The sequence below is a fragment of the Amblyomma mixtum genome, chromosome 9 (assembly GCF_055824585.1).
Source record: "Amblyomma mixtum isolate Tamu chromosome 9, ASM5582458v1, whole genome shotgun sequence".
NCBI lineage: Eukaryota > Metazoa > Arthropoda > Arachnida > Ixodida > Ixodidae > Amblyomma > Amblyomma mixtum.
Window position 1 is genome coordinate 107449192 of NC_143020.1, and position 70385 is coordinate 107519576.

At 46.5% G+C, this 70385-nt stretch overlaps 5 protein-coding genes across 6 annotated transcripts; 3 read left to right on the top strand and 2 right to left on the bottom strand.

Moving 5' to 3' along the window:
- The first annotated feature begins 5181 nt into the window (after positions 1-5181).
- On the top strand, positions 5182-19330 carry LOC149330596 (retinol dehydrogenase 7-like). The gene is made up of 5 exons (XM_089561220.1): positions 5182-5601; positions 7572-7778; positions 11292-11474; positions 11942-12074; positions 18429-19330. Exons 1-5 carry the CDS (start codon positions 5397-5399, stop codon positions 18784-18786), a joined length of 1086 nt encoding a protein of 361 aa, XP_089417346.1. The 5' UTR covers positions 5182-5396; the 3' UTR covers positions 18787-19330.
- Positions 14068-15262, bottom strand: LOC149330597 (molybdopterin synthase catalytic subunit-like). The gene has a single exon (XM_089561226.1). It carries the CDS (start codon positions 15260-15262, stop codon positions 14822-14824), a length of 441 nt encoding a protein of 146 aa, XP_089417352.1. The 3' UTR covers positions 14068-14821.
- On the bottom strand, positions 15306-15634 carry LOC149330598 (uncharacterized). Its single transcript, XM_089561227.1, has one exon. It carries the CDS (start codon positions 15570-15572, stop codon positions 15306-15308), a length of 267 nt encoding a protein of 88 aa, XP_089417353.1. The 5' UTR covers positions 15573-15634.
- A 4131-nt stretch (positions 19331-23461) lies between the features above and the next one.
- LOC149330599 (D-beta-hydroxybutyrate dehydrogenase, mitochondrial-like) lies at positions 23462-32404 on the top strand. The gene is made up of 5 exons (XM_089561221.1): positions 23462-24271; positions 25421-25627; positions 27970-28152; positions 30279-30411; positions 31266-32404. Exons 1-5 carry the CDS (start codon positions 24067-24069, stop codon positions 31597-31599), a joined length of 1062 nt encoding a protein of 353 aa, XP_089417347.1. The 5' UTR covers positions 23462-24066; the 3' UTR covers positions 31600-32404.
- Positions 32405-32968: 564 nt separating this feature from the next.
- Positions 32969-56146, top strand: LOC149330600 (D-beta-hydroxybutyrate dehydrogenase, mitochondrial-like). 2 transcript variants are annotated; one of them, XM_089561223.1, is made up of 6 exons: positions 32969-33383; positions 44746-44819; positions 45758-45964; positions 48494-48676; positions 51552-51684; positions 52733-56146. In XM_089561223.1, exons 1-6 carry the CDS (start codon positions 33328-33330, stop codon positions 53064-53066), a joined length of 987 nt encoding a protein of 328 aa, XP_089417349.1. In that variant the 5' UTR covers positions 32969-33327; the 3' UTR covers positions 53067-56146. The 2 variants fall into 2 exon arrangements, with proteins under 2 accessions (XP_089417349.1, XP_089417348.1); XM_089561222.1 differs by lacking the exon at positions 32969-33383 and having other exon boundaries at positions 44460-44819.
- Positions 56147-70385: the final 14239 nt, after the last annotated feature.

Consider the following 70385-nt stretch of genomic DNA (forward strand, 5'->3'; position numbering starts at 1 on the left):
AGAAAAAGAGCACTCAGTGACACAATGCAGCCCTGTACATTCGATGAAGTGAAATGAAGCGAGAGGTGTAAACAGGTAATAAATTCGTTAATTGGTAGTTCGTGTGTTAAAACCATTGGTTTTAGGCACTCCAAGAAAACTAAATAGACATGAAGGAACTGCAGCTCGACTTCGGGGGTTGTAACACTTTACAAACACCAAGTAATCGTTGAGAAACCTAAAAATGTAACAAATGCCGGACCCTCGGGAACGCTCTTTCAAACTTTTGGCGCGCAAGAATAGAAACATCGCTAAAAATAGTTTCTAGGAATGAACCAGTGCAGAATGGATCTTGTGGTGCTTTTCCGATGCTTGTGGTATTTTTTTGGTTTGTGAGCAGCGCTGTGCTGTCTCCCTGAGCGTTCGGTTTTCTTCAATGTTCCGTTCGTCGCGCTGTAGTATTGAATACAGTGTTATGGAATACCGTCACCAACTTGTCCACCAATTATGGCGTGTGGAAACCAGTGCCCGGAATTAGCAGATTGTATTCCCCTGCGAAGAAGTTTTGGGACAAACTATGGACTCGATATCGCATGTCTATATTTCGCGAACCACTTTTGTGAGCCCGGCATGCGTAAGAATATGGTGCAGTGACAACACGTACTTCGACGATGTTACCCTTGAGTTGAAGTTGTTACAGCCGGAATAATTGAATAGATGATTTCATTAACTCAAGCTGACGAATTTTTAAGTAGCCACGTACGCAAGTTAAGGATACCACATTGTTGTAGTTCAGTAGTTATTCAGGCAACGCGGTCCTAGTTGAGGCACAGTTAGGTGAAAATTTGAGCAGCCAGAAGTCACTGGAATCTAGGTTAGAACATGAAGCATTTCGAGAGCCAGTGATGACTAATTCATAGCAGCAAGAACGTTCTCCGCACACAAAATGACTCTCATGCGCGTCTCGTGCAGATGCACAACGAAAGCAGCGGCCATATTGTTGAACACCTTTTACTAAAATAAAGGTATTCGTTTCATTGTTCATAAAGGCCTTGAGAGAAACATAATAAAATACAACACAAAAGATGCCTCTGTCATGTAGCTCAATGGCAGTTCTTAAAAATACACACTTACCTGTGCACCTTAGTGAGGAATATACGTGTTCAGTTTGAAAAACTTCAGTCAAGCACACAAGCGGGTTGTTTTTCTTTTTCGATAGATTATTTTCACGCGATGACGGAGGGGGGCAAAACCTTCCCTCCTACAGCGTAAAGCATACAGCGGTAAGGCGTACAGCGTTAGGGAAGCTTACTCGCGGGTTTCCCTTTCTTGAAGGAAAAGGGGCTGTTTGCATTAATTTCTACTTTAGGGGAAAGGAGAAGTCTAATAATAGCACTTAGTCGCCTTCTGAAGGAAAAAAAAAAGTTCTGTTTCTTGCTCATAAATAGGTTAGAGCGACGTTTGTAAATGTCTCATTGGGACCTCGGGAATTCCCGACGTTTTAGGCCACGCTCAAGAAAGCACACGTAAACAGCCAACTGTCATTGAAGCCAAAGCCTGTTATATCTATTGGCATGGGCGGAGGCTGTTATTTTTATTTTTTGTTAGTCCCAAGATAGTCAAGACAAGGAGGGCGTAGGGGAATTTTTTTTTTTTTAGGAAACTAATTGAACGGTTCTGATATGCTTGTATAAATATAAAAACTTTTCTCCCGTTCCTAGGACTGTTCTCTGCTATGCATCACTACAACATGTTCAGCAAAATTACATATGTGCAAGAACAAAAACGCACGCACGCGAGAGAGACATGCGTGGGGGTACGTGCGAGTGTGCGTGTGGGTGTATATGTACGTGTGTGCGCGCGAGTGTGTGTGTGTTGTGTGCGTGCGTGTGCGTGCGTGCGCCTGTGTGCGCAGTGTTCGTGCGCATGCTTGTGTGGGCGTATGTGTGTGTATGATTTTACACACACATACGTTTTGTTTTGAGTCAAAAAATACCAGACGACATTGTTTTGAGCGTTACTCCTGTGCACAGCAAGCGTCGAGGAACTTCCGGACCTTTCAGCGATTCAAGAGAAAAAACGCTTGACCATGCACTCTCTGTAAAACTCTATTCACCGCCCACTTCACTTTTAATTATTCCATACAGTGCCAGGCAATCAACTCAGATATGCTTTGACTTGCGCTGCAGATCCTCCCTCCGTTGGTCCTATAAATATGGAGCTCAAGCGCATGAAAATCCCCTCAAGGATCGAAGCAAGCCCAGTAGATTGCGGCAGCCGATGTAGCTTCCCTGGTCTCCTTTGCTACCAGGCCAGGAGCTGATATCTGCCCCCTCCTCATTGACCGCCATATGCGCTGAATCAGGGACAACACCGGAATCACAGCTATAGTTTTGCAGGCATGACTCCCAGAGTACACGAGCAAAAAAAATATAGAGCAAAGGGAACGCGAACTACAGACAGGACGACGCAGACTAAGGCATACATTCTGGGATTGACCGAACGGCTTTCACACATTCTATAGCGGGATATAGCCAAAAAAACGAGCAGTTGGTAATAACTGCCCATGGCCCGCGGCATTCTGTATTACTCTGTGGGGGCACTAGAAGCGGCCCCACATTTGTTGCAGATAGCTTGAGACCCGATGAGCAGCGACGGAAAGCGAACACGTCCGCTCTGCCGCTGTACCTTCAACTTTCCAATCGGCGTGCGCCTGGCGCCTCCTTTTTAGAAGCGCCAGTCAATGTGGTGGCGCTATAGAGACTCCACACCCAGACAACTTTTCGAAAAAAAAGAAAAGAAATGAAGGAAAGAAAGAAACCGCAAAACGTATTGAGCCAGAACTCGAGAAACAAGAATCTATAAAAATATGTACAGGTCGAATCAGTGCTCCGGTCGTAGTCCGATGGGAAGCAGGGTCGCGTGAGAGAAACGGTTCCGGAGGTCGCGGCTGGGTAAAACGCATCGGCCGAGGAGGCGGGACGACAGCAGAGCAAGCTGAGAAGCCGTGAGTCGTCGATATGCAGCAGTCCAAGTAGGGAGAGCAACTATCAAGACGCTGAACGGATACCAAAGATGTAAGCTACTTGTGCCAGCTGTGTCGACGCTGGGTATTGGGTTTGACGAGACTATGTTGCATGGTGCGGTGGTCATCAACCGAAGGCTGACACGAACTGTGCAGGTTAGCTGTTGTAGAGATACGTGGGTGTCGCCGGCCCATGTGATGTCGATGAAAGATAGAAAGAGTTGAAAGGCGTTGAACGAGTGAGAGGAATGCGGTAAAAGCCAACGACAGCCGCCTTCAGGTCATCGTATAGTGTTGGGCCGGGTTGCAGCAAGATGAACCTCTCGATGAGATCATCTGGGAGGCGCATCTTAGCCGGAAAGTAGCGTATAGTATTGTAACCATTGTAATGGATTCCTCTCTAGAAGTGCGCTACGCCGGGCAGATCAGGGAAGCCACGCCATGTGGATTGCGGCTAAGTGCACTCGCCTTGATCGGAAGAAGCCCGCATAGGCGAGTCCATGACGCGGAGAGTTGAAGACAGCCCCGGCAGCAGGAGGGTGCACCGTGTCAGTGCCGCGCCGGCAACCAGCAGGTAGCGGGGAAGCCAGGCGTGAAGAGCGCTGCGGGTGAAACGGCAGGGCGGCAGGCTGCGTGCATCGGAGAAGTCCGACATGTGGGGGCGCTAGAAGCGGTCCCACATTTATTGCAGATGGCTTCAGATCCGATGAGTGGTGACGCCCAGCAAACAACATGTCCACAGGAGTCCATATGGTGGCGCTACAACTCCGCTAGCGAATCACAGCAGTAAACAAAATCAGCTTTTTAGTGTTCGGCTTTATTGCACAAGCGAGATATCAAAAACCTTGAGCTTATGATTTTTTCTTGTGGTTTGCTTCTTGCTTAGGCAACAAGAAAAGATTTAAAAACGGAGTACTTTTTTGTCATGGAGGAACTTTGTGCGACGGTCCCGAATGTGGGCGGAAGTTCACTGCAGACTTAAGATGTGTCAGACTATAGTACTACCCACGCATTCACGTTGGCATCCACTCATAGTCCAAGATTCAAGGTCAAAACATCCCCCATCTTGTTGGGCGAATTGGTTAACTGCACCACTGACGCGTCTGCGCTGATACCGCGAACACCTGATCGTACAGGTTAGAGAAGTCCCAGATTATTGACACTCAAAAACATGGTATTTGATTAACCACAGTCTTCTATTGCCTCGATTTCACTGAAGTCTTTGATGTCTTGTGATGAAGTCTTTGACAGTCTTTGAAGACTGTCCTTTAGAGGTGTTGATAAATCTAGCTTGTATTTTTCTTCCGGAGCTAATATGTTGCCGCTTTTGAGTAGGAACTTGAAATCTCGTATTCGCGTTTCATTCGTTGCTGATAGTACGTAAGGGTAGGGTGCATTTCAAGCCGTCATTTCAGAAAGAAGGCTACAAACAGGGTGTATTAGCACCGAGAGTCTTCAAGGCGACTTCGCTTGAACGTACTAACGAGGAATTGGGTTTCCATCACACAGCAGCGCTGTACGCTGCACTGTGCCAAACGTTAAAGCCGCGACGCCGGAACGCGTTGGTGCGAGAAAAGGAAGCGCATTTATGGAAGTAGTACAACCTTGGAACTCACGCCAAATGTAGTGACACGCACGGTAGGGGGAAAGTGTTCGCTCCAGTCTACAACGCAGAAAAATGATTATAGCAGGCGTTCGTCTCAAGGCTGCGAAAAGATATTCTGGTCTAAGCGGTAACACCAGTTCCGACGCTGCTTCCGTAAGGTCGGAGTGGATTTCACAGAACTATGGCGGAGTTGGGTGGAAAACTCGTGTATAAACGGCTCTTGGCCTCTGTATGGGAAGCAAGCAAAACAGATATAGAGGTGGCCTGGCTGCTTCCTCAAGCTATTTTGAAAGGCAGACACATTCAGTTCCGTACGGCTTCAAAGACATGGCAGACCGCCTAGGGGCTTTAAGGTCGCGCCCTCTCTACCTAGAGTGTGAACATTCAATTCAGTGACCTTGGCACAGATTCTCTTCGGTCCTAAACATGCGAGAATAAACATCGGGCAGTTGTCGGGCGTTGCAAACGGGATACACGTCACCTAGCTCACGCCGACCTCCAGACGTAAATGTTCCTGCTTAAGATATATGTATACTTAAGACGAGCACCACTTCAGACGGTCCGTTGGCACTTCTAAGTCGTTCGGTCTGTGCGGCGTTTGCACGACACTTCTTTGGTCCAGGGATTTTATGAGTGCCCGTCCTCGCTGAGCACCCTGGGATTAAACTTATTTGTTTCCCTGTTCTATAAACGCCGGAGGAAGTTAACCATTGGAGCCAATCAGCAAAACACCCAGCTTGGAGCTGCAGGAGAGCATCGTCGTTTACGGCCATACCTAACCGGACGATGCGGACCTCGTGGACTTTGTTCTTCACGCTGGTGGTGGCATTTTGGAAGTACTGGAATCACCTGCCGTTCGCAAAGTGCGTGGCGCAATGGACTGGATCTGTCGCGATTGTGTCGGCCCTGTCGTACTGGTTGGCCCGGTGTCTCTGGAGCGTAGCCTTCGTGAAACTGGTAGACGGCGATGGCAAGGCGGTCTTGGTGACCGGTGAGCTGACTTGTCTTGTTCTGATATGACCAGATAATGTTTAATAATTTATTTACTCATTTATTCATTCATTTATTTTTCATTAATTCATTCATTCGTTTATTCACATTTTTATCGATGCCGAAGCACTCCTTGAGGAAGAAGGCTAAAAACAAAATTAAGCATGGCATTGGATCATCAGAACCGGTGTACAATTCAAGCGAGCTCGGTATGATCAGCTTCGATGGAGTGAAAATTAGCAGCGGTAACGACCTCAGCTGGGGATAAGAGAAAATGGTTCCAGTCATGTGATTTGGGCCTGAAAGTGAGACTGCTCATTATCTATCTTTTTCATATTCTCTGAGATTCTGGTCTTGATCCTTTTTATACACTAAGCACAATGTTTATTCTCTGTTAAATGCAATGTTCTTCATAGCCCGGTTATGTGAAGTTGCGCTGCTGAATATCCCGATCAGTACTAAGTCAATGAATAGCTGTAAAACCCGTAAACTACGGCTCTCTGAATCCGAAGGGTTTTATTGTGTTCACTCTGATATTTGCCGTTGTGTACGTGCATGAACCAGGCGCCAGAAAATAAATAAAGCAAAGTTCACACCAAATTCCCTACGTAATAGAAACCGCGTTTGAGTACACTAAGGCACTAGGCTCTCTAAAGATTATTTCATGAACGGAACATATCGGTGTTTACGGAGTAAATTTAACGATAGTGTTTTTCGCAACCATAACATACGTGCGTTTAAATTACAATGCCTTTGGTGCGTTCCGGCAGATGTGTTGAGGATGTGACAAATAGAAGGTGGTGCTTCATATCTGGCTTGTGTTGAAAGTACAACAGCAAAGGCATTTTATGAGCAATTTTTTCTTTTTTTCCCCAAGCAGCGTTTCACACAAGTGTGTAGATTTTGAGAGTGGATCGGTGACTATGACATAAGCGCTTGGCGTTTCTTACTAGAGTAAGTTTATACCGGATCATTTCCGTTCCAGTATTTAGCTTAACAAAGAAAGTGAACCAGCATACTGCGTGCCACGAGACTTGCGATTTAGACAGATGCGTGGTTCCCCTTTCACAGTTTCACAGTCCTTTAGTGAAACGAAATGCAGTGCTCCTCCACGCAGTGCTCAGGGTTGCGGCTGAGCCAAAGTAATAATGACGTTCGACCCCGTAAAGTAGCGGTTTGGAAAGCTTTCTAAGTTGCCGTGGTTGTTGACCTCCAAATAAAGTCAGTCGGTAACCGAACAGTGAGCCAGAAACGTTCTCGTTAATGTGACGGCGATAGTGGTGGTATAACAAATGGCGGGATAGTTGAAGCTTGGAGAGAGTTTGGCACAATTAAGCCTTTGATATAGCTCGTTCAAAAAGAAACCGCAAACCGCAAACCGTAAACTGCAAACCGTAGGGTTCTGCCCCTACGGTTTGCACAGTTCGCCGAAGACAACTGGGCTTCGGCTGAATTCGACCTGGTCTTCATAAATTAATAATTAATTTGTATTACAACGCCAATAGCAAATTATTTGTTTACTTGCGGCTACAGACCTATCATAAATTATCAGAGGTACATCAAAATGGCCATATATATATTCTTTTCAAACAAACTGTCGGGTATCTTTGGAAACATATTCTAAACTGCACGGTGATAAAGTATGTCCAGTACACGCTCTGACTACAATCGCAGCCTCTTTTTGTACTCATATAAAGGCCTTCAAACAGAAGTCAGACGCTTGTTAGTTCTGCTTGATTTAGTTGCAAAACTTTACCAAATTAGTGGCTATAACCCGCAGCTGTATCGGTTATAGTCGCGCACATTCTTGCGTTACTGGGATCGGCATGCATTATACGGCCCTATCTTAGAGTGCTCTGCAGAGAATCCACCTAGGGTAACTTGCTTCGAGTCGAACTTACCACCTTGCTTTCGATAAAATTTTTCTCTGTAATTTCTTTTTAACTTTTCTCATTTTTGAACACATCGCAGGGTGCGACACCGGCTTCGGACACCTGCTGGTGAGGACTCTGTCCCGTACAGGTTTCTTCGTCTTCGCCGGCTGCTTGGATGAAAACAGCGAAGGTTCCAAAAAACTAAAAAACCTCTCCAACGTGAAGGTTCTGCAGCTGGACATTAGCAGCGAGCAGCAAGTGGATGACGCAGAGACGATCATTAGAGCTGACCTCGGCTCCAAAGGTTAGTAAGCGGCCGATTGCTTTGAAAAACTCAAAATTTGAAAATTGGTTTCTGAGGACAGGAAACGGCGCAGCAATGTCCGACATCTCGGTGGACGGGACAAACCTTTCAGTTCTGTTTTATGCGAAGCATATTACTACAGCTACACTACAGCCTGTCGAGCGCGGCGGTGGAGCTACCATTGACCTTGAGCGTGACCACGTGACACCACGTGACAACATGACGTCACAGCAGAGGAGAGTTGGGCTGCCGGCTCACGCGGTCGGCCGCGGCGGTGGAGGCTCCACATCAGAGACGCGGCGGCTGACTACGTGACAACATGACGTCACAGCAGAGGAGAGATGGGCTGCCGGCTCGCGCGGTCGGCCGCGGCGGTGGAGGCTCCACATCAGAGGCGCTGCAGCTGACCACGAGACGCTACAGCAGCGGTATAAAGCTGAGCTTGCCTCGCTCTCCGGGCACTTACGAGGCGGCCAGGTGTTGGGATGCCGCCTAGAAGCAGGGCTGATTTGAACGAGAAGCGAAAGCTTCAGCGTGCCACAGAGACCGATGAAGAGCGGGATGAACGTCTGGCTAAGCGGCGTGCTCAATATGCGGCTCGGCGACAACGCATTGAATTCACCGATGATCCCGTATATAGCTGCCACGGCAATCCTTGCTACACTTCTAGTGGTTGTATTAAAATGACCAAGTATTCAACAAAGGAAAGCCATGTATAACCAAGCCTAGCCATCAATATGCTTCGCATCTGACTAGGTTTAACCTTAGCTAAGCCTCAGCCATTTTTTAAATACAGAAATGCGTTTTGCTCACTCCTCACCTTTTCTTTCCACACTGCGGGGTTAACTTTTGATCCTGCGTTACCAAGTTATATTGACAACCGTCTAGGTCTAACTTCACCTGGATAAAGATACAAAGCGCTGATGGTTTTACAAACATAATCTGCATATATCGGCGCAACTTATTCATACTACCTTGCTTGTTCATACTATTCATGCTGACCTTGGAAGAAGAATAAGTCATCATCATCATCAGCCTGACTACGCCTACTGCAGGGCAAACGCTTCACCCATGTCTCTCCAAATAACCGTGTCCTTCGCCAGTTGCGGCCACCGTATCCCCGCAAACTTCTTAATCTCATCCGCCCACCTAACTTTCTCCCGTCCCCTGCTACGCTTGCCTTCTCTTGGAATCCACTCCGTTACCCTTAGGGACCAGCGGTTATCTTGCCTTCGCATTACATGCTCTGGCCAAGCCCTGCCCAAAAGCAGTAGTATACGAAGACGAAGATAACCTCGAGCGGTGCATGGTGTTCTCTGGGCAATCACTGCAAATGCATATCTGCAGGAGTAGGAACTGTTAGTGTATTCATTTTTCACGCCACCATCGAATCTTGCTCCGGAGTGTTTCTAAAATATGCGCAACAGTTAACAGATTTTTACCTGCCAAAGCAACACTACATGCTGTGAATCGAGGACACTGCGGAGGGGTAAGAATTAGTTTTTACAACCTATGCTTCTTTGCCGCGCATGCAAACCCCAGCATCCCGTTCATGGAAATCACAAAACACCTGATGCCTGCACTACCACAAAAGAAATTGAAAAGCATTTGAAGGCCTGCTGATTACAGAAGAAAATGAAAGCCAGTATAATTGTGAAAAACGAATACTGACAAAAGGCGTTTGCTGGCTTGGTTTGGCATTGAAAAACGATTTACCTTCATTCCTGGGTGATGCTTGAAAAGCTATGAAAGATATTCTGCACAACATAAAAATGCAGCCGCAAGAAAATCATTGTTATTCTTTGCTCTCCGCGTGAATATGGAGAGTTTCTTTTAATGTTATCCGATGCTATTCTCCGTATTGTTGCATGAGGCACTGACAGGGAGGGAATGGGAATAACATGGTATGACGCAAAATGAAAAATATCTCAGTTGCATCAAGATTGCTGATTTCATTTCTCTTTTAACCTGGGCTATGAAGGCAAGCCTACGTCAACACTTTAGTTAATGGTTACTTTACGCACTCTTTTTGCGATAGATGGCGACACATCTCTTTCTTCGATCATAGAAGACATAAAACACAACTTTATATAGTTCTGCGTGTAGTGAACTTCCCTGGTTGAATAAATAAGCAGAACAAAATGCGCTGTTTTGTTCGTACTGCTATCCTCGTCGGTGTAGATTCCGGCAGTCACGTCAAAAATAAACTTGGAGCACGAAAGACACCTTCGCTTCACGAAGTCCAAGGACCCTGCGAGCAGAGATGCCAGAAGCGATTGCTCATATACGGGGGGGGGGGGGGGGGGGGGGGGGGGTCGCATTTCGAGGCCAGAGCGCGAAAGTGTATGTGTAATATATGAGCGGCTTATCCCAGCCGGAATCTGGCAGTGGCCACTGGTTCGTGACGTCACAGGGAGCGCAGTCAACATCACGGTCGCTGTAGGCATAAACTACTTGGAGGTCTCGATTTCAGTTGCTGGCCTCTATGCCCCTTTTGCACGAAACTGGGAGTTTTATCAACTACATTTGATGCCCAAGCTTTACGGTTTAGGTTCTCCCAGTCAGAGCATCTGAATCAACGCGCTTTCGATAGACCCCGAGTACGCAATTTAAGCGCTCTTCAAGGAACCATTGGCCACCAAAATTAATCCGGGTTCCTGTATAACGATGCGCCCAACTCTGCTGCAATAACGTTTATAGAATATATGCGTGAATTAACGTCAGAACAGTGTTGTAAGAAGGCAATCGTTGCAGGTGCTTGAAAAAATTATGCGGACGTGTAGGTGACGAACTTTGCGGGAATAAGTGAGCATAGCTGGCAAAGGACCGGCTCAAAGAGGTACATACACTTACCTTTTAAGGGCGTGTTTTCTACGAACGCCAAAGAATTTGTAATCGATTTTCTTCTTGCGCTGTTTAGATTTCAGTTCCAATAGCCGATCGATGACTGTGACGTCAAAGCGTGGTTATAGCTCACGTGAGGCATGAAAAAAACTGCAGTACAATCGATGCTTCTGCACCCATTTTTATCCCGTCTCTTTAAAAAGGCTGGCTTCAGCACTGTAGTGAAATAAAACGATGAAGCAGCGATTATATCGACGTTTTTTCCTGCCTCGCGTGACGTATGAGCACATTTTGACGTCAAAGCCATCGTTAGGCCCTTGAAGCCGAAAGAGCATGACACAAGAAAATTCGATTATAAACTATTTAGCGTTCGTTGGAGAATACCACGTGCTTATTCATTCTTTTTAGTGTATTACGCATCATTGTAGGGAATAAAACATGCCACCAAAATTAGCTGTCTATACTCCTTTAATTCGATAGATATATGACGGGCTTTTGCAGTGCAGTGAGAGTAATCAGGCTGGTGATGATGATCTTGTACAAAGACTGTAGTGTACTCAAATACTCTCGCATTGTTTTGTGGTAGTCCTTTGATGCTCAGTTACACTGAAAAGCCATAATAAAAATCATGCAGCAATCAATAAAAAACAATGCTATGGCATTTTCCAGTTTTATGGGCCGTCGTATGCAACGCGGGCGTTCGGAACGAAGGACTCCTAGAGTGGATTCCGATGAAAGCCGTCCAGAAAGTGTTCGACGTCAACGTTCTGGGCACCTGTCGGGTGAGCAAGAAGTTCCTGCCGCTGCTCAGGACGTCTGGGGGACGTCTGGTGGTCGTCACTAGTTCCTTTGGTAAATAATACTTTATCTCTGTATTAAAAAAAAAAAACTGTTTACTTTAAGAATTCTCGGAGGGATAATTCTCGGGCCAGTGCCTGACAGCCCGCATAAATTGTGGTGCTCAAAGTTACATCAGCTTTTAAATGATTTTCTTTATTATTACATCCTGTTATGCGCGGCATTTGCTCAAGAAGCAATGGCACATAAGTGCTGTGTGAAGTCGAAAAAATAACTAGAAAACTTTTGTTTACATACATTCCTATAAGCCGTACTACCAGCTGTTTACTCGCCTACCGCAGCGCCCCCACACATTGCTTACTTCACAGATAAGTGTTGATCCATAGTTGTGCCTAAAGCACCTCAGCACGCAATGGTTGGGCAGGTTATTATCAGTGATGAGCTTGTTTTACTGAGACACTTTTCATTCACATTGAAGCTTGCCTTCTCCGTAACGCCTCGCAACCTTCGCGCTCTTTCAGGCTACGTCACAATGCCCATGGGGACACCGTATTCGATGTCGAAGCACGCTCTCGTGTCTATGGTTGACGGACTTCGACGAGAGTGCTACGGGAAGGGCGTTGACATCATATCTGTGATGCCTCAGGCCTACAAGTAAGTCATATCATACTCGCATCTATAGAAGAATTAAGGAAAGCATACCTTGCTGAATGCCGACATTGCTAGGAAACCTTGCTTGCGACTTACTACAGTATGCAGACTTCGTAGCTCTTAATATAGGTATGTGCCAATGATTCGTACATACATCAAGGACAACGATTCATCTCAGCAGCTTAATAATGCGTAAGGGTGTACCACCAAGACAAGTTGCTGTCAAGCAGCATGAGGATAGTATACATGCTTTAGCACGGTATAGCTATGGGATGAGCAGCCTAGCTCAAAAATTTTCAGGCCTGATTGTTGGCTCTCGAGCACTACAGTCGGGCACTTAGGGTACCTCGGAAGCTTGCAAATTTTCGAAAGGTGTGGACAAGAGTCTTTCTTCTCCTCCGATAGTTTCAAATCTCTGGTTTGCCGTTGTCGCCACACTAAAGGGCTTATATTCAAAACCTGCAGCTTCGAAAGTCTTGAACCAAAGCAGGATTTTTCTATCATCTTCGAGGTTGGCTTCGATGACGTAAATGTCGTAACTGAGAACTCATCTTGGCATGCAAGAGAATCAAAACTTCATTCAGGTCGGCCTTGGATTAAGTAGACGCACGTGTAGCGAGGAAATGAACAGGTAAAGGTAAATTTCTCAACCATTTGTCGTTCCTTCATCATGCTGTCAACTATTTTAATGTTATAACGTAACCTTTCATGATTACGTTATTTTGCCCAAAGAGGGCATCGATCCTACTGGGGCACTCTGGGAGAGTGAGGAAGTCATGATGAAAGGATAGGCGCAGTAAATCTCTCCATGCAGCCACCTCAATCATGCCGTAGGGGAAGGGATAACAGGAATGAAAAAAGAAATATAGAAGAAAGTTCAGGTATACTAGGACAGCAAGGTTGGTCCGCTACGCGTATATAAGTAAGCAAATGTTTGCTCTAAAGCAAAGCATACCTCGTTAGAAACATAATGACTGTTTAATAACAGCAACGCGTGTCCGCCTATGCTTTGTACGCCCATGCTTAATCTTGTTTCCTATTTAACTTACCAACTCGTTCAAATCTGTGACATTTAGTTACCTCGGAATTTGTATATTCTGTTGCCCTTTGTCCCCTTGTCGTAGTGATCGATGAACACCTGAAAAACTCATTTCGTTCCCTCTCTTTTTTCTTTTTTTCCGCCTTTGTTCCCCTCTCCCCATGTAGGATAGCCTGCTGGGCATTGTTTGGTTAACCTGCCTGTCTTTCCGTCCTTCTTTCTTTCTCTCTCTCGCTTGCATATTCAGTGTATTATTGCGAAACCATGATACATCGCAAAGGCTAAGCAACATGACAGCAGAAGAATGGCTTACAGCCACAAGCTCCAGATCCTAATAGTCGACACCGGCATTTCATCTTTAACCGCTTGCGGTTACCACCTCATATTCGAACTAGGACGAAAGCTCTATGTCAAGGGGATGTATCTGAACATGCCGAAGAGAAGAGACGATATTTTCACGAACTGTTGCGATGATTTCGATTAATTTTGTTGCACTGAAATCGATAAATTGCAGTGTTCTAACTATTAGCACAAAATTTATATTAATGGCGTCAATATTGTACAGAAAATGCTGAGAACCAGATCGAATATTCTCAAATTGCCTGTTTGTCTTTGCTTCGAAACTAGACCATGCAAGAACTATGTTAAGAGCGCCTTTTAGAGCTTTAAAACCTGACAAGATGCCATTTGGGATTTCAATCCTTTTCAAGTGGTTTTTATTAAAAGAAAACTTTGCAGAGGCACACACAAGGGGGGCGTAGCAATTTCAGGTAAAATTTCAGTTCAGGCCTTAATTCTCCTTATTTGTGAGCTTCAACAGTTTTGTTAACAGCAGCCGATATATTTTGCCTTGTCGTGCAAATATGAAGGAGTTGATATAAATACCTGCAGCGCGGAGCCCTAGCGCTCTCTACGTACATGAAAATAAAAAAAAAGAAACGTAGTTCATCTCATGCTAAGCCAAACATCTGCCGGAAACAACTCGGCGAAACTTCAATGTTTAGCGATGATACATTTTAAAACGAGTTCACAGTATAACATTCTTAAGCGAAATTAAATAGTTGTAGGACCAGTACTAAAAACCTTCAAAACTGATTTATTGAGAAAACTACCACTAATTCAGAGAACATTCCACACTACATAATTTCCTCTTGAGCTATATTATCTCATGCAACACGAAAAGCTGAAATTAGCGCTCCCGCCTTTTAACTACATCGGCTTAACATATACAGTCGCTTGTCAGGGCAGAGAGTCAAGAACGGCTGAATGGTTTCTAACTTAATCAAGGTAATAGAGAACAAAGGACTTGAATGCTGAAGGCATTTCCACCATGCTGTCGTCACTCTCTTTACTTCGTATGCTTCTTCGCACAAACCTCACGTGGGCAGAGGAACACGCACAGCAGCTAGCGCGACTGTGCTCACTGAATTCCATGGGCTCAAATGAGAGGCTTATTTTCGTGCATTCTATTGCTTGGAAGTAGGAGAACTGGAAGATATCGAAGGAGGTGGCCTCATTCAGGACTGCTCAAGAAGCCTTACCTACGTCACCCTTGACTGTATAGGTAACATTAGGGTCAAAGTGGGCATCCAGTTTTGAAGAGCCACGCTGGTGGCGTAAACGCCGACCGCGAAAAACGTTAAGACAAGTATACGCAGTCGTGATCTTCGGTACGCAAGTAGCAGAGCCAATGCTGGCATCAATAGGCAACTCAGGGGCGTTGAATCCAGAAGCATTCCTTGTTCTCCTTCCACTCCTGCTCACCGTCGACGTAGTGCTCCTTCTTCCAGATTGGAACGCGTCGCTTCAACTCGTCAATAGCGTACTTGACGGCGTCAAGGCCTTCCTGGCGATGTTCAGAAGACACGGCGATGAGCACACTAGCCTCGCACAGGGGGACGTCGCCCAATCTGTGGACCACGGCGATGTTCTTGACGTTCCAGCGTTCCCGAACACCCTCGCAGATGCGCAGCATCTCCCGCTTGGCCATGGGAGCGTATGCTTCGTAGCTCAGCATTCTAACAGCCTTGCCCTCAAAATGGTTTCTCGTGGTGCCTAAGAAGATAGAAATGGCCCCACAGTCTGGAGATCCCACCTGCGCCAGGACTGCCTCGACATCTAGCTTGGTGTCCGAGAGCTCCACGTAGTTCATGGCGACTACCTCGGCTGACCGAGTGACGAGGACTTTGAGAGGATCACCCGCCGCTTATGGCTGGAATGAAGGCGACTTCGTCACCCGATCGCAGCGTTACGTGAAACCCCGGCTCTAAGTAAGCTTCGTTCAGGGCTATCACGGCGCTTTGCTGGAGTACGGAGAGGCTCGGGTACGCGCAGAAGATGGCCTTCTTGAGTTCTTCGACGTCTGGAAACACGGAGGGCACAACGAGAGACGCTTCGGACACACCAGCCAGGATGCGTGCGTTGGCGAACAGCAAAAGCCGCACGGAGACCTCCGGTGGCATCGTATCCAACAACTGCAGCTGTGCAGAGGATGCTGCGGTCCGCTATGCGACCGACGTTCGAAGCTGTTTTTATGTTACCTGCGCATGCCAGCAAACTGACACGTTTCCGTTCGCAAATCTACTGCGCGGCGAGGTTAGTATGAAACGATGTAGCGGTTGGGATCAGGCCGCGTGGATGAAGCAGGCCACCTGTGAAAGCCTCGTGCGCGTTTAAGTTCAGCGCCGCTGTGGGGCGCAGCGTGCGCGCGCATCAGTACACCTCATTTATAACGTCAGTGTTCTCTGAATTTTAGGCTGCCAAACGAGGCTGCAAAATGCGGAGATTGTCGGAAAGTTGTTGAGCGCAGTCGCTTTCGGCAATCCAAGTTCGTGATCCGGAAGTGAGCGATGAAGCGAAGCATGAAAGATGATATTGATTAATTTCTTATTGCCTGTATAAACAATGCCACGGCAAGTGAAGTATGCAATGGTGGAAGGTGTAGTGACTCATCCCAGCGTTGCCACCAGTCGTCGTGCCCAATGTTCGTAGACAGGTTTGGAACAACAGGAGAGAGAGTAGCGAGAGCTATAGGATGCAGATGAAAACTGTGCAGTTTATATACATTTTTACAGTACTTAAGTGCCGCACGCGAGAACACGTGAGAAAAGACAAGAGGTAAGCACCGAGTCGTACGGCACAACGCTACTTGCAGTCCGGCTACTTAAAAACAGTCCGAGATCCCAAAAATCTATAACGGGGGAATCACTACACCTGATCAGTGTCCAATAAAGGGGTCACTCACGATGACTTGGGGAGCCGCCACTCGCAGGAGATGATATCATTGCCCTCTCGTAGTGGCTTCGGGGTCAATGGGCCGCATTTTCGATGGCATTGTCAACCCTGTCGCCATCCCCAGCTTTGCCGGTGCTCGTGAAGGGAAGTTTAGTGCCACCGAAAACCGGCCCTGAAGGCATCGGTTGTTCGGGATTAACTGAAAGTACCGCTTCCCGCAAGGCCACCAACTTCGAACCTCGGCTCTTCGTAGAGATGACAGGCTGGCTGCCGTCGTTATAAACTTCAGGGAATAGGGAGGGCTGGATTACACCACAGTACCGGCTGGAAAGTTATTTTCGCCGTCACCGTTCTCCACGGGGAGAAGGTTTCTTACCCCAACGATGCAATTAGCACCGAGATTTCACTGAACACAGCGTCCGCCTGGCCAGTGCTACTGGTTGGCGAAACTTTTTTCCCGCGGACAGAGGAAGACTCTTCAGTGGAGGCTGCTCCATGGCGGCGCTCATAATGTGGCCTCCACCTTGGCGCTTCTTGGAAGAGCGTGTGTTTACAGCTCACGGGTGGTGGAGCTTCACAATTCGCCTCAGGCTTGAAGTCGGTGCCCGATCATAATAAGGGACGAGATTGCTTTTCACGACTTTCGGTTATGTAGCGTCCGCTGACTGTTCAGCACAAGGACTTTTTTGAATTTTGCCTGTTTCATAATATGGCCACTGCGGTCGGAATCGATGCCACTACTGATGCTCGGCAGCAAAAAGCAGCTAGCGGCAGCTACAATAAGATTTCCTAAAAGTATTGGTATTAAGCTTGAATAGTAGACAGAACTTAAATAGTGGCACGCTATCGCAAGGAACGGGCACGTACCACCATATGCACGTATAGAAGCATAGCATTCCTTTTGTAATACTCCATGTGGAATGGATTCCCCGTCGCTCTAATTGACTGCGCCGCTGAAAGTTTCTTTAACAAAACAAAATGAAAAGCTTATAAATTGCTGCAGGCCATACACGAACAAAACTCACGTACAAAATCGTACCAGAAGGACGACGAACAAAAGCGATCACAGCTGCAATACAGTGCAGCGGGGAAACTGCGCGGAACATTCGATTTTTTTTAACAAGCGTTCTTTTTTTTGGCTGGAGCGAGCATGCATGTACGACACAGATACGGCGGGGAAGGAGATGCGTTGTAATGGGAGCATACACATTTTTTTTCTCCAATGACGCACGCTGCCATGTAGTTTTTGTGTGGCTGCAGTGGTGCTAGTAGTTTTCCGCCTTAATGTTAATACCATTGTAATTGACTGTAGTCTGTTCTGGTGTGCTATACCAGTGAGTACCACTGTATTTTGCTCGAGCCAAATGTGGGGCTGGTATGCATTAGGTGTGCATAGGTTATGTCGAATGGCACGCTTTTTGGCGCAACAATTGTTGCAGGCGTCACTAATAAGAAGCAGTTGGAAAGAAGGCTATGAGAGTGATGTAAAGCAGGTAAGATTAATAATTTTTAACGAGAATCACATGCACGTTGTTTATAACTGTCGTGACTGTCGCATCGATTCACATGTGATTGTCTATTGCTGCTCAGTATGGTACATAAGTCAACCACTGTTCAAGCGCATGCCTCACTAATTAAATCTACTGCACGAACTACCAGCTGTACTGACCATTTGAACAAAGTTTCTTCGTTTGGAATCATAACTTGATATAAGCTCTTTGAACTTGATATAAGCTCTACAATACTTGACTATGGAATAGCTTTTTTTGTGTCATCCCAAATAGTCAGTTTCAAAAAGAACCTCTTAACCATGCTACTTTATGTTGCTGTTATGTTCGAATGGTCTCTAGTTACCTCTCCTGTGTTTCCTACAATACAGACTCCATTATTTGCTAATAAACATGCGTGCATTGATTTACCTGTATTTCAGTGCTGCAAAATGTACCTGTAGTCAAGGTGTAGGTTTTTGCTTTGAAAGCTCCCAAAAAAATTATCTGCTAGGTGTCGTTTTTCATTTCGGCTGTACTTTGAGAGAACAGAGGTGCTCACATATTAGTCTCAATCCTCTTTTGCCGACTTTGCAGAACAAACATCACGGCTCCGCCAGGACAGCAGCAGTTTACTGTGGAAGACCTGAGGAAGAACTTCCCCGAGGTCGCCGATGATTTCACGCAAGAGGAGATAGACGGGTGGATCAGCTCCACGAAGGACTACTTCGACCTCCTCAACCGGGACAATCTCCAGGAGGTGGCCGATGCTATGACACTGGCGGTGCGCGAGACACATCCAAGGACGTGGTACACGACGCCGTTGAGCCTCAGCACAATCACGCTATTCCCGCTCACGTACCTCCCGGACGAGGCAACCGACGCCATCATGGCCATCTGCAGAACCAAGCTTGGTCGTCTGTTGGACGTGACAAGGAAACCCAAGGTCGCATAGCTACACGCGCGAAAATGTTTCTCACATTCGCTAAACGACCTAATGTAATCGTAAGCACACTACTTAAGCACGTTTGCTATTTCCCAAGTTCATTTCCTGCCTAAAAAAGTTATATAAGTGGGCCGTCATGAGCGCTATGCAGAGCAAGCAGTAAGTGCCCGAGAGAATGTGTCATTGTGCGACACAGAGTACATTTTGCGAAAAGTCTTAGGTGCACGCCATGTGGGATCATGTAAAGCAATCGGTCTTGACAAGGGCCAGCCTCCACGGTGATCTCGAGTCCTCTGTCACAACAGTTTCTTCATTCCAAATAACCGCTATAATTAGAGAAGTTTTCTACTTCATGAAGTTAATAATGATCAGAGAGAGAATAACTTAAATGTAAGAAAAAGTAAGAATGGGTAGAAGCGTCATCGCGACATTCGCTAGTGATAAAATTTACCTTGCCATTAATATTGTCACGGACTAGAAGACGATAAAGCGGCCAGTGGTGTGGATGGCGAGTGCGCGTGGGCCGCGACTATTAAATTATGCCATTGCCATGCGTAATGTCGTTCTGTCTGCTTCGGTTTGCGTGACATTTGGTGGAGGTTTTGGTTGTCGATGATCATCCTGGTCCTGTACCTTCGGCGCCTTGCGTCTGCCTTGGTCTTCGGTCGCGTGTTTCTGGTCCGGTAGCCCTGCTGTGCCTCAGCCTGCCAGACCAGAATTGACCTCAATCCAGCCCCGTCCCTCACCATGGCCAAAAGACACGACTAACTAAAGTCGATGCAGTGACCGGACCCCACCGACCCGAGAAATCGCCGACATGTGAGCACACTGCCTCCTGACCATGCCATTCGGTGCATTGATGGGTCTCGGCCATCGGTTCCTGGTGACATGTGGCCCGGAAGCTTCGTGGGCCACCACTCAACTGATCATCCTCTCATCCACCGTGGCCGCAAGGCCTCCACCTTCTTAGTTTCTCCGTCGAACCATTCTGTCACGCCCATCGTCATGCCCTGATTCCCGTAGTCAGCACCCTTCTAGTTCGCGATCGGGATGATCGCCCGGTAGCCCTGGGTGATGTGACGATCTCGAACAAGACGAAGTGGGCAGTGGCGATAGCCTGAGCCTTTACGCTAGGCCCGCATCCATTAAATCATGCCATCTTCATCCGTCATGTCACTCTGTCTTCATCGGCTTGCCGTCACATGACAATATAATAAAAAGTATTGTACCAGTATTCACTAAACGGCCGTTTCTTGATGCCGAATGGAAAAGCTAGCCATGAGACTCAGGACAGCGCACCGAGCGCTGGAAGAAGCAGGTGTAATGCTGACAGTTACAAATAGAGCTAAGAAAAGTGCAACCCTAAGTAGTTATTGAAGAAGGACAATAATTCACTGAAGACATCTTTCTGCGGGCTATTTGCCTTTAAAAAGGTGTCACCACTGGCTCGGAGTTCTCTTGTGTCATTATGTCTTACGTGTTTTGTTAGCGGCTGATAAGTATTGCCACCACAGATAAGTCCGTATGCAGTTATCGGCCATGCCGGCCCTATTAAAACCATCGAACATCTCTTGAATTCCTGTCAGCGCTCAAAACTGATGCTCTTGGCGTAATTCCCAGCTCACATGATGCTCATCAGAATACGGCAGGTGCTGGGATCGAACCCAGCACCTTCCGAATGTGAGGCGCATGTGAGGTGGCATGCAGTATACTGGCGCCACGTGTCCCCGGGCGGCGCCGAGAGGACGAAGAAGTGAGGGACTCGCGCGCTCTCGCAGCTGGGACTCTGCTTCTCTGCTTGTGGCTTGTGCCTAGCCCTTTTGATTCCGGTTCTATTCGTGACAATATCAACAACACGGAAAAATCGTTTAGCCTGATAACCATAGCCCTTACATTCATTCACTGATCAGCGTTCCCTTTTTTAAAATATCTCTGTGTACCATACTCATGCGTTAGTATCCTGGTAGAGTCCTAGTTCATCCGCAAACTCTTTATGGGTGCAACTATTGAAATCTTGGGCCAGCACTCTTTTATCACTCTCCGTCTAGTGTTAAATAAAGTAAAGATCGACAGACGACCCATTTCCTACTGTCAGGAATAACTGCGTGGCAGTGCTTGCGATTGAAAGCCTCTTTCGAAGCTGTCCAGTGGAAATAAAACCAGCTTTGGATTGTTCATCCTGGAATGCAAAAAGATCTCTAACGCCATTAGTCGAAGAAATCAGAGGTCTCCTTGTCCGGTTTAGCTGCACCGAGCACGTACTATGTCTACTTGGCGTCGTCTGCATAATTTCCAAAGAATATTTTGATCGGTGGCATTTCTCACCTCTGCATGGCTCCGAGTAGCGTTCTACGAGGGGCCAGCTGGTGTGGCAAATAAGAAAGCTGAAAGCTGGACCACCAGACTACGCAGAGATGCGGAGTAGACGGGATGATCGCGGACTTTCAACTTTCTTGAAAAACCAACAGCCATCCTTTCATATAACCAACAGCCAACACACATAACCGTAAATAAGGACCACCGACAACAAAAAGTCTGGTCGAACCAAGAAATGCAAATCTTGAGCATACACATGAATAAAAGTCACGCTAGCACTGGTGTCAGGGCTGTATTTAGTCTACTGACGAGGCTTCAAGAATTTTTCGTGCCGTTTCCTCTATAGCGTGCCAAACTACCTTCCATTCTCTGAGAACCGGTGAGTATACTCGCATGATTGGCAGTGTACCGCCATACGCGAAAAGTTACCTGCCTTTATTGGCGCTTCATGCGCCAACAATGGGAGGTATGACAGGAGTTACTGAAATAGTATGACGTATGGAATGAAATACCGCCGTGACGCATGCCGTTACCGAGGATTCAGTTCATACGTTTTTGCAAAGACTTCGAACCTCCCAGTTATTCCCGGCTTATTGGCACCGGTGACGCTTTTTGAATGCTAAGTTAGCGCGCATGCGTAATCTCATTCATATGGCGCCAGCTGGTGGTTTCTTACTAAACCATATTTCAGAGTAGCGAATGGTGTCTTATGTTTAACACCGAAAAGGTACCCGTTGGCTATGACAGATGTTGTTTCGAAGTCTTCGGAATGATTTCTAATCCCTGGGGTTGTTGAGTGGGACCTCTGGCGCGGCCCATGCACATTTTTGGAATTTCCGTCGTCATTAAAACGGGGCTGCCGCGAGAGGCATTTGAACATCCCCTTAAAATGATGCAGCCGTACTTCAGAGCCACTTTGAGAGCCTACGCACGACCAGTCGAGAACTCAAAATATGCTGGTCTGTTGGAGCAGTTTTATGTGTTATATATTCGTCTTTCGGTCTCCCGCAATTGCAGTATGGTTCTGTTGTTTTTTAATGGAAGCTGTACTTCTACCATGGATGGTAAGAACGTTTATTTTTCTGGACCAACTTGAATACGGCCACTGCGGGACAAATGAATCTGTAATATATCTCCAATTAACCCTGTCCTTTGCCAGCTGCCGACACCTTACCCGGCACACTCTTCAATTCCATTCGCCCACCTAACTTTCTGCCGTCTCCTGCTACGCTTGCCTTCTCTCTCTTGGTATCCAGTCCGTTGCCCTTAATGTTTGTCGATTATCTGGCCTTGGGATTGCATCTCTTGCCCAATGCCAATTCTTTTTCATTTTGACTTGAATGTCATTAACCCACGCTTGTTCCCTTACCCTTGACGGCAAACGTATAATTTTACTTTGCTTAGTTCACTGCTTTTTCCTCAACTTCTGCTAAACTCCTCTTGGTAGCCTCACGCTTCTGCTATATTGTCGGTGCGGTTGAAAAAAAAAAAAACTTGGCCGCAACCGCGACACAGCTCACTTCTTTGTACATTCACTTCTCTAACTGCCAATTCTGATCAATCTTCGCCCCTCTGTTAATCCGAGTTGAGCCCAAAGGCATTTAATTTATCATCCTTGTTTAATGAAAATGTTCGCAGATAGACGGGACGAGTTATATAAAAGCATCTGTTGTAACTCTGAAGTTATTCACAATCCGCTCTCCTCGTATTGGAAACAGCGGGAGAACATAAAAACCTAGCTCTCTCTTTCTTTTTGTCGCTCGCATTAATCTCTCCCGATTGCTTTACTCTCTTTCATACCATAGCTGTTGATGATTTAAATGCATTGAAGTTGCACACATTGTTTCTCCTTCATGTCCACTGCAACTCCCTCGCGCACTTCACTTTTGCTAAGCAAAAAAGAAATCGCCATTTGTAGGCAGCTACAAAAAGGCACAGAAAGCAACTGGTCTGTAAATCTATCAGTGAGCTCGTTTTATGTTATTCTGCTATTTAGTGCTGACGGTTTTTGTCATTATGGCAAACATGTCTTTCATGTTTTTAAGTGTTTGTAATTTATATAGTGCCCTTCAGAGTTGGCTTTGTTCTCAATTAATTCATGGACGTTTCAGCATTCAGATGACGTGCCTGTTATTGGGCACAATAAATAAACACAGGTTCTTATTAATAACATAAACATTGTTGTTATTGGTCCTGGGGGATGGCGTATTTGATGTTGGTGCGGGTGCTGCTGGTATTTTTGAGCATATGTGAAGAGAAAAAGAGAGCTACTTCCTTTTCTTAGTCATCGCAATTGGCTATTCTAGAAGCCAGCCTAGCAACATCCGCCGCATGTGGCAGGTAGGAAGCCTAGCAACCCGATCGCTCGTGCACCGTGCACTCATGCGTAACGAATGATTGTTGGCTCTCTACTACAGCAGACCAACTCGCAGCTCTTGTTGCACGCTTGGTCGCATTCTTACTCTCTTTTTTTCCTCGTTTCTTCGAACGCTCCTTTACTTCGTAATGCTTACTTGTTTATTTTTTCTCCCTCCTCCTCAGGGCCGACCGGTTATCCGAAGGTGCCATCCTTCAAACACCGAGGGACTTGTTACCCCTTTCGATTTCGCAGATACTTGTTGGTACTACGCATTCAACGCCAGCGTTGTGGACGCCAGTTCGAGGCGGTGCGGCCTTCACACCGCAGCAGTCGTGCAACTTCATTCGTGAGCACAGGTTGTTTATAGCGTGTATGCGCAGGCGGTAAAGCGACGTCCCTGTGAGGATGACACGGGTCAAGCTCTCCAGGAAAACACGGAGCGCTCTCTCATAGCTAACGCCAGCTGCGGCCGAACTTGGCAGTCTTATTCCAGCCGTAATCCTACGGCTGCTCGCCCCGCTCAAGAGATTACTCGTTACTCGTTCTGAGTGTCTCGTCCGTACAGCAGTACAAAAGGTGTTGGCTGAAGTGCTCGAAGACGTCCACTGGACGCGATGAGGACATCGTGGGTGCTGTTCTTTGTGATTCTCTTTGTGCTATGGCTAGTGTGGGATGTCCTGACACCGTTGCGCCAGGTGTCGTTGATCATCGGTTCAGTGTGGGTCTCTCTACAGCTGTCCTATAGGCTGTCCCGGCTCATAGTGAAGTACGCCTGGGTGAGCAGACTGAGCGGGGATGGGAAGGCTGTGCTCATTACAGGTGAGTAGAATAAATCATTTTGCTCAGTGTCCTCAACCCACTTAGGGACAGTTTTTTTTTTGCATCCTTTTCGGTGATCCCACGATAAGAATTAGTGTTGAACCTACGGCCCTCGAGCTTAGAAACGGGCTGAGATGTTTAGTTATACTTGCTTTCGTTCGTCTGATCGTAGAATATGTCCGGAATCTTAGTCAAATATCTCTTAGCTTGCGCATTGGCGAGCACTTAGATTGGATGGTGCTACAAAGACCATGTTTTAACACGTGATGTCTCGAGCGGATGAGCTGTTCAAGTTCGTTCAGTATCCGTGAGCACGGTTGGCATCTTTGAATACTTCTCATGTCAAATTTTTGGAATATAGGATAAGCAGAACACTACGGACTACCTTCAAGGAGCCTGTGTTGCTGTCCTGAGTCCGACTTGTGGATCTTCTTTAGACAGCTATCCATTATCTTTTACGATTTGAAGACAGTAGAATCGAACTTGCGTGTTAGCAAAGGGCCGTTCACTGAAAAAATTGAGATACATAATTGTGCTTTTGAAGTGACAGGAACAACACTGGAAGTACACAAGCACTGTTGCGCAATCCCGAAATGTAGTGCTCTGCTTAAACAACGTCGAAGAAAATGCAATGAATGACGGGATTCTTTCTTAATTCACTCGACCGCACCAGCCCGAATTCTGATATAGCTGTTAAGGACATGACCGATAGCTTTGATCGGATTATAACGCATGCCATAGTGTTAGAGATGACCAAAAAGGGAAGGGGGAGCGAGTAAGAACACTCCGGACCGACCAATGCATCGAGCCAGATTCACGTGAGCGCCACTCGAGGCAGGCGATGCGGTATGCACTCTGGACCGACCGGCGCACCGAGCCATATTCACATGAACGCCACTTGAGTCGAGGAGGCGACTGCCGCCGTCTGAACGGGAGTAGGCGCCGATGATAAATTGCGTCGTACGATCGCTTACAATAGCCTGTTCGCACTGGGGCTCTAGCCGTACTGACTTCATCTGCTGGTGCCTGAACATTTTCCTACTATTACTACGCATGCTGGACTACGTATAGCAGACGTTTCACATACGAGCGCTACTTTGTCGTATAACTGTCGTATAACTCGTTCAAAGGAGCTGCTGCACTACGCAGGATGCGACACGGGCTTCGGTCACCGTCTGGCAAAGCGGCTGTCTCGAAAAGGCTTCCTCGTCTTCGCCGGCTGTCTCAGCTCCAAGAGTGACGGAGTCGAAGAACTAAAGGGGCTGTCCAACGTGCACGTGTTGCAACTGGATGTCACTAAGCAAGAAGACGTCGACGACGCCTTTGATGTCGTAAAGGAGCACTTGGGCGACAGAGGTAAGTGTACGTGTGATCTGTAGGAGGATGAAAGAGGTTATGAGGAAAGAATAAAAGGCAGGCTCAGTGTGCCTGAGCGCCTTATAGTCATGCCGTGAGCGAATGAATGGAATGGGGATTGAAGTAAGAGGTGGAAGGGCGGCTAATGATGTCTCTTGCATGAGAGCGTACCGACGCACACTCCAGTCCGTAGAGTTGCAAGCCCCCCTCCCCCCGCCTGCACACGACACGTAGCTCTGCACTCGTAGAGAGGGACGTACAGCCAAAATTGGCTTCCCCATTAAACTGGTTTCAGCCTGTGACAGGGTATAAACATTTCATTGGCGTCGGAAGAAGTGAACATGCGTTGAGCTAGTTTTGCATTCTCACATTGTTATACTTATAGCACAGGTTTCAGATAACTGCAGCGTTCGAACCTTGAGACAATCAGTTAAGCATAATATGAGAGCCACACTATTTTTCACTAAGGAGTTTCGTATGTAGTAAACCCAATGTTTTCTACGCAGTTAATCTAGTAAGAACGCAACCTGCAATTAGTTTCTTTGTAGTTTTAATCTGACATACTCAGTGTATGCTTATTAGGTGTCTACAGAGAACACTTTTAAATCGGATCGCTGGAAACACAGTCGGCTTAGTTCACGTTGTACTTCGCGATAAGATAATGCTCGGACCGCAGCCTTGCGCTGGTCAATTAAAAGCGTTAACTAGGCTCCCTTCTGGTACCAGTTACATCTCTGTATGCGAAAATGCGTTGTATTTATTTCCCCTAGAAGTTTACTGAAGGTTGATCAGCTGTAGAATGTTATTGAAGTCAAAATTTGCAGCTCTGGAAGTTAATGACAAAACGAAAAATTTGCTCTTGTGCCAGGAAATTAGTATTTTTTCGCATCATCGTAGCTTCATTAGCCCGTATCTTTATTACGCTGTAGCCCGAAATAACAGATTCCGTTTTTATTCATTTGCAAAATAGTCTATCATAAATCTCGCGTGTAGTTTTCAGCACAGGTTTCATGCTACATGCCGTGGCGTGAAATATCCAGCTCACCTGGCGCCAATTCATAAGTTCCTCAATATATTCTTTTCCGGCCGCCGCGGTGGCTCAGTGGTTATGGTGCTCGGCTGCTGACCCAAAAGACGCGGGTTCGATCCCGGCCACGGCGGCTGGAATTTCTTTGGAGGAGAAATTCTAGAGGCCCGTGTACTGTGCGATGTCAGTGCACGTTAAAGAACCCCAGGTGGTCGAAATTTCCGGAGCCCTTCACTACGGCGTCTCTCATAGCCTTAGTCGCTTTGGGACGTTAAACCCCATACACCAAACCAAACCAAACCAAATATTTTTTTTCCTAAAAGCTAGATTCAGAGGTAATAAGAAGTCCAAGTACTTGAGCAGTCCTTGTTATAAGGCCGTAATCTGATTTCTCAGCTGTTTCCTGGAGTATATCAATATTTTCCTGCCACTGAAAGCAGAACTGCTGAACTTCTATCTGTATCTAGTGCGTTCAATATGTTTCTCCATAAGGCGAGGCCAAAGTTCACGATGGCGCCTGCTGGTGTATTTTGTGTGGCAAGAAACAATATGTAATAAGGGAGTAATTACTCATTGACATAATACTGATTTTCTGCGCTCGGGTTGATGTCAGTCAGTAATTACTCCCGTATTAGAAATCTACTCCACCTTGGGGGATTCCCCCAAAACATTTGACGAACACAGTTCCCACTTCGACTTATTGATCAGTTCACTCTCACCCTAGCAGAAGCTTGCAGTCCCGCTTTGCTCAATTGGTAGAGCGACTGCTCTGGTGAAGCGGTGGTCCCGGGTTCGAACCAAAGGCCAGAACGAAATTTTTCTTTAGCAAGTTTCTCAGAAAGCTGTACAGCTTTCCTTTGTAGCCGTATGGCTGCGCTCGGGTGGACGTCAATGAGTAATTACTTCCTTATTACAAATCCACTGCAGCTTGGGGGATTCCCCTAAACATTTGACCAAGAAACAATATGGAACAAAATTCGTGGTCCCTTCCCCACGCTCATTACCGGCGCCACAGTCCGCCTTGCTCCCCCCTCTACGCATGCCTATGATTTATATTATGTTTTTGCCGCCCGTGGTGTCTAGTCCGTTCCGTTGTGTCGGCAGTTAAGAAGTGTTTTATGGTACAACTTTCTGGTTGGCCAAGTTTTATGATGGTGATTACGAGCGATGTGGCAACGCTAATACTCTATAGTTTAGGACAAGCATAGAAAATCACCGTGTAATCGATCCTTGCGATACGTAGTAAGCAGAGAATGTAATCGCATGTGTTTTTTATCTTTCTGTAATGAGACATATGGTTTCATTTTGAACGCAGTATTGTGGTCCGTGGTTGCAAACGCTGGAATCGGCAGTGGCGGCCTCCTTGAATGGACGACGTTGGACACCGTTGAGAAAATCTTCGACGTCAACGTGTTTGGCGTTCTTCGCATAGTCAAAAAGTTTCTGCCTCTGCTCAGGAAAGGCAGAGGCAGGGTAGTCACGATGGCGAGCCCTCTAGGTATGAATTCTTCACCGGTTTTTTGTGTTGTCTGCAGAAAAGCCACCATAAATCAGTAATACCTCTGTAGCAAACATAATAGTTCACCTCGGATGATTTCTTCTTCCCGGTGTTTTAAGGCGAAAGCCTTCAATGACTCATACTGCCGTCCGTTAACAAAGCGTTTCACACGCGTGTAACTCGGGAACTAAAAAGGGGTAAAAGGAAACCAATGGTCGCTTCAGATAGAAGAGGAAAAAATAAACCTAGGAGCAAAGTATTATGTTTGTAGATTAATTAGTTAATTATAGGCAAAAATGTCGAAATTGCGTCCAAATAGCGCGGACGTCGATATAGCCACGGGAACAGAGTGACGTTATATCCACCAGAAGTTATCGCGGCATAGTAAAAATTGTCACAGAATGGTCGGAAAAACGTCGGATTTGCGTGAAAGTGGATAGAAAAATATGTAATTACGCGTAACTAACACCTAAGATAACCGAAATATGTATAATTTGGGTATCGATATAGTCACGAGAACGGGATGACGTCACATTCACCGGAAGCCGTCTCGACAGAGTCCTCGGCTTTCGCCTCTCAACACTTTAGTTGCCAAAGTGTCCACGCCATTTTTTTGTTGTTGCCATGAACACTAAGGAGTGAAAACGAACAGCCATGAAAAGTGAACATAGATTGAAAGGTGGCACAATGCGAATCAGAAGTTTCAAGAAAAATGCAGTAAGAACCGAGGGTTTAAAGCGGAACTTATCGATAACGCCACACATAGCTAAAGCCTATATTGGTGGTACATGCATAACACTGACTCTCAGTCTTTTATCACGCTGCCAGTGACCATATTCGGCGCTAGCCGTTCAGGCTCAGTAAGGAGTCTTTGAGGAAGCAGAAATACACCCCCCCCCCCCCCCCTCCAAAGAAAAAAAAAAACTGCATACGGAAATTTTCATACCTCACCGCCAAGTAGGTCAGGCAGGAAAGTTCAACGGTAATTTACCACAGCCGGAGTCGGAAGATGCCTTGAAGGCAACGTTGCACTCCTCTAATAAATACAGTAAATAAAATGAGCCCATCCGTTATCCTCCACATTCTAACCTTCGCCTTTACTCGCCGTGGTCAAAGCCGACCAGCTGTTTCGGCCGGCGGTAACGTCACGATTAAGGCTAAGGGAATTCATTATTTGTCTGTTTTATTTGTTTTATTTTAACATAGCCACAGGGCGTAATTAGGGCTGGTAGTATATATACAGTAGAAAGCCGTGTAGGCTGTGTTCCTACATAATTCCGAGCTGGTTCCTTCTATTGCGGTTCTGACCACCTGTGGTTCTTAACCTTGCACTGATTTTGCGCAGCATACTTGCGTTTTTACATTTAAACTCCGTCGAAATGCGGTCGTCGTTGTCGAGATTCCATTCGGTGGCCTTGAGCTCCGAGATAAGCGCCATAAACGTAAGCAGAGGGTGTTAAACTAAAGATGTTTAAAATTTTTACGAATTTATTTCAATTATATATATTTACTATCGGAGCGAGAATTAAAGCTTGTTGTAGAAGCACTTTGGCGGCTCACTGGATGCGACATAGTGCTATTGAGCTAGATCTAAGTCGTGGGTTCGTCTTCTGGCCACTGCGGGTGCACTCGGATAAACGCAAAAAGAAGTAGCGCCCGCGTGCTTTGCGTTTTCAGAGATATTAATGCTTTGGTTGTTTATTAGCTAGGATATGAACGTTAAAATAACTTTAAAATATATACTTTAAACCCTATATGCCTTAAATAACATTAGCCTAAGGTTTATATTATACGCTAGGCCAGCGTTGCAGTGCAATATATAATGTTCGTCAATTTCGAACATTACTAAAACGCTGCACAGTACAATGTAACTCTACTAAAATATACATTACAATCGTATAACGTTATTCGAATGTACGGCGCTATCAGTGTTAGGTTGATGATGGCGATGATAATGGCGATGGTTATCGTTCTGGTAATCATCATTTCCGCCCTCTATGGTCTTCGTTCTACCACTACACGTAAAAGCCCTCCGTGTCAGCTCGCTGGCCATAACGTGTTTGTCAATGTACGATCACCCCCCCCCCCCCCCCTTCTTTATAATCAACTTCAAAACTCCCTTACAGGCCGTTTCACCGTTCCCATGACGGCACCGTACTGCATCTCCAAGTCTGCCGTTATCTCCATGATGGACGCCTTCCGTAGAGAATGCTACGGCAAGGGTGTCGACTTCATCAACGTCGAGCCGTCAGCCTACAGGTAAATACAGTGGTTACCAAGCAGCAAACTTTTCATCATTTAGCCGAATAGCCTCTAGCAACACTACCAGCGCCACTACCATTATATAATTTTGTGTGGTTATGTGTGTGTGTGCGTGCGTGTCTGAGCGACTGGGATTCTTGTACATACCTGCAAGTAGAAAATCTCTTTACTATCTATTCTTATTAGGTTCCCTCTCTATTTTGTCTTGCCGCTTGCCCTTGTTATCCCTTGCAATTCTTCTATAACCATCCAGTAGGTGCCCCAGTAAGAAGCGACAGTAAGAAGCGACTGTTACGTTCCTTGATTCCGGTTATTATAAACCATTACACCACCACCACGTTAATACAAGGCGAGTGACGACCTTAATACAAAGGCAGCTACCCAAAAGTCGATGGGGAAAAGTAGCCGTTTCCCCAATCAAGATGCAGATTCTTTCGCAATATCTTTCTATTACCGACCAGAACCAGACTACGTTTTCTTCTTTTCCTTTGGCAGTGTTTTGTGGTGAATGTTGGCCTGCTAAATAAACAAATGATGGTGCGTTAGGCTAAATACACGAGTTTCTCAGCGAGCTGGAAAACGGGTCATGCGTTGTAAGTGGTTCACAGAGAATGTGGTGGTAAGTTAGGGTTTTAATGAGTCACATGACAATCACGGAGCCGCACATGACCCTTAATGTGACTGGCAATGTATCGTATATGAAAATAAAGTCCCTGATTATGCTCATCTCATGATGGCGCCATTTAGTGCGAATCACGCGATCTACACACAACCATGCTTTAAACAACTGACGCTACAACATATACTCTGATGCGTCGTTCCTTAATGTACGATCTTATATGTTATTGCAGGACTTCCATCGTTTCGATGTTCAATCCTTCCAAAGATCAGGTGATGCGGGAATTCAAGAAGCAAGCACCGGATGTTATCGCTGACTACAGCCAAGAGGAGATCGTCGACTGGTTGAGAATGACTGACGAGTTCTCGAAGGCGCTTATTAGGGACGACCCAGAAGAATGTGTCGATGTGATCGAGAGCGCGGTGACAGAAACTCACCCGAAGATCTGCTATCAGTCTCCTTGGGGAAACGACTACTCCTATTTATTACTGCTCACCTCCTTACCCGCCGAGGTCGCCGACACCTTTGTCAGTCTGATACGGAGGATACAACTCAAGATATTGTGAAAACACTGAGGCTGCAGGGCAGGGCTCACTCGCTTGGGCTTTGGTTGTGTGAGCTGGAGAAAGAGTTAAGCCAGTGAGCACTCATTCTTCATCAGTACTCATCCTTTAACTATTAGAAACGGATGGTGCGTACCCGCATGATAAAAAGAAGAGCGCCAATAGACAAGGATCAACACAAGACATCAGTGCCTGTCCTGCTGTCTTGTGTTCGTCCTTGCCTATTCGCGCTGCTTCTTTTTATTATGCATTTTGACCAAACCAGCCCAAGTCAAGACTCTTGTGCCCACAGTACTGATATCTCGCTTATTAGAAGCTAGCGGAACAACCCAAGAGCGTGTGTCCAGTCAGTTCATGTTTCAGCTAGATACAATCCCCTTCAGAGTTCACGTATTAAAGTAGGGGGTGCTCCCTCCGCGTCCAAAAACTATTCTAACTAGAACCTTTTTTTTAAGCGCAAATCTTGGCTTGTACATTTCGCGGTAAGAATTACACTTCGGTATTTGCAGAACGTTTTGCTTCTGGAACCTTCGGCACAAAACGGAAGAACGCACACAACATGGATGCGCAGTTTTGTTACAAAACATATAGGAGTTAGAGGAAATGCATGTGGTAAGCTAAGGCCGGATGTAAATGAAATGGGCATTATCAGCGTTTTAAGTTGGGGCAAGTTGGTTTTTATTATGGTCTTTTATTGTTGAGCTCTGGGGAGATGCATGTTTTGCGCTGTTTACTCTTTTGTGTAAAAGTTTGTAATAGTGCGACACTGCACTATTTCTCGTTGCATAATTAAACTGCTTTCAGGATGCGTGGGTGTACCCTTTTTGTACAGAATGTATTTCATTTTGAATGTGTTTAGCAAGCTGCGTCTGAAAGAGTTAATACATGCAGTCAAATAAACGTTTGGAATTAGGTGGACACGAGCAGTAGCTTTGCATTAACAGGAGGTTTGCCTGAGAAGCAAATTCCCATTTCTACTACTAAATCCGCTTATTGGCGGCGATGTGCCAGTCAGGCTCAGCGCATTGCTCATCCTTCCCGACATCCTCAGGGTTAATGAACTACTGCAAAAGCCGTTTTCCCTCCAGATAGTGTTGAACTGTGCGAGTGAACAGCTGACTCCTAGTTTAAAGAACAAAAAAACAAAACAACGAAATTTAAACGTAGAATTGGGCAATTTATTGCCTTATTCAGTCGCAACCGCATGCGCTCTCTCCTGATTGTCACTGTCCTCGGTGGTTTGCATTTATTTTCCTAATTTCAGCAGTTATCAGCCATTTTTCTTTTAAAATAAAACAGTCGACAACCAGTGTTTTCACCACATGATGCTTGTTCTCATTCGCATCCTGCGTTACGTTCTTCTGGTGATAACACCCTCTGTCGCGCGGAATGTATTGCTGATTTCTTGTTAACCATGACGCGTGTGAAAAACGCTGATATCGCGGGCTATATAAGCGCCACGACCGAGCGCTGCGCCGCTCTTTTCTGCCCGGCTGCCGAGATGGCATGAAGACGTTCCTGATAGCCTTCGGCGCCGCCGCTTGCTCGTCGTTCGTCGAATCCCCGGAATTGTAACACGTGGAAAAAGCCACGCTAACCTCTTCTGCGGGGCTGCATTTTGCTATTTGCCAGGCCTCAAGAATCTGTGGCGCTGTTTCCTCCCTAGCAGGCCCGGTTATAGTAGCGTCTGTAAAAGCCTCTTAGTACTCGAAATATTGGCAGTATACCACTATGCAAGCCCACTCTGCAAGCCACTATACAAGCCTTCACCGATGCTTCGTGCTGAGGTAAGCGATAGTTGTAGCAGAATCTCGTACTGAAAGAAAAACACCGCTGACATGTTCCTTTACCTATCTTTGAGTAAATCTGGTTGATAATACAAAACTTCTTTCCCCGTGGCTTTTGATATCGGAGGCGCTTTGTGAATATGGTTTGGTTTATGGGGTTTAAGTTCCCAAAGCTGCTCAGGCTATGAGAGACGCCGTAGTGAAGGGCTCTGAATAATTTTGACCACCTGGGGTTCTTTAACGTGCACTGACATCGCACAGTAAACCGGCCTCTAGAGTATCGCCTCCATCCAAATTCAACCGCCGCGGCTGGGATCGAACCTGCGTTTTTCGGGTCAGCAGCCGAGAACCATAACCACTGAGCCACCGCGGCGGCTCCTTTGTGAACATCATGTGTGTTTGAGCGCATATTAATATTCCTTATAGGGAGACTGCCGTTGGTTTCCCACCATCATAATCATCAACAGCCTGACTACGCCCTATGCAGGAAAAAAGCCTCTCTCATATCACTCGAATTAACCCTGTCCTGTGTCAGCTGCGGCCACCCTATCTACGCAAGATTTCTAATCTCGTCCGCCCGCCTAACTTTATGCCACCCTCAGCTACGCTTCCCTTCCATTGGAATCCAGTCCGCTAACCTAAAGGACCATAGGTTATCTCGCCTTCGCATCAAATGCACTGCTCAAGCCCATTTCTGCCTCTTGAATTTGACTGGGATCTAATTAACCCCTGTTTGATCCCTGACTCACTCTGCCCTCTTCCTGTCATTGAGGTTACACCTATCACTAACGTTACTTAAGCTGAACGCTCTTTGTTAGCATCCACGTTTCTGCTCAGTAGGTGAGTACCGGTAAGATATAGCTGTTATACACTTTTTCTCTTGAAGGGTATTAGTAAACTCCAATTCATTATCTGACAGAACATGCCAAATGTACTCTACCCCATACTTATTCTTCGAGGTATTTCAATGTCGGGATCCCGATCAGGCAGTTCTAAGTAGAGTATGAAATGTGAGGCTTAACGCTCAAAAGGTGGATGGATGGAAACAACTTTATTACACACTAGGGCATCTCTTTCTCTCTTCTTTCACTCCCACCTTCCTCCCTTCTCTTACGGCGCGGTTCAGGTGTCTGCCGAGATATGCGAGACAGATACTGCGCCATTTCCTTCCCTCAAAAACCAATTTTATCGTGTGACAGCGTACACAGCTCGTTCGGTCGAAATGTGTCTCGTGTCGGAAATAATCGATGGATGCGTAAAAACTGCCGCGGAATGTTTCGGCATGCAAAACGTCGTCAACGCCAATGCTAATGAACACAATGAGCGCCGACGGCCTACGGCTTGATCGATTGGTTGATTGATTGGTTCTTAAGAAAAGGAAATGGCGCAGTATCTGTCTCATATGTATCGGCGGACCCCTGAAGCGCGGCGTAAGGGAAGGGAGGAAGGTAGGAGTGAAAGAAGAAAGAGAGAAAGAGGGGCCGTAGTGGAGGTCTCCGGAAAAATTACGAGGGACTTTAGCGGCTAAATTGGTGAAAGGCGAAAGCCTGAGTGCTGCATTCTGCTCCGCGATTGTTCACTTCACATTCTGTTGGTGCATTAATTAACTGCCAATTAATTACGCTTAAGCTTCGCCTTTAGAAGTGGAACGCGACAGCCTGTTGTAGCACTGCCACGTAGTCCACGGAACGCCACCACCCGTTCGGCGCAATGCGTTGCTCTTTGAATGCAACGCTTTTTTAGGAAAGGTTGTACGCCTTGCTCGTCGGTAAATTGGTTTTTGAGGAAAGGAAAGGAAATGTATCTGTGTGTCATATCTCGGTGGTCACCTAAACCTCGCCGTAACGGGAAGGGAGGAAGATGGGAGTGAACGAAGACACCGTATTCACTAGACGCGCCTTTGTTCATTCCTAGCCATCCAGCTCGCATGGCGGAGTGGTAGCGTGCTCGGCTCGCACTCCGGTGACCGGGGTTCGATTCCCGAGCTCGGCCAATTTCCTACTCCGTTTTATTTATTAATCTGGTCTCACTAGAAATGTTAATTAGGCTAATTGGCTAAGTAAGTCCCACTAACTTCAAGCATAACTATACTATCTCTTTAATTGGTCGCATGGTTACTAGCCAGAGTACAATTGGCCCCGTTTGAAATTCGCGCACTGTGACGTCACGACCATTTCGACCAATTGAAAAGCGTGACATTTCTGCCGACAACTTCTGCTTACAACGATGAGGCATTAAAGGCTTCCGCCTTAATAATTTCGACCCCCCTGGCAATCTTTAACGTGCACTGACATCGCAAAGCGCACGGGCGCCTCTTGCGTTTCGCCTCTATCGAAACGCGGCCGCCGCGGTGAGGTTCGAACCAGAGTATTCCGGCTCGGTAGACAAGCGCCTTACCACTGAGCCACCGAGGCGGGTCTTCACTGTCGCGTTTCTGGCACAACGTTGCCAATGGCTACAGCCAACATCTCTCTCTCTCTCATCATCCCACGTATCTATAAGCGCGATTCTGGCGTCCATTGACGCAGGGAGCCAGTTATTCGCACTTGCTTTCCTTAAAATGATTGCAGTGTAAAACGTTGTCAACGCCAACGGCAGTTAACATAATGAACGCCTAAAGCCTATAGCTTCCGCGCCGCGTTTCTGGCGGAACGTTGTCGATGCCTGCAGCCCACATCTCTCTCTCATCACCCCACGTACCTATAAGCGTGATTCAGGCGTCCATTGACCCAGGGAGCCAGGTATGTGCACTTCCTTTCCTTAAAATGATCGTAGTGTAAAACGCTGTCAGCGCCACCAACATAATGAAAGCCGACGGCCTATAGCTTCAGCGCCGCGTTTCTGGCAGAACGTTGTCAATGCCAACTTTTGCAGCGCACATCGGTCACTACCGCCAGATTAAAACGCGATTGAGGTGTCCAGTGTTCCAAAAGGGCAGTTATGTGCGTTCTTTCTGCTTTCCAAGTTCCCGCTCATTGGTTTCGCAGCTTAAAGCCCGACGAAGGTGTCCACTGCTGGTTACAAGGGACAACTGCGACGGCGACGCAGGGCTTCGCTGTGAAAAAAAACTATCTTGCGTGGTTCGGGTGTCCACCAAGATAAGTGAGACATTTTTTTGCTCATGTCCTTTCCTCAAAAAACCATTTTTCGGTTTGTCCAAAGGGCAAGGCGTCGCTCCGAACAGGCGATGGCGTTCCGTGGACTTGCTGGCAGCGGTGCAACACGCTGTCGCGTTCCACTCAGAGCCGAATTCTATTTTCGGTTCTGTCTACCGAAATTATGTCTCATTTTGCTCGGAATAGAAGTTTTGCATCTAGTATGCTCAATAATGCAGCATAATTTTTTTTTCAGCAGCTAAATGACGCAGTAATTTGAAAAAAAGGTGATCCCTAAGGTCGTCTCGGTTCACATCTCTGTGCTTTAATTTCTAAACTGACGAGGAGCACGGCAGTCTACGACTGCTTATCCGTGTACGTGCGTGCTTCTTCTCTTTTTGTCTTTCAATGTGCACGTAGCAGTGGTGGTGGCTCGGCTTGAGCCGGTCGGCAGGCCCGTGCACGCTCCTTTTTATCGTTTGCTCACTCGCTACAACACTGCACATCTTTTTGCTACATGATGTCCTCATCGCTGTTAGATGCCGTTGTGATCACAATGCTCAAGGACAGTTTCGATTTATCGCTGATTTGAGAACATTCTTTCAAATGAACTGCACGACTTATATGAAACACACATTTGCAACCTTGATGTGGTTCATTGTTCGCTTTCCTCTCTATACGCAAGCGACATCACCCTGTGGGTAACCACTGGGAACGACAGCCAAATAGAAGATACCCTTCAGCAGGCAGTTGACGCAATTGAAACTTACTCGCCGGGAGCGGGCCTTGAATGCTCGCACTCGAAATCGGAACTGCTGGTTCTTAGTGCCAAGCCACGCGGTAGAAACGCAAACCTGACCCCGCCGACCCCTCTGAATATATATGTGCGAAGACTTCCAGTCAAGGAGGTCCAAACCATACGCATATTGGGCATGTACAGCCTTTGTCAAAAGTTTAGAGCCCAGGGGGGTTTGCTTCAAAGCACTATTGTGGCGCTCTTGTAGCACTCATGGAAGTCCTACGCATCGGAGGGAGCAGGACGAAAAATCATCTTACCTTCAGTAGATTTGGGACTCTGAGCGCGCATTACGAGCAAAGCAGTGTGGCCCAGAAGCAAACCCCCTGGGCTCTAAACTTCTGACAAAGGCTGTACATACAGAACAATCTCAAAAACTCCGAAACACTCAACACACTCACTGCCACGGTCAATCAGACTGTGCGCCTAATCAGACGGGTCTCCAGCAAAAAACGAGGCAGGAAAGATAAAGATCTATGTCGACTTGTGCAGGCTTTCGTGCGGAGCAGGATTGTCTACTCCCTGCCTTACCTGCAACTGCAGCTGGTGGAAAGGAACAAGGTCGAAGCTACAATCCGGCAGGCATACAAGGCGGCCCTTGGACTCCCGCACAGTACGTCCACGGAAAGGTTGCTGGCCCTTGGGGCTCACAACACTCTCTCGGAGTTGTGCGAGGCGCACCTCGTTTCACAGCTCGGACGACTCACTCGTACGAGCGCGGGAAGGGCCCACCTATACAGACTAAAGATGTGCGAACAGCTCCCAGAGAGGGGTTCGAAAACGCAGTTATCTACGCACATCAGGAAAGCTCTTTTGATTAAACCCCTACCCAAGAACATGCACCGCACGCACCACGAAGGCCGACGCACAGCGAGGGCTCGCGCACTACACACCAAATAGCCGACACAACGTGGAGTACAGCCGGCCAAATCTTTAGCTGGCGTGCGTGACGGCCGCATTTTCCGTGTTCCTGCAGCTTATGACGGAGCAAATTTGCGAAGATATGAAATCTAAGCACAGGCTCACTAAGCTCATGCTTAATACTGAGCTTTCAGCAAGTTTTCTTTGTAACAAAATGCAGGAGAACAGAAAAAGCAGCCGTCGCGCACGCCAGCTAAAGATTTGGCCGGCTGTACGTGGACGCAGCGTGGACGCAGCGGAATGCCGACAAACCCTGTGAAAAGCGTTAGCACTGGTCGCGGTGAACGAGAATGGCGCCCCGTTGGCGGCCGCGTTGATAGAAACCACCTCCTCCGAGACGGCGGAGAAAGCGGCAATAGGCTTAGCTATAGCGAACACGCCTGCTGATATTATATTCAGCGACTCCAAAACAGCCATTCGCAATTTCGCGAGGGGCCGCATCACATCTACCTCACTCCGCATCCTTCAAAACACCTCCCTTCCGATTAGAGAAGTTGAATTGATCTGGGTCCCGGCCCACTCGTCTAATCCGGGGAACGAGGAGGCTCACGCGCAAGCCCAAGGTTTCGTCGACCGGGCAGTGTGCGCGGCCTCCGACCCTAATTTCACGAGGGACGGGTTGATCTCATTTCATGACATCACCCATCCATTTAGGCTGGAGAGACGCGCATATCCCCCTCCCCACAAATCGTTAACAAAAGCGCAGGAAGTTACCTGGCGCCGTCTGCAAACACGCTCCCTTCTGAATTTGGCAGTGCTTGCCCTCATGTACCCTGGCCAGGACGACCCAGACTGCCATAAATGTGGTGAAAGGGCCACATACGACCCCATTCTGTGGAACTGCGCCAATGATCCGCCTTCGGCGGAGTTGATACAGCTCCCTTCTCCCGAGCGGTGGGAGGCCGTGCTGGTCAGCTCGGACCCCAAGATTCAAATACGGGCAATCGAGCGGGCCAATGAGGTCGCCGCCAGCCTGGCGGCCATCTAGTACGTGTCTCCTGCAAACTGCTCTCGACGCAATAAATGTTTTACAATCCAATCCAATCCTTCCTTTGAAAAGTGCCTGAAGACCTACAAACTTAGCTCTTTTATTAAAAGATAATCTCTCTCGATTGCTTCATTCTGTTTTCTACCTTAGTTATGGATCATTTAAATGCACTGATGGCCCGCGCACTTTTTACAGCGATGCTGTTTAATCCGGAGGTTGTTCCGTAAGTCGTGCGCAGCGGTGGCTGTGTTCGGACGCCTGACAACCCCTGTCGGAGTGGACGACAACTAATATAATAGTTGTCGTCCGCTCCGACAAGGGGCGTCAGGCGTCCGTGGGTGGTACTGAAATGAACACTTGTACGTACTGGTGATTGAGTGTTTGTTGACCTTTTAGGAGGGGGGGGGGGGTGGAACTATAGACGACAACAGAGAGAACTGACGAGTATAATCACGGTAACTTAGTCGAACAAAATTCAAATAGCATCGCTGTACACGAGAGTGTAATCTGCCCTACAATTCTTTGCTCATTGATATTTATTGCAACCCTAGGCTGGCACTTCTCATAAAGCATGTACTAAACCAACTCGCCTTTTGATGGTCGGTACGAATTGCTTACAAAAGGCAATTACTTTGCGTATTTCAATATGGCCAGGCCTTCTTACTGTGCTATTCAATGTTCGTTTGCTATAAGGGACGCCGTAGTGGAGAGCTCCGGATTATTTCCACCACCTGGTGTTCAACGTGCACTCAATCTCACAGTACACGGGCCCACTAGCAATTCACCTCCATCGATATGCGACCGCTGCGGGCAGGGTCGAACCCGCAACTTTCGTGTTCTGAGCCCTGTGAGAGCAAGTTAAGCAACCCCAAAAGAGTGAAATTATCCGGAGCCCGCTATAACGTCGTCCCTCATAGCCTGAGTCGTTCTGAGAGGTTGAACCTATAAAAGCAAAACAAATGACCCATAATCCAACTTGCGGATACAATCAAACGTACAGAATTGTTTTCAGTCTTGGAGTTATATTTCATCTTATTAACCTTACGCTGTTTTCGGCTAATAGCTAGTTCGGTCTATTAAAACAAAATCTTAAACAAGCCCCTTCACATCTAGAGAAACTTGCTTACATCACATTAATTCTTCCTAATATAGGTCCCACCGCGGTGGCTCAGTAGTTACGGCCCTCGGCTGGTGACCAGAAAGGCGCGGTTTCGATCCCGGCGGCGGCGGCTGAATTTCGATGAATGCGAAATTCTAGAGGGCCGTGTACTGTGCGATGTCAGTGCACGTTACAGAACCCCAGGTGGTCGAAATTTCCGGAGCCCTTCACTACGGCATCTCTCATATCCTGAGTCGCTTTGGGACGTTAAACCCCAATAAACCAATCTTCCTAATGTAGAGCACGCATAAGCCACTGGGGTTCGGACCGCGCCTACCACAATAACAACATTGAATCATGACCGAGCTGTGCCGCTCATTACATTTTCTTAAATTGTTCAAGCTTCACCAGTGTCACAGCAGAGAAAAAAACGCGGCGAACTCGACCTCTTATCACAACTCCGCAAGCTTTCACGTCTCGCACTTTTCCATAAACTGTACAATCACCGTCGCTTTAAGCCGACTACTTCCATTGACTCTCAGTCGTCTTTCCACATCGCAATCACGCGTTCAAAGTGAAGCGCATTGCATGCCGCACATCCCATTATTTTAAGTCAGTTATTCCGCGCACAACAGTCGACTGGGTCACCTGCCATGAACCACTGTCACCGAATTAAACATATCTAAATTTCAAGAACTCATCTGCCCAGTTTATTTATTTATTTAAAATGCTTTCAGGGTCATACGTCATTATAGAGGGGAGTGGTTACATAAAGTAACAAAACATAGAAATATAAGCATAAGTTTACAGGAGGTTGCTAGTTAAACGATGTTACAAATGCATTCTGGAAATAAACGTGTTTGGTTGGGTTTATGGGGGTTAAACGTCCCAAAGCGACTCAGGCTATGAGAGACGCCGTAGTGAAGGGCTCAGGAAATTTCGGCCACCTGGGGTTCCTTAACGTGCCCTGACATCGCACAGTACACGGACCTCTAGAATTTCGCCTCCATAGAAATTGGACCGCCGCGGCCTATATCGAACCCGCGTCTTAGGGGTCAGCAGCCGAATGCCATAACCACTGAGCCACCACGGCGGCCTAAACGGTGATCATTAATCAGTGCCAGTGGTGCGGGAAGGTGATTCAACTCGCCGGATGTACGGGGTAAAAACGAATGAAAATAGGTTTTCGTTCTGATATTGGCAGTTATTGGTATTTATTCTGTTTCCCATTGTCTTGTTTGTGTAGTACTTTTTGTATTGCTTTATATATTGTACCCTGATGCATATGTTGGCCGTTGTCGATAACCGTATTATTACCGCAATATTTTTTTTTGTATGTTAAGTATATATATTATGTATTGGCCAACCCACCCATGTAATGCTCACCTTCGAGGGCCGTTAGTGGTCTTTTGAGTAAAGAAATAATTAAGCGACACAGGCACCTTCTTTCTCTTCGTCTTAGCAATTGGCTACTTTAGAAGCCATCAGCACGAACATGCACACCGCGTCACAAGTAGGGGGGCGCACTGCCCGACTACTCGGGCACCCGGCCCTCATCTACATCCAATAAATGTTGGCTCGCAACAACCGCAGCAGCAGGCCAACTCGTTGCTCGTGTACCACAAGTGGTGCCATTTTTAAGGAGGAAACCTTTAATGCCTCATCGTTGTAAGCAAGAGTTCTCGATAGAAATGTCACGCTTTTTAATTGGTCGAAACGGTCTTGACGTCACAGTGCGCGAATTTCAAACGGGGTCAATTGTACTTTGGCTAGTAACCATGCAACCAATTAAAGGGATCGTATAGTGATGCTCGAAGTAAGTGGGAATGAGTTTAGTTAATTGCTTAATCACCCAATTGGCCTAATTAACCTTTATATTCTGGCCACATAAATAAATAAAACCGAGTAGGAAATTGGTCAAGTTCGGGAATCGAACCCCGGTCTCCGGAGTACGAGACGAGCATGCTACCCACTTCGCCATGCCAGCTCGACGGTTTTGAATGAACAAAGACGCGTCTAGTGAATACGGTGTCTTCGTTCACTCCCACCTTCCTCCCTTCCCTTAATAAGGCGAGGTTCAGGTGTCCACCGAGGTATGCGAGACAGATACATTTCCTTTCCTCAAAAACCAATTTACCGATGAGCAAGGCGTAGAGAGAGAGAGAGAAATAACATTTATTGACACCCGTCAAAAGTTTGACCCGGATCCGAGTCGCAGCTCGGTCCCAGCCATGTCCTCCCCCTTAACCGTCGACCGGAATCTCCTGGATCTCGGCAGCGGCCAGGGCGAGACGGATGACAGTGCGTTGTTCTTTTTCGTCCTCTTTCAGAAGCAGTGCCTCCCAGGACTCAGCAGTTCTGTAAGGCTCTCCAAAGCTAGGACATGTCCATATCATATGGACCATGTCCGCTATGCCCTCGCAACGCTTGCACCGTAGAACCTAACGGGCGATGGCGTTCTGTGGACTCCCTGGCAGCGTTGCATGACGCTGTCGCGTTCCACTTTTAGAGGCGAAGCTTAACATCTGAACAACACATCAGTGACACAAGCAGCAACACCGCGCTTAAGGCTTTCGCCTCACCGCACCTAAGATCAACAAAGTGCCCCCCCTGAATTTTTTGCGGCAGCAACACCGCGCTTAAGTCTTTCTCCTCACCGCACCTAAGGTCAACAAAGTGGCCCCCTGAATTTTTCCGCCTTTCTTCGCACACTCGCTTACTTAAAAATGCACATTTCTTTCTTTGTTTTTCCCTCGCCTTCGGGACCGACCGGTTATCGCCGAGGTTGCCATCCTTCAAACACCGAGGGTCTTCGTGCCCCTTCCAATTTGGCAGATGAATACTCGTCGGTGCCACGAATTCTCCGCCAGCGTTGTGCCAGCCAATTTGTGTCGGCTGCGTCCTTCGCTCCGCAGCAGTCTTGTTATTAAGGCGAAAGCCTTTAATGTCTCGTCGTTGTAAGCAGCAGTTGTCGACAGAAATGTCACGCTTTTCAATTGGTCGAAACGGTCGTGACGTCACAGTGCGCGAATTTCAAACGGGGCCAATTGTACTTTGGCTAGTAACCATACAACCAATTGAAGGGATCGTATAGTGATGCTCCAAGTGGGACTGAGCTTAGTTAATTGATTAATTACCCAATTAGCCTAATTAACTTTTCTAGTCAGGCCATATAAATAAATACAATCGAGTATAAAATTGGTCGAGCTCGGGAATCGAACCCTGGTCTTCAGCGTGCGAGACAAGCATGCTATCCACTCCGCCATGCCAGCTCGATGGTTTGGAATGAACAAAGGCGCGTCTAGTGAATACGGTGTCATCGCTCACTCCCATCCTCCTCCCTTCCCTTCCGGCGAGGTTTAGGTGTCCACCGAAATATGAGAGACAGATACATTTCCTTTCCTCAAAAACCAATTTACCGACGAGCGAGGCGTAGAACCGAATGGGCGATGGCGTTCTATGGACTCCCTGGCAGCGTTGCAAGACGCTGTCGCTTTCCACTCTTAGAGGCAAAGCTTAACATCTTAACCACACATCAGCGACCACATTTTAGTTCAAAAAAGTGCCCCCCTGAATTTTGACGGCTGTCCATCGAGATATGCTAGACAGTTACTGCATAATTTCCTTTCCTCAAATACAATTTTCATTTTCTTCATTACGGGTCCTCTTTGTCTTCTTTCACTCCCACTTCCTCCCTTCCTCTACGGTGCGATTCAGGTGTCCACCGAGATGACAGAGAATTACTGCGCCATTTCCTTTCCTCAAAAAGCGTTGCGTTCAAAGGGCAAGGCATCGCGCCGAACGGGTGGCGGCGTTCCGTGGACTCCCGGCAGCGCTACAACACGCTGTCGCGTTCCACTCGTAAAGGCGAAACTTAAGCGTCATTAATTAGCAGTGAATTAGTATTCAGGCATTAATCAGTAATTAATCATTAATTAGTGATTTGTCATCACTTAGTAATTCGTACTCGATTATATGTGACGCCACCAGTGCCACAGAAGCAGAGAAAGTGGTGCGGAAAACGCTTTCGCCTCTACGCACTTTAGAGAGTCAAAGTGCCCCTGAATTTTTGGATTCGTGAGCACAGGTTACTTCCACCGGACACGCGAAAGAGAGAAGGCGACGTCCGTAGGAGAATAACATGGGTCAAGCTCTCCAGAAAAACACTAAGCGTGTTATCATAGCTACGCCAGCTGAAGTCTGATTCCTGCGGTTATCCTATGTCTTAATCTGCACGTTCAACAGATAGCGAGTAACACTGTTCCGCGCTGTTGTCAGTAGAGCAGTTTATAAACTCTTAGTTGAAGGAGTCGAAGACGTCAACTGGTCTCGATGAGGACATCGTGGCTGCTGTTCTTTGTGATTCTATTGCTGTTATGGCTATTGTGGGATGTCTTGACGCCTTTGCGCCAGGTGTCAGTGATCGTCGGTTCCGTGTGGGTCGCTCTACAACTGTCCTATAGGCTCTCCCGCTTCATCGCAAAGTGCGCCTGGGTGAGCAGGGTGCTTGGAGATGGGAAGGCTGTGCTCATTACAGGTGAGTGGAACTAATCACTTTGGTCCTACTGTTGTCAGCCCACTAAGGGACAATTTATTTTCTGTCCTGTTTGGTCATCCAACGATAAAAATTAGTGCTCAACTTACGGCCCTCAAGCTTAGAAACGGGCTGAGACGTGTTTACTTTTACTTTCTTTCGTTCGTCTGGTATTATAGAATATGTCCGCAAGCTTATTCAAGGATGTCTCAGCTGGCGCATTGGCGAGCACTTTGCGTTTTGGGTGGTGTCACAAAGACCATGTCTTAACACACGATCAGCTGATGTGCTGGAGACGTCAATTTCGTCCAGTATTCGTGAGCCCGGTTAGTATCTCGGAGTACTTCTGACATCAACTTTTTAGGATAAAAGATTAGCAGAACACTATGGTTCCCTTCAAGGAGCTCGTGCTGCAGTCCTGAGTCGGACCTGTCGCCCCCTTCTTTACAGAGCTATTCGTTATCTTTTATGATATGAAGGCTGTAGATTCCAGCCTGTGTGCTAGCAAAGGGCCGTTCTCTGGAAAAATGATCATATATAATTGCGCTTTTGAAGTGACAGAAGCAACACAGGACGGACACAAACACTTTTGCGCAATCCCAAAATGTTGTACTCTGCTTAAACAATGTAGTAGAAAATTGAATGCATGCCAGAATTCTTTCGTTATTCACTCGACTACACCAGCACGAAAATCTGATATAGTTGTTTAGGGGAGGAAAGATAGCTTTTATCTGATGATAATACGCGCCACAGCCTGTTCGCACTGAGGCTCAAGCCGTAATGACTTCAGCGTCTGCAGGTGCCTGCAGACATTTTCCTACTATTACTACGCATGTTGGACTACGTATAGCAGATGCTTCACATACGAGCGCTACTCTGTCGTATAACTCTGTCGTATAACTGTCGTAGAACTCGTTCAAAGGAGCTGCTGTACTACGCAGGATGTGACACGGGCTTCGGTCACCGTCTTGCAAAGCGGCTTTCCCGCAAAGGCTTCCTCGTCTTCGCCGGCTGTCTCAGCTCCAAGAGTGACGGAGCCGAAGAACTAAAGAGGCTTTCCAACGTAAAAGTGTTGCAACTGGATGTCACTAAGCAAGAAGACGTCGACGACGCCCTGGATGTCGTTAAGGAGCACTTGGGCGACAGAGGTCAGTCTGAGAGCTGTAGGGGATGAGGGTAAGCAAAAACGAAAGGCACTTGTTCTGTGACGGCTGACACTTCGTCCTTGCCATGAGCTAAAAGATGAAGAGGGGAAAGAAAGAAACGAAAACATAATTGCAGATAAGATGGTCTCGTGCATGCTCCGTCATAATTAACACATGCGTACTCCGGTCCGTTGTGTGGCAAAACACCCTACGCCTGCAGAGAGCATGCACCCCTTCCGCCAGCTAGAAGTACTTGAACAGAAAATGCAGCCCTTATACAACCAAATTACGTGCCCCATTTGACTCTTTTCAAACGGTGACAATCGTTAAACCGGGCCTAATTCAATGCCATCAAAATAAGTAATCTTGCATTCGGTATTTGTAGCACGGCAAGTATTTTTACCCAGACAAAGACGATGGCCGTACGTCACCATTCAATTCCTGCCGTCTAACAAGTGTTTAGTAAACAAAGGGGTATAAATGTCCCTTTTCCATGAACCACATCGCATCTAGATATACCTAGTCCGCGAGATATTTTGAGCGCAGCGCAGCAGAAATCGAGAACTGATAGTACGCGATCGTTGCAGAAGCCGGGCGAAATATTTTTATACATATTTTACTCTCTATTAAGTCACATTACACTCGGTATTAATATTGTTATTATATTGCGCACGACTTGTGCGGCAATAAAATAATGATGTTATTATTATGATTATTTCTCCTGCCATTAGCAGTAGTAGCAGTTATTGTTCTTGAGTATCAAGGCAGTGTTTCGCCGAAGAATGTGGTATCCTGTGATTGTTTTATCCTGGTACGAGGGCATTTTGTTCAAAACAACCGAATATAGGCTATGCAGTGAGGCTACAGCTGCGGCTTGACAACAACCGCGCGGTCGGAACACGGACAAGAAAGATTGACACCGTCCGTCTTCCGACCGCGCAGTTGTTAAGATGTGTAACCAACAAGCCTGCCACTATATATTATACAGCTGCGGAGGTGACAAGTGCGTATTGTAAGATACGGTTTGGGCTTGACTGGCCACCTAAAAGGGCGCGCTGTTATCGTATGCGTCAAAATGTCAGGTAATATATGCAGTTGAAACTTGGTGTCAACTGCCGAAGAGTTTCGCCCTCCAAGCGAATGCGCAAATAAGCCAGAAATGTTGCAACAGTTTATTTTTTTTAAAATGTTTGCCTCTTGGCTGATTTTTCGACAGGACGACGACGCACTAACATTATAGAACATTATAGGTAGCTTGTGTCTGACATGTTCCTGTTTTCAACCTCGGAACATCTACAACCTTATGAAGTATGCAAAGCTCGGAAAGACAGAAAACACGAAGGACAACATGTGTTTCCGAGCGCTGCAGACTTCATAATGAACAGCCAACTTGCCCAATCAGCTACCCTCCTCTATATCGTAAATTGAATAAAGCAATGCACGGGAAGTTGTTTTTCGTGTCTCCACTCTTACGACCACCATTCTGGTGAATCGAGTTCCTGTTTCGAATCGTGAGTTTTATGACCACCATTAGAGCGGCTTTTTTTTTTTTAAGGAAAGAAGGCAATGAAAAAGTCGCTATATTCTTTTAGTTTGAACCAATTTGACAACTGGGCAGCTTTAATGCTCATTAGTGAGGAAATTAACAGTGGTGGCAGGAAATTACCAGATGATCAGTATGTTCCTATGTGCGGCAAACCCTCCTGTTTTGCGTCGTCGTTACTTCATTAGCCGATATCTCTACTAAAGAGCAGCTCGAGATAAAAGGTTACGTTTTGCTTCATTTTCACAAGTGTCTATCTTAAATGCATGCGGAACTTTCGAGGACAAAGGTTCACGCCCGAACCAACCACGCACAATATCTCGCTAACCCGCTCCTCTCCCAAAGGCCAAATTTTCTTTTCTTCTCAGAGCTTCGCTTCTGAGGTAATAGTAAGATCAGGAACATAAAAATGTGTAGCGTTAGCGATAATGTATCATCCATAAAAAATAATAAACTCAATATGCAGCTGATTTATGAAACATAGGAACATTTTTGTGCACATGAATGCAGAAATGCAGAATTCTCGTTGTATCGCATGCGCGAGCAGTTCTCCATATTGTGAGGACAAAGTTTATGGTGGTGTCTGGTCTTGTCTACTCGGTAACAGGAAAAATATGGGACGAAATTATCTTATCGTCCCGTGCTCACGCCTATTAGGGTATTCAGGCCTCATTCAGCCTCCTCTCCTCTTTCCCTCTCTCTTTCCATGTCCATAATTTCTAATATGCTTTTTCAATGGGCGGTTGCTATTGCGTTCCGTTAGGCTGCAGATGAGGAAGCGTTTTACTACACCGATTACTGGTTCTTCGATATTTTTATGAAAGCTGATTGTGAGCGTCGTGGTACATACATGCAAGGCTACTGGTACCGTTTCGAGTAAGACACAAGAAATGAACACGTAAACATACATCTATGCGACACGAAGACAGTGTAATGGCGTGTGTCAATGTATTTCTCTGGTACGACATATGCTTTCATTTGGATCGCAGTACTGTGGTCTGTGGTTGCAAATGCTGGAATTGGAAGCGGCGGCCTCCTTGAATGGACAACGTTGGAGACCGTTGCCAATATCTTCGACGTCAACGTGTTCGGCGTGCTTCGCACAGTCAAGAAGTTCCTGCCTCTGCTTAGGAAAAGCAGAGGCAGGGTAGTGACGATGGCCAGCGGACTAGGTAAGAATTTGTCAGCCGCTTTGTGTCTTCTGTGCACAAGAACAGCCGCTATAAAACATCAATACCTCTACAGTAACCGAGAGTTCATCTCGGATGATTTATTCCTCCAAATGTTATTTGCCGTCGCCGTGAACGCTGAGCGATTACGAAGAGCGGTCACGAAACTGGAACGTCTATTCGCAGGTGATGGTGTGCGAATCAGTAGTTAAAAGAGTAACACCGATAAAGATAATACCGAGGTCATAAATTGTAGGTTATCACAGTTAACGCCATGCAAACTAAAGCCTATATCTTCGTGATACCCCGACTTCGACGCATCCCCTATGTCTCAGGCTTTTATCATGTTACCTGTGACCACATGCCACACTAGTGGCCCAAACTGAGTAGGCATGCTAAAAAAAACGAACTTCGTAGCCAATTTTCATAGCGCACCGCCTGAGCAAATGAGGCAGGAAATCTTAACGACAACTTCCCCCAGCCAAAGCAGTCAGAAGCTGGCTTAAAGAAATCTTCGCACCACTCAAAGAAATACAGTAAATGAAATAATCGCATCCATTATCCTCCTCGTTCCAATCTTTGCCTTTACCCGGATGTTGCCAAGGGAGGCTAGCTGGTTGGACCGGCGGTAACGCCACGTTTCAGGCTAAAGCAATTCATGATTTCTTTTTTATTCAACACACTAACCACAAGGCAAAACTTGGGCTTGTGGTATAATGCAGAACGCCGTGTAGGCTGTTTCCATGCACGAATATGAGCTGGCTCCTGCTCTTATTGGCGTCCTTGAGGAACTTGGAAAAGTCTTCCTCCGGATGGTCGCAAGACGCACTTCCTGTTTTATACCTGTCCTTGAAGCCCTGCTCTCTGCACTCTATACATACAAACAGAAGAGGCTAAATACACACCTGCCTAGCATGCATTTTAACCACTACATTATCTCGGGAGTGTTGCCAGCATACGACATGTGATGCTGCTTAGAGAGCGAAAGATCAAAGCAGGAAGTGGCCGCAATAAGATGGAATTTGATCGTAATGAGGATAATAGCGTTGATTGCAAAGCGAGGGAAAACGTATAATGGTATGGTAAAAATGGTATGGTAAAAATAAAAATGGTATGGTATGTAGGGTTTGCCGTGCGAGTCCTGTAAATTGGCTATGAGTGATGCAGTAATGTAGGAGTCCCGAGGTTCTCTGACCTGCACGGACATCGCACAGCATACAAGCGTTTCGACATTTCCCCTCGGTCGAAATGGGCCGTTTGTGTTCCATTCATTGGTCTTGTACTCAGAAGCTGGGCCATAAAGATGCAAGCCACCGCGTAGGGTGTTTAAGGAAAAAAGGCCGATGTTTGTACGAATTTACCTGTTCTTGATATACTTTTGAAGCGACATGCAAAGACAGGCGCAGATCCACCTCGGTGGTTCAGTGGATGCGACGTTGGGCTATTGAGCCGGAAGTCGTGGGCTCGATTCCTGGCTGCGGCGGACGCCCTCGGATAAAGGTGAAATGTAATAGAGGCCGGGTGCTGCGCGATGTTAGCGCACGTTATTGCCACGTAAAAACCCGTAATCAAAAACTTTAAAAAGGTTCACACGAAACGATATTGACATAACAGAATTCTATCAGTACTCCAAATTCGGCTTAACTCTTAAAGGGCTATGAAAGCACTGTGAAATATTTATGTGCTTTTCAATCACTTTAATTACTGATCATCTAGATGACTACAAGTAGGCCTCTTGCGTACTGTCCAGAGAAAAGTGGCGTACACCACCCGCTGTCGCATAGCTCGATGCTGCGGTGACGCCTTGCGTTGTTTTCACCAAGCAGGATCGCATTGAATCGGAAACAAAGAAACTGTCATCTTCTAAAAAAAAAACGGTTACCTCTTAGAATTCAATTAGACAAGATTGACGCAGTAATGTAAGCTAGTGGATGCCAAGGAATTTTTTTCTCAGTGCTATTCATCACTCTTTATCAGCGTATCATGACTCACAGTTGGTTCAGAAAGATTTATTCATATTTCTTTAATGAAAATCCCTCCCGAATGCAACGAGGAAGTTCACTATTTTCCTAATAATACCGAAGGCAAGAGTTTAAGCAGGATAACAATAACGTTCGCTGAGATTGGTGATTCTGTGATTCCAGAGCGTATTCCATATAATAAACACCCTGTATAGCTCAATACGAATCATTATAAATAAGTGGATTCCTAGAGAGGGTAAACAGCTTAACAGTGAGCGCGACAAAGTCAGGTGGCCGGAGGACATTGAGATATTACGCGGGTAATGTGAACGCTGCTGGCAGAGAAAGGGTTAACTGGAGGTGGGCGAGCAGCGCCACTGTCCCGCAGGAAACGTAGTTGTCCCGTATAGGAAAATTTTTAGACAGTCTATAAAATGTCAATAGACTTCTGTCTATAAAGTCTATAGGTTCTCTATCGACAAATACTTGAGAACAGTTTATAGGCAATACAAATGCTGTAGACAACCCATGGACAGTTTATATAGATTTGTGTCCTCTTCCTTTGTCCGTCGTTTTGTTTCGCGCTGTTCCCTCCCACGATGTAGATTTATGGCCATACACTTTAAGTAGACTTTTGTCTATAGACAGTCTATATACTATGGATAGACAAAAAGAAACATCTATCACAAGGCAATAGAGTCCACAAGAAGTCTATAGACTGCCTATAGACCATTTTTAAGTGAAGGCCAATCAATGACGGTGGTGATGACGATAGGTCAGGCCCTGGCATTTCCCCACCTTTCTTCTACGACTGCATGTCGAATCCCCTCCGTGTCACCTCACCGACCATAACGTATTCGTCTCTGTACGACCCACTCCCACTTCCTTGTTCAATCGACTTTGTCACTCCCTTACAGGCCGCTTCACTGTGCCCATGACTGTACCGTACTGCATGTCCAAGAGTGCCATTATCTCCATGATGGATGGCTTCCGTAGAGAATGCTATGGCAAGGGTGTCGACTTCATCACTGTCGAGCCGTCGGCCTACAGGTAGTTGCATGGTTCACCAATCCACGAATCTTTGACCACTTCCGAGTTTTCGGTAGGAACACGGCCAGCAGGTTCAATGTTGTTTGAGCACTTGTGCAAGGCCATGGAGGTCCATAATGCAGCGAATAGTTTATATTCAGTTATATCGTTTTCTCTGCATGTATGTGTGTGAGTGCGCGCGCATGTAAATGGGATCTAGTATATACCTGAAAATAGTAATCCTCTCTACTCTCTCTTCTTACTGTCTACTGTCTCTGTTTTGCCCTTCCTTTTACCCTCACTGTCCTTTTCACTTCAGCCAGCTGCAGATTAGGTGTCAAAGGAGCAAGCGTTGGTGTAGGCGGCAGGCAAACACCGTTCACCTTTCTTCCTTTCGGTTAATATTTGTTCGTTAAACCACTACGCCACTGCCACCATTACCAAGTTAATGCAAAGCCAGCTATTTTTATTTTGTTTCGTGAAACCAGGGGGAAATACTGCAAAGCTCTGTGATGACATTTCAAAGATAACGCAGCTGCCTCTACCGTCTACATTCGAATTCTTGCGCCGCGCCTTTCTACGTTACTGACGACTACTTGGGCAAATTTTTTAATCGTTCCTTTGGCCGAGTTTTTCCGTGACTCTAAGCCTTCTAAAAAAAACTTACTTGTTATCACCTCTTATTATTTTCTTATATGCTTTGCCATGTAGGTCTTTGCTAACTAAAGGTTGTTTTCTCAACTCTTTTGCATAACTTTGCTGCGCTCGTTCTTCAGTCTTTTGTAGTCCTTATCAGCCCTTATCAATTTTACAGGGCCATTTTTTGGCAGCTCTTTCCGCGGTAGCCCCCCACCGATATTCCCTCTTTTCTCCTACAATTATACAGACGGATTTCCTCTTCCTGTCTTTGCCACCTGCCAATGGCAGCGAGGCGTATGTGGTAATGGTGTCATTGATTAGGGTCGTGTCATAATGACAACATTTAGCGCAAACGACGGTCTTTTTTAATTTTAAGACCAATCATTAATTAAGGCCAATTCTCAATGCATTATATTATTGTCTGTTCCAGGACGTCCATCGTTACGATGTTCCACCCTTCCAAAGACCAGGTGATGCGGGAATTCAAGAAGCAAGCACCGGATGTTATCTCTGACTACAGCCAAGAGGAGATCGTCGACTGGTTGAGAATGACTGACGAGTTCTCGAAGGCGCTTATCAGGGACGACCCAGAAGAATGCGTCGATGTGATCGAGATGGCAGTCACCGAAACGCACCCGAAGATCCGCTATTGGTCCCCTTGGGGAAGAGACTATTCCTACTTACTTTTGTTCACCTCCCTCCCCGTCGAGGTCGCCGACACTTTAGTCAGCATGATACGAAGGGTACAACTCAAGATGCTGTGATAGGACTGTGATAAGCACTGTGATAAGCAGCCGAGAAAGCCAGAATGAACTCATTAACGGGGACTAAGAACCACGTTGCTGTTCATCGATCCCTCTATGCGCCTCATGGCTACCCGGGACTAAATTTATCTCGTCCGGGAGTAAGCTTTTTTTTTGCTGACCAAACGCTGTATGTAGGCAGCAGCACTTGTAGTTATTCCCGAAGGGACGATAAATCGCTTACAGTGCAGGAAAGACAGAACGAAGGCCCCTGGTCTGTCTTGTTTATTCACGTTTTTAGTGCCAACTTATGTAAGACAAGGAATTGCACGCTAAAATTTACTCCACGCTGAAATGAACCCTTAATGTTTCCCGCTGCATAAATAATCGGCTTCCTGGATACCCGGATATACTTTTCAGGCTGCGTTTTTTTTCCTTTTAATTGAAATAGAAAGCGGCGGTTCGCGTCGAGCAAAGTAAACTACCATTCTTACTACTAAATCGGGAACTCGTTGTGATGTGCTAGTAAAACCAAACATAACTTACACTTCCCGGCATTCTCGTGGTGGAGAAACGAGTTCAAAAACCCATTCCCCCCCCCCCCACAGTTTTGAAAAACACTGCAGGGAAACACTCCTTAACCCCACAATTCGTCCATTTTAGCAACAGAATTTCTTTTAAAGCAGAACTTTTCTCTTTAATTTATTTACCTTTATTTTCTGTTCCTTTAATATTACCGGCAGCTTTGGAGAATGAACAAACACTACAAAGGCTCAATACTTTCTGTATTGATAAGCTGTTTCGTTTGGAACAAAGCTTTGTTTCTAATCAGCGCTTGCTCTGCTTCATATTCATGCTTGTTAGCATAATGCGAGAGAACTCGCCTACATTTATGCACTGCTGCACTTCGAACCTGTGCATCGGCTTCAAAGCGCAATTAAATCCTGCGAGGAAGAGCAAGGATAAACGTAACGTGAGTCGTTAAATTGAGACGACAGAAAGGCACAAACGAATACAGATTAAGTAAACAGTGAGGCTCCGATAACATGCGTGACAGTCCCGTTCTCTTCCTCCTAGACAAGGAGATAGTCCATCAATAAAGATTTTCATGCCTTTGCAGAAAAAGCTTATCAGAAGGCAAAAACATAATCGCAAGAATTTTAATGCCCCTCAGTTATTCAGTTGGGCATAACAATAAATTAGTCTTTTTTTTTATTTCTGTGATTACATAACGAACTAATAAAGCACCCTGGACAACGAAGGCGACTGCTGCCAACTTTTACTTTAAAAAGCTGTATCGTGCTGCGCAAACAATTGATATCCCTGAAAATTTCCTCCGTAGTATATCTTCGAACCAGTATAGACCTTATGCAAAATTGCTGCCATCTGTCGGAGAAAAGAAGAACCAGTGGAAATCCGCCATGTTGGAGGATGACAGAAGCTCGTTCCGCCTCTGCTGTCTGGATTTAGGCGTGCCCTGCGTTAGCTTCCTTACTGCTGTGCTGGCTCGAAAATCTTATTTACTGTCACTTGAGCCTGTAAACATGACTGAATGGTCAGTCGACGTGTTTCTGCTGCCCAAGTTTCTAAGTGACTTCGCAGACACTTACTACGCGTCCAAACCACTTTCCGAAAGCCACCGAGTACGGAGCTACAAGTTTTTCACGGAGTCCTACGTCAGTCTGCCGACACTGAACACCAAGAAATGTACGAAGCAAGTGTAATTTCCGTTTACGGCTATAAATGTGCGCATTTCGGTCTAGTTTGAATCAGTTTTTATTTGGTTCGATACTTTTTGCGGACGGGCGTGCTGCTTGAATTGCTGTTGTTGTGGTTGCGTTTTCTGTGTGTTGTGTAGGCACCGAAAGCAAACGATAGTAAACTTCACGCTCATGTTGGTAGTGTCGAAAAAAGTGGCCTCTAAACATGCGACGCTTTTCATTTTCCTTGAAAAGTTCATACAGCATTTGTTTGTTTGCCCTAGTGCTCTAGAGCCCCTAGTTTGCCCTAGTGCCCTAGACCGAGAGAGAAAACATTTTATTATTATTACCGGGCACATAGACCCCTGGGTCGCCGCACGACCCCACTACACAAGTGCTTACCATTCTTGGACTATCGCGCCGTTAAAAAACGTAGCCCGTGAATGCAGCAGTGTCTATGGTTTTACCACGACGAGCAAGCAGTTGTGCACTGATATTTTTGGAGGATTCTACATGCGTTATGCATTCCCGCTACTAGTTGGAACTATGGTACCGCTTGAGCGGCTGCCCTTACGGTCCTTTCTTTTTTTTTTTTACACACAACACACGGTTTCGTGGAAACCGGCCGGTTCAGTGAAATCGCTACACGCATACAAGCCGTAGCTCCACAAAATAGGCACCTTTCCCTGGTCTAAGAGAAACGATTGACTGACTTGCAGAGCGCAAACGTTCTGTGCCACGGGCACTTGACCCTTACTAGTGTTTCCGTCGAAGCAAATATTCGCACTAAAAACTAACGCGTGTAACCGCTGGGGCGGATAACTCTAGGAGCGACGGTTCTCACAAAGCGCGGCCCGTACCACTGAACAGCTGATCACGATTACTCTCTTGCGAGGCCGATAATCGCAGCACTTCACGGGAAATCGCAGCAGAAAAACAGCTTTTGTGTGATAATTTCTTCGTGTCAACAAAGCTTATTTCTAATTTCATTTGCTACATGGCGATAACGAAATGTGTTGCGCGATGTCTCGACATGTAGCGACGGTTCTGCAACATTTGTGCCGCGGACGTCGGGGATCGCAGTCCAAAAATAGAAATGCGCTCAAATCAAGCCCTCTTGCCTTTTTTCCCTGGGCTTCTTTGCGACCCTTCTGCGTACAGCAAGGCAATGAGCAATATGTGAGGATATTGAAGGCGGTGAAACTCGAGCGCGCGCGACGAGCGTGTACCAGTACGTGCCGTGAATCCGGCGGCTATCCTCCAACATGGCGGAACGCGCGCGGCGACCGCTAGATGGCAGTGCATTTCGCATAAGGTCTATTATATGCACAATAAAGTTCTGCACATTCCGTCAAATAAAACATGGCTACACAATGCTCCCTGACTTAAATAAAGCCTCAAACTTGGAAACTGCTTGCGATCGGCGCCTGTTTTTACCTTGAGTTCAATGGGCGAGCTCGCCGTTCAGCAAGCAGCTTGCGTCTGGAGCGACCCCTAACGGCGGATCTAACCCTTGGCCTGAGGAGCGGAAAGGTGGGTGCACCTGGTCTTTCTTTAGAATTTCGATGTACGCAAAGATCGAAAAGTGAGAGTGTAGTTTTATGGGCGATTTCTTTAATCGTTAATTTCTCGCTTCCTAGGGCCTCTTTGCGGCGGACCTTTGCTTATTATATGCACAATAAAGTTCTGCACATTGTGTCAAATAAAACATGGCTACCCTATTCTCTCTGACTTAAATAAAGCCTCAAACTTGGAAACTGCTTGCGATCGGCGCCTGTTTTTACCTTGAGTTCAATGGCCGAGCTCGCCGTTCAGCAAGCAGCTTGCGTCTGGAGCGAGCCCTAACGGCGGTTCTAACCCTTAGCCTGAGGAGCGGAAAGGTGGGTGCACCAGGTCTTTCTTTAGAATTTCGATGTTCGCAAAGATCGAAAAGTGAGAGTGTAGTTTCATGGGCGATTTCTTTAATCGTTAATTTCTCGCTTCCTAGGGCCTCTTTTGCGGCGGACCTTTGCTTATTATATGCACAATAAAGTTCTGCACATTCTGTCAAATAAAGCATGGCTACACAATGCTCCCTGACTTAAATAAAGCCTCAAACTTGGAAACTGCTTGCGATCGGCGCCTGTTTTTACCTTGAGTTCAATGGCCGAGCTCGCCGTTCAGCAAGCAGCTTGCGTCTGGAGCGACCCCTAACGGCGGATCTAACCCTTAGCCTGAGGAGCGGAAAGGTGGGTGCACCTGGTCTTTCTTTAGAATTTCGATGTACGCAAAGATCGAAAAGTGTGAGTGTAGTTTCATGGGCGATTTCTTTAATCGTTAATTTCTCGCTTCCTAGGGCCTCTTTTGCGGCGGACCTTTGCTTATTATATGCACAATAAAGTTCTGCACATTCTGTCAAATAAAACATGGCTACACAATGCTCCCTGACTTAAATAAAGCCTCAAACTTGGAAACTGCTTGCGATCGGCGCCTGTTTTTACCTTGAGTTCAATGGGCAAGCTCGCCGTTCAGCAAGCAGCTTGCGTCTGGAGCGCACCCCTAACGGCGGATCTAACCTTTAGCCTGAGGAGCGGAAAGGTGGGTGCACCTGGTCTTTCTTTAGAATTTCGATGCACGCAAAGATCGAAAAGTGTGAGTGTAGTTTCATGGGCGATTTCTTTAATCGTTAATTTCTCGCTTCCTAGGGCCTCTTTTGCGGCGGACCTTTGCTTATTATATGCACAATAAAGTTCTGCACATTCTGTCAAATAGAACATGGCTACACAATGCTCCCTGACTTAAATAAAGCCTCAAACTTGGAAACTGCTTGCGATCGGCGCCTGTTTTTACCTTGAGTTCAATGGGCGAGCTCGCCGTTCAGCAAGCAGCTTGCGTCTGGAGCGACCCCTTACGGCGGATCTATCCATTAGCCTGAGGAGCGGAAAGGTGGGTGCACCTGGTCTTTCTTTAGAATTTCGAAGCACGCAAATATCGAAAAGTGAGAGTGTAGTTTCATGGGAGCTTTCTTTAATCGTTAATTTCTCGCTTCCTAGGGCCTCTTTTGCGGCGGACCTTTGCTTATTATATGCACAATAAAGTTCTGCACATTCCGTCAAATAAAACACGGCTACACAATGCTCCCTGACTTAAATAAAGCCTCAAACTTGGAAACTGCTTGCGATCGGCGCCTGTTTTTCCCTTGAGTTCAATGGGCGAGCTCGCCGTTCAGCAAGCAGCTTGCGTCTGGAGCGACCCCTTACGGCGGATCTATCCATTAGCCTGAGGAGCGGAAAGGTGGGTGCACCTGGTCTTTCTTTAGAATTTCGAAGCACGCAAATATCGAAAAGTGTGAGTGTAGTTTCATGGGAGATTTCTTTAATCGTTAATTTCTCGCTTCCTAGGGCCTCTTTTGCGGCGGACCTTTGCTTATTATATGCACAATAAAGTTCTGCACATTCCGTCAAATAAAACATGGCTACACAATGCTCCCTGACTTAAATAAAGCCTCAAACTTGGAAACTGCTTGCGATCGGCGCCTGTTTTTACCTTGAGTTCAATGGCCGAGCTCGCCGTTCAGCAAGCAGCTTGCGTCTGGAGCGACCCCTAACGGCGGATCTAACCCTTGGCCTGAGGAGCGGAAAGGTGGGTGCACCTGGTCTTTCTTTAGAATTTCGATGTACGCAAAGATCGAAAAGTGAGAGTGTAGTTTCATGGGCGATTTCTTTAATCGTTAATTTCTCGCTTCCTAGGGCCTCTTTTGCGGCGGACCTTTGCTTATTATATGCACAATAAAGTTCTGCACATTCTGTCAAATAAAACATGGCTACCCTATTCTCCCTGACTTAAATAAAGCCTCAAACTTGGAAACTGCTTGCGATCGGCGCCTGTTTTTACCTTGAGTTCAATGGGCGAGCTCGCCGTTCAGCAAGCAGCTTGCGTCTGGAGCAACCCCTAACGGCGGATCTAACCCTTAGACTGAGGAGCGGAAAGGTGGGTGCACCTGGTCTTTCTTTAGAATTTCGATGCACGCAAAGATCGAAAAGTGAGAGTGTAGTTTCATGGCCGATTTCTTTAATCGTTAATTTCTCGCTTACTGGGGCATCTTTTGCGGCGGACCTTTGCTTAATATATGCACAATAAAGTTCTGCACATTCTGTCAAATAAAACATGGCTACACAATGCTCCCTGACTTAAATAAAGCCTCAAACTTGGAAACTGCTTGCGATCGGCGCCTGTTTTTACCTTGAGTTCAATGGGCGAGCTCGCCGTTCAGCAAGCAGCTTGCGTCTGGAGCGACCCCTAACGGCGGTTCTAACCCTTAGCCTGAGGAGCGGAAAGGTGGGTGCACCAGGTCTTTCTTTAGAATTTCGATGTACGCAAAGATCGAAAAGTGTGAGTGTAGTTTCTTGGGCGATTTCTTTAATCGTTAATTTCTCGCTTCCTAGGGCCTCTTTTGCGGCGGACCTTTGCTTATTATATGCACAAAAAAGTTCTGCACATTCTGTCAAATAAAGCATGGCTACACAATGCTCCCTGACTTAAATAAAGCCTCAAACTTGGAAACTGCTTGCGATCGGCGCCTGTTTTTACCTTAAGTTCAATGGCCGAGCTCGCCGTTCAGCAAGCAGCTTGCGTCTGGAGCGACCCCTAACGGCGGATCTAACCCTTAGCCTGAGGAGCGGAAAGGTGGGTGCACCTGGTCTTTCTTTAGAATTTCGATGTACGCAAAGATCGAAAAGTGAGAGTGTAGTTTCATGGGCGATTTCTTTAATCGTTAATTTCTCGCATCCTAGGGCCTCTTTTGCGGCGGACCTTTGCTTATTATATGCACAATAAAGTTCTGCACATTCTGTCAAATAAAACATGGCTACCCTATTCTCCCTGACTTAAATAAAGCCTCAAACTTGGAAACTGCTTGCGATCGGCGCCTGTTTTTACCTTGAGTTCAATGGGCGAGCTCGCCGTTCAGCAAGCAGCTTGCGTCTGGAGCGACCCCTAACGGCGGATCTAACCCTTAGACTGAGGAGCGGAAAGGTGGGTGCACCTGGTCTTTCTTCAGAATTTCGATGCACGCAAAGATCGAAAAGTGAGAGTGTAGTTTCATGGGAGATTTCTTTAATCGTTAATTTCTCGCTTACTGGGGCCTCTTTTGCGGCGGACCTTTGCTTAATATATGCACAATAAAGTTCTGCACATTCTGTCAAATAAAACATGGCTACACAATGCTCCCTGACTTAAATAAAGCCTCAAACTTGGAAACTGCTTGCGATCGGTGCCTGTTTTTACCTTGAGTTCAATGGGCGAGCTCGCCGTTCAGCAAGCAGCTTGCGTCTGGAGCGACCCCTAACGGCGGTTCTAACCCTTAGCCTGAGGAGCGGAAAGGTGGGTGCACCAGGTCTTTCTTTAGAATTTCGATGTACGCAAAGATCGAAAAGTGAGAGTGTAGTTTCATGGGCGATTTCTTTAATCGTTAATTTCTCGCTTCCTAGGGCCTCTTTTGCGGCGGACCTTTGCTTATTATATGCACAATAAAGTTCTGCACATTGTGTCAAATAAAACATGGCTACCCTATTCTCCCTGACTTAAATAAAGCCTCAAACTTGGAAACTGCTTGCGATCGGCGCCTGTTTTTACCTTGAGTTCAATGGCCGAGCTCGCCGTTCAGCAAGCAGCTTGCGTCTGGAGCGACCCCTAACGGCGGATCTAACCCTTAGACTGAGGAGCGGAAAGGTGGGTGCACCTGGTCTTTCTTTAGAATTTCGATGCACGCAAAGCTCGAAAAGTGAGAGTGTAGTTTCATGGCCGATTTCTTTAATCGTTAATTTCTCGCTTACTGGGGCCTCTTTTGCGGCGGACCTTTGCTTAATATATGCACAATAAAGTTCTGCACATTCTGTCAAATAAAACATGGCTACACAATGCTCCCTGACTTAAATAAAGCCTCAAACTTGGAAACTGCTTGCGATCGGCGCCTGTTTTTACCTTGAGTTCAATGGGCGAGCTCGCCGTTCAGCAAGTAGCTTGCGTCTGGAGCGACCCCTAACGGCGGATCTAACCCTTAGCCTGAGGAGCTGAAAGGTGGGTGCACCCGGTCTTTCTTTAGAATTTCGATGCACGCAAAGATCGAAAAGTGAGAGTGTAGTTTCATGGCCGATTTCTTTAATCGTTAATTTCTCGCTTACTGGGGCCTCTTTTGCGGCGGACCTTTGCTTAATATATGCACAATAAAGTTCTGCTAATTCTGTCAAATAAAACATGGCTACACAATGCTCCCTGACTTAAATAAAGCCTCAAACTTGGAAACTGCTTGCGATCGGCGCCTGTTTTTACCTTGAGTTCAATGGGCGAGCTCGGCGTTCAGCAAGCAGCTTGCGTCTGGAGCGACCCCTAACGGCGGATCTAACCTTTAGCCTGAGGAGCGGAAAGGTGGGTGCACCTGGTCTCTCTTTAGAATTTCGATTCACGCAAAGATCGAAAAGTGAGCGTGTAGTTTCATGGGTGATTTCTTTAATCGTTAATTTCTCGCTTACTGGGGCCTCTTTTGCGGCGGACCTTTGCTTATTATATGCACAATAAAGTTCTGCACATTCTGTCAAATAAAACATGGCTACACAATGCTCCCTGACTTAAATAAAGCCTCAAACTTGGAAACTGCTTGCGATCGGCGCCTGTTTTTACCTTGAGTTCAATGGGCGAGCTCGCCGTTCAGCAAGCAGCTTGCGTCTGGAGCGACCCCTTACGGCGGATCTAACCCTTAGCCTGTGGAGCGGAAAGGTGAGTGCACCTGGTCTTTCTTTAGAATTTCGATGCACGCAAAGATCGAATTTAATCGTTAATTTCTCGCTTACTGGGGCCTCTTTTGTGGCGGACCTTTGCTTATTATATGCACAATAAAGTTCTGCACTATCTGTCAAATAAAACATGGCTACACAATGCTCCCTGACTTAAATAAAGCCTCAAACTTGGAAACTGCTTGCGATCGGCGCCTGTTTTTACCTTGAGTTCAATGGGCGAGCTCGCCGTTCAGCAAGCAGCTTGCGTCTGGAGCGACCCCTTACGGCGGATCTAACCCTTAGCCTGTGGAGCGGAAAGGTGAGTGCACCTGGTCTTTCTTTAGAATTTCGATGCACGCAAAGATCGAAAAGTGAGAGTGTAGTTTCATGGGCGATTTCTTTAATCGTTAATTTCTCGCTTACTGGGGCCTCTTTTGGGGCGGACCTTTGCTTATTATATGCACAATAAAGTTCTGCACATTCTGTCAAATAAAACATGGCTACACAATGCTCCCTGACTTAAATAAAGCCTCAAACTTGGAAACTGCTTGCGATCGGCGCCTGTTTTTACCTTGAGTTCAATGGGCGAGCTTGCCGTTCAGCAAGCAGCTTGTGTCTGGAGCGACCCCTAACGGCGGTTCTAACCCTTAGCCTGAGGAGCGGAAAGGTTGGTGCACCTGGTCTTTCTTTAGAATTTCGATGCACGCAAAGATCGAAAAGTGAGAGTGTAGTTTCATGGGCGATTTCTTTAATCGTTAATTTCTCGCTTACTGGGGCCTCTTTTGCGGCGGACCTTTGCTTATTATATGCACAATAAAGTTCTGCACATTCTGTCAAATAAAACATGGCTACACAATGCTCCCTGACTTAAATAAAGCCTCAAACTTGGAAACTGCTTGCGATCGGCGCCTGTTTTTACCTTGAGTTCAATGGGCGAGCTCGCCGTTCAGCAAGCAGCTTGCGTCTGGAGCGACCCCTTACGGCGGATCTAACCCTTAGCCTGTGGAGCGGAAAGGTGAGTGCACCTGGTCTTTCTTTAGAATTTCGATGCACGCAAAGATCGAAAAGTGAGAGTGTAGTTTCATGGGCGATTTCTTTAATCGTTAATTTCTCGCTTACTGGGGCCTCTTTTGCGGCGGACCTTTGCTTATTATATGCACAATAAAGTTCTGCACATTCTGTCAAATAAAAGATGGCTACACAATGCTCCCTGACTTAAATAAAGCCTCAAACTTGGAAACTGCTTGCGATCGGCGCCTGTTTTTACCTTGAGTTCAATGGGCGAACTTGCCGTTCAGCAAGCAGCTTGCGTATGGAGCGACCCCTAACGGCGGTTCTAACCCTTAGCCTGAGGAGCGGAAAGGTGGGTGCACCTGGTCTTTCTTTAGAATTTCGATGCACGCAAAGATCGAAAAGTGAGAGTGTATTTTCATGGGCGATTTCTTTAATCGTTAATTTCTCGCTTACTGGGGCCTCTTTTGCGGCGGACCTTTGCTTATTATATGCACAATAAAGTTCTGCACATTCTGTCAAATAAAACATAGCTACACAATGCTCCCTGACTTAAATAAAGCCTCAAACTTGGAAACTGCTTGCGATCGGCGCCTGTTTTTACCTTGAGTTCAATGGGCGAACTTGCCGTTCAGCAAGCAGCTTGCGTATGGAGCGACCCCTAACGGCGGTTCTAACCCTTAGCCTGAGGAGCGGAAAGGTGGGTGCACCTGGTCTTTCTTTAGAATTTCGATGCACGCAAAGATCGAAAAGTGAGAGTGTATTTTCATGGGCGATTTCTTTAATCGTTAATTTCTCGCTTACTGGGGCCTCTTTTGCGGCGGACCTTTGCTTATTATATGCACAATAAAGTTCTGCACATTCTGTCAAATAAAACATAGCTACACAATGCTCCCTGACTTAAATAAAGCCTCAAACTTGGAAACTGCTTGCGATCGGCGCCTGTTTTTACCTTGAGTTCAATGGGCGAGCTTGCCGTTCAGCAAGCAGCTTGCGTCTGGAGCGACCCCTAACGGCGGTTCTAACCCTAGACTGAGGAGCGCAAAGGTGGGGGCACCTGGTCTCTCTTTAGAATTTCGATTCACGCAAAGATCGAAAAGTGAGAGTGTAGTTTCATGGGCGATTTCTTTAATCGTTAATTTCTCGCTTACTGGGGCCTCTTTTGCGGCGGACCTTTGCTTATTATATGCACAATAAAGTTCTGCACATTCTGTCAAATAAAACATGGCTACACAATGCTCCCTGACTTAAATAAAGCCTCAAACTTGGAAACTGCTTGCGATCGGCGCCTGTTTTTACCTTGAGTTCAATGGGCGAGCTCGCCGTTCAGCAAGCAGCTTGCGTCTGGAGCGACCCCTTACGGCGGATCTAACCCTTAGCCTGTGGAGCGGAAAGGTGAGTGCACCTGGTCTTTCTTTAGAATTTCGATGCACGCAAAGATCGAATTTAATCGTTAATTTCTCGCTTACTGGGGCCTCTTTTGTGGCGGACCTTTGCTTATTATATGCACAATAAAGTTCTGCACATTCTGTCAAATAAAACATGGCTACACAATGCTCCCTGACTTAAATAAAGCCTCAAACTTGGAAACTGCTTGCGATCGGCGCCTGTTTTTACCTTGAGTTCAATGGGCGAGCTCGCCGTTCAGCAAGCAGCTTGCGTCTGGAGCGACCCCTTACGGCGGATCTAACCCTTAGCCTGTGGAGCGGAAAGGTGAGTGCACCTGGTCTTTCTTTAGAATTTCGATGCACGCAAAGATGGAAAAGTGAGAGTGTAGTTTCATGGGCGATTTCTTTAATCGTTAATTTCTCGCTTACTGGGAACTCTTTTGCGGCGGACCTTTGCTTATTATATGCACAATAAAGTTCTGCACATTCTGTCAAATAAAACATGGCTACACAATGCTCCCTGACTTAAATAAAGCCTCAAACTTGGAAACTGCTTGCGATCGGCGCCTGTTTTTACCTTGAGTTCAATGGGCGAGCTTGCCGTTCAGCAAGCAGCTTGCGTCTGGAGCGACCCCTAACGGCGGTTCTAACCCTTAGCCTGAGGAGCGGAAAGGTGAGTGCACCTGGTCTTTCTTTAGAATTTCGATGCACGCAAAGATCGAAAAGTGAGAGTGTAGTTTCATGGGCGATTTCTTTAATCGTTAATTTCTCGCTTACTGGGGCCTCTTTTGCGGCGCACCTTTGCTTATTATATGCACAATAAAGTTCTGCACATTCTGTCAAATAAAACATGGCTACACAATGCTCCCTGACTTAAATAAAGCCTCAAACTTGGAAACTGCTTGCGATCGGCGCCTGTTTTTACCTTGAGTTCAATGGGCGAGCTCGCCGTTCAGCAAGCAGCTTGCGTCTGGAGCGACCCCTTACGGCGGATCTAACCCTTAGCCTGTGGAGCGGAAAGGTGAGTGCACCTGGTCTTTCTTTAGAATTTCGATGCACGCAAAGATCGAAAAGTGAGAGTGTAGTTTTATTGGCGATTTCTTTAATCGTTAATTTCTCGCTTACTGGGGCCTCTTTTGCGGCGGACCTTTGCTTATTATATGCACAATAAAGTTCTGCACATTCTGTCAAACAAAACATGGCTACACAATGCTCCCTGACTTAAATAAAGCCTCAAACTTGGAAACTGCTTGCGATCGGCGCCTGTTTTTACCTTGAGTTCAATGGGCGAGCTCGCCGTTCAGCAAGCAGCTTGCGTCTGGAGCGACCCCTTACGGCGGATCTAACCCTTAGCCTGTGGAGCGGAAAGGTGAGTGCACCTGGTCTTTCTTTAGAATTTCGATGCACGCAAAGATCGAATTTAATCGTTAATTTCTCGCTTACTGGGGCCTCTTTTGTGGCGGACCTTTGCTTATTATATGCACAATAAAGTTCTGCACTATCTGTCAAATAAAACATGGCTACACAATGCTCCCTGACTTAAATAAAGCCTCAAACTTGGAAACTGCTTGCGATCGGCGCCTGTTTTTACCTTGAGTTCAATGGGCGAGCTCGCCGTTCAGCAAGCAGCTTGCGTCTGGAGCGACCCCTTACGGCGGATCTAACCCTTAGCCTGTGGAGCGGAAAGGTGAGTGCACCTGGTCTTTCTTTAGAATTTCGATGCACGCAAAGATCGAAAAGTGAGAGTGTAGTTTCATGGGCGATTTCTTTAATCGTTAATTTCTCGCTTACTGGGGCCTCTTTTGGGGCGGACCTTTGCTTATTATATGCACAATAAAGTTCTGCACATTCTGTCAAATAAAACATGGCTACACAATGCTCCCTGACTTAAATAAAGCCTCAAACTTGGAAACTGCTTGCGATCGGCGCCTGTTTTTACCTTGAGTTCAATGGGCGAGCTTGCCGTTCAGCAAGCAGCTTGTGTCTGGAGCGACCCCTAACGGCGGTTCTAACCCTTAGCCTGAGGAGCGGAAAGGTTGGTGCACCTGGTCTTTCTTTAGAATTTCGATGCACGCAAAGATCGAAAAGTGAGAGTGTAGTTTCATGGGCGATTTCTTTAATCGTTAATTTCTCGCTTACTGGGGCCTCTTTTGCGGCGGACCTTTGCTTATTATATGCACAATAAAGTTCTGCACATTCTGTCAAATAAAACATGGCTACACAATGCTCCCTGACTTAAATAAAGCCTCAAACTTGGAAACTGCTTGCGATCGGCGCCTGTTTTTACCTTGAGTTCAATGGGCGAGCTCGCCGTTCAGCAAGCAGCTTGCGTCTGGAGCGACCCCTTACGGCGGATCTAACCCTTAGCCTGTGGAGCGGAAAGGTGAGTGCACCTGGTCTTTCTTTAGAATTTCGATGCACGCAAAGATCGAAAAGTGAGAGTGTAGTTTCATGGGCGATTTCTTTAATCGTTAATTTCTCGCTTACTGGGGCCTCTTTTGCGGCGGACCTTTGCTTATTATATGCACAATAAAGTTCTGCACATTCTGTCAAATAAAACATAGCTACACAATGCTCCCTGACTTAAATAAAGCCTCAAACTTGGAAACTGCTTGCGATCGGCGCCTGTTTTTACCTTGAGTTCAATGGGCGAGCTTGCCGTTCAGCAAGCAGCTTGCGTCTGGAGCGACCCCTAACGGCGGTTCTAACCCTTAGACTGAGGAGCGCAAAGGTGGGGGCACCTGGTCTCTCTTTAGAATTTCGATTCACGCAAAGATCGAAAAGTGAGAGTGTAGTTTCATGGGCGATTTCTTTAATCGTTAATTTCTCGCTTACTGGGGCCTCTTTTGCGGCGGACCTTTGCTTATTATATGCACAATAAAGTTCTGCACATTCTGTCAAATAAAACATGGCTACACAATGCTCCCTGACTTAAATAAAGCCTCAAACTTGGAAACTGCTTGCGATCGGCGCCTGTTTTTACCTTGAGTTCAATGGGCGAGCTCGCCGTTCAGCAAGCAGCTTGCGTATGGAGCGACCCCTTACGGCGGATCTAACCCTTAGCCTGTGGAGCGGAAAGGTGAGTGCACCTGGTCTTTCTTTAGAATTTCGATGCACGCAAAGATCGAAAAGTGAGAGTAGTTTCATGGGCGATTTCTTTAATCGTTAATTTCTCGCTTACTGGGGCCTCTTTTGCGGCGGACCTTTGCTTATTATATGCACAATAAAGTTCTGCACATTCTATCAAACAAAACATGGCTACACAATGCTCCCTGACTTAAATAAAGCCTCAAACTTGGAAACTGCTTGCGATCGGCGCCTGTTTTTACCTTGAGTTCAATGGGCGAGCTCGCCGTTCAGCAAGCAGCTTGCGTCTGGAGCGACCCCTTACGGCGGATCTAACCCTTAGCCTGAGGAGCGGAAAGGTGGGTGCACCTGGTCTTTCTTTAGAATTTCGATGCACGCAAAGATCGAAGTGAGAGTAGTTTCATGGGCGATTTCTTTAATCGTTAATTTCTCGCTTACTGGGGCCTCTTTTGCGGCGGACCTTTGCTTATTATATGCACAATAAAGTTCTGCACATTCTATCAAACAAAACATGGCTACACAATGCTCCCTGACTTAAATAAAGCCTCAAACTTGGAAACTGCTTGCGATCGGCGCCTGTTTTTACCTTGAGTTCAATGGGCGAGCTTGCCGTTCAGCAAGCAGCTTGCGTCTGGAGCGACCCCTAACGGCGGTTCTAACCCTTAGCCTGAGGAGCGGAAAGGTGGGTGCACCTGGTCTTTCTTTAGAATTTCGATGCACGCAAAGATCGAAGTGAGAGTGTATTTTCATGGGCGATTTCTTTAATCGTTAATTTCTCGCTTACTGGGGCCTCTTTTGCGGCGGACCTTTGCTTATTATATGCACAATAAAGTTCTGCACATTCTGTCAAATAAAACATAGCTACACAATGCTCCCTGACTTAAATAAAGCCTCAAACTTGGAAACTGCTTGCGATCGGCGCCTGTTTTTACCTTGAGTTCAATGGGCGAGCTTGCCGTTCAGCAAGCAGCTTGCGTCTGGAGCGACCCCTAACGGCGGATCTAACCTTTAGACTGAGGAGCGGAAAGGTGGGTGCACCTGGTCTCTCTTTAAAATTTCGATTCACGCAAAGATCGAAAAGTGAGAGTGTAGTTTCATGGGCGATTTCTTTAATCGTTAATTTCTCGCTTACTGGGGCCTCTTTTGCGGCGGACCTTTGCTTATTATATGCACAATAAAGTTCTGCACATTCTGTCAAATAAAACATGGCTACACAATGCTCCCTGACTTAAATAAAGCCTCAAACTTGGAAACTGCTTGCGATCGGCGCCTGTTTTTACCTTGAGTTCAATGGGCGAGCTCGCCGTTCAGCAAGCAGCTTGCGTCTGGAGCGACCCCTTACAGCGGATCTAACCCTTAGCCTGTGGAGCGGAAAGGTGAGTGCACCTGGTCTTTCTTTAGAATTTCGATGCACGCAAAGATCGAATTTAATCGTTAATTTCTCGCTTACTGGGGCCTCTTTTGTGGCGGACCTTTGCTTATTATATGCACAATAAAGTTCTGCACATTCTGTCAAATAAAACATGGCTACACAATGCTCCCTGACTTAAATAAAGCCTCAAACTTGGAAACTGCTTGCGATCGGCGCCTGTTTTTACCTTGAGTTCAATGGGCGAGCTCGCCGTTCAGCAAGCAGCTTGCGTCTGGAGCGACCCCTTACGGCGGATCTAACCCTTAGCCTGTGGAGCGGAAAGGTGAGTGCACCTGGTCTTTCTTTAGAATTTCGATGCACGCAAAGATGGAAAAGTGAGAGTGTAGTTTCATGGGCGATTTCTTTAATCGTTAATTTCTCGCTTACTGGGGCCTCTTTTGCGGCGGACCTTTGCTTATTATATGCACAATAAAGTTCTGCACATTCTGTCAAATAAAACATGGCTACACAATGCTCCCTGACTTAAATAAAGCCTCAAACTTGGAAACTGCTTGCGATCGGCGCCTGTTTTTACCTTGAGTTCAATGGGCGAGCTTGCCGTTCAGCAAGCAGCTTGCGTCTGGAGCGACCCCTAACGGCGGTTCTAACCCTTAGCCTGAGGAGCGGAAAGGTGAGTGCACCTGGTCTTTCTTTAGAATTTCGATGCACGCAAAGATCGAAAAGTGAGAGTGTAGTTTCATGGGCGATTTCTTTAATCGTTAATTTCTCGCTTACTGGGGCCTCTTTTGCGGCGGACCTTTGCTTATTATATGCACAATAAAGTTCTGCACATTCTGTCAAATAAAACATGGCTACACAATGCTCCCTGACTTAAATAAAGCCTCAAACTTGGAAACTGCTTGCGATCGGCGCCTGTTTTTACCTTGAGTTCAATGGGCGAGCTCGCCGTTCAGCAAGCAGCTTGCGTCTGGAGCGACCCCTTACGGCGGATCTAACCCTTAGCCTGTGGAGCGGAAAGGTGAGTGCACCTGGTCTTTCTTTAGAATTTCGATGCACGCAAAGATCGAAAAGTGAGAGTGTAGTTTTATTGGCGATTTCTTTAATCGTTAATTTCTCGCTTACTGGGGCCTCTTTTGCGGCGGACCTTTGCTTATTATATGCACAATAAAGTTCTGCACATTCTGTCAAACAAAACATGGCTACACAATGCTCCCTGACTTAAATAAAGCCTCAAACTTGGAAACTGCTTGCGATCGGCGCCTGTTTTTACCTTGAGTTCAATGGGCGAGCTCGCCGTTCAGCAAGCAGCTTGCGTCTGGAGCGACCCCTTACGGCGGATCTAACCCTTAGCCTGTGGAGCGGAAAGGTGAGTGCACCTGGTCTTTCTTTAGAATTTCGATGCACGCAAAGATCGAATTTAATCGTTAATTTCTCGCTTACTGGGGCCTCTTTTGTGGCGGACCTTTGCTTATTATATGCACAATAAAGTTCTGCACTATCTGTCAAATAAAACATGGCTACACAATGCTCCCTGACTTAAATAAAGCCTCAAACTTGGAAACTGCTTGCGATCGGCGCCTGTTTTTACCTTGAGTTCAATGGGCGAGCTCGCCGTTCAGCAAGCAGCTTGCGTCTGGAGCGACCCCTTACGGCGGATCTAACCCTTAGCCTGTGGAGCGGAAAGGTGAGTGCACCTGGTCTTTCTTTAGAATTTCGATGCACGCAAAGATCGAAAAGTGAGAGTGTAGTTTCATGGGCGATTTCTTTAATCGTTAATTTCTCGCTTACTGGGGCCTCTTTTGGGGCGGACCTTTGCTTATTTTATGCACAATAAAGTTCTGCACATTCTGTCAAATAAAACATGGCTACACAATGCTCCCTGACTTAAATAAAGCCTCAAACTTGGAAACTGCTTGCGATCGGCGCCTGTTTTTACCTTGAGTTCAATGGGCGAGCTTGCCGTTCAGCAAGCAGCTTGTGTCTGGAGCGACCCCTAACGGCGGTTCTAACCCTTAGCCTGAGGAGCGGAA

Bases quoted from the DNA above. Each gene is read 5' to 3' on its own strand.
- LOC149330596 (XM_089561220.1), top strand. From the start codon at position 5,397: ATGCGGACCTCGTGGACTTTGTTCTTCACGCTGGTGGTGGCATTTTGG. The intron at 5,602-7,571 runs GTGAGCTGACTT...AACACATCGCAG, and splicing joins CAAGGCGGTCTTGGTGACCG to GGTGCGACACCGGCTTCGGA. The intron at 12,075-18,428 runs GTAAGTCATATC...CCGACTTTGCAG, and splicing joins GTGATGCCTCAGGCCTACAA to AACAAACATCACGGCTCCGC.
- LOC149330598 (XM_089561227.1), bottom strand. From the start codon at position 15,572: ATGCCACCGGAGGTCTCCGTGCGGCTTTTGCTGTTCGCCAACGCACGC.
- LOC149330600 (XM_089561222.1), top strand. From the start codon at position 44,615: ATGAGGACATCGTGGCTGCTGTTCTTTGTGATTCTATTGCTGTTATGG. The intron at 48,677-51,551 runs GTAAGAATTTGT...ACTCCCTTACAG, and splicing joins GACGATGGCCAGCGGACTAG to GCCGCTTCACTGTGCCCATG. The intron at 51,685-52,732 runs GTAGTTGCATGG...TGTCTGTTCCAG, and splicing joins GTCGAGCCGTCGGCCTACAG to GACGTCCATCGTTACGATGT.
- LOC149330599 (XM_089561221.1), top strand. From the start codon at position 24,067: ATGAGGACATCGTGGGTGCTGTTCTTTGTGATTCTCTTTGTGCTATGG. The intron at 24,272-25,420 runs GTGAGTAGAATA...TGCACTACGCAG, and splicing joins GAAGGCTGTGCTCATTACAG to GATGCGACACGGGCTTCGGT. The intron at 28,153-30,278 runs GTATGAATTCTT...ACTCCCTTACAG, and splicing joins CACGATGGCGAGCCCTCTAG to GCCGTTTCACCGTTCCCATG.
- LOC149330597 (XM_089561226.1), bottom strand. From the start codon at position 15,262: ATGAACTACGTGGAGCTCTCGGACACCAAGCTAGATGTCGAGGCAGTC.